This window comes from Abrus precatorius, unplaced genomic scaffold (genome assembly GCF_003935025.1).
Source record: "Abrus precatorius isolate BTA unplaced genomic scaffold, Abrus_2018 Scaffold5, whole genome shotgun sequence".
Lineage (NCBI taxonomy): Eukaryota > Viridiplantae > Streptophyta > Magnoliopsida > Fabales > Fabaceae > Abrus > Abrus precatorius.
This window is the reverse complement of record NW_020874395.1, coordinates 3,482,748-3,554,836: the sequence shown is the minus strand read 5'-3', so window position 1 is coordinate 3,554,836 and position 72,089 is coordinate 3,482,748. Positions and strand designations below refer to the sequence as shown.

The window sequence follows — 72,089 nt, the reverse complement described above, 5'->3', positions numbered from 1 at the left end:
GTTAATATTATAAATTGACCCAAATATTATATTTTATATTTATTTAATACTAAATTAAAAGTGTAATTCGTTTATCGTCAAATATTTAAAATTATACAACACAATAAATGATAATAATACGAAGTAATATAAATAAATGATTAAAATTCAAATAATAAAATTATGAAACAAAAAAGAACAACAAAAATATTAGGATTAAGTTAATTGTAATAATCCTTTATTATTATTCTAATTTTTATTGCTAAAAAATTAATAAATAGGATTAAGAGAACTAAATAATAAAAATAAATAAATAATAAAAAATTCAAATATTTCATTTGAAATAGACTAACATAAATCAGAGTAAGAATCTTATTTAAAAAAACAAAAAAAAGGGAGTGTAAAAAAATAAAAAAATAAGTAAAAGTAATAATAAAAGTAAAATAACATAAAAGAAATCAAGTTGGCCCGTTGATTGAATATTTTTCATTCTCTGATCTTTATCTAAATATTGTTTTAATAAAATTTAAATAATAATAATAAATAAAAAAGTATATTATTTGATTAACTTTTGTGGTGTGTGTGCAAGTACATTCTGAGCTGCGTGTCTAGGTGGTGCAATGTCTAGGGGATGTCGCTTAATGTATCTTGGACCTTTCGTTTTCTAAATGTTATATTATAATAATAAGGAAAAAACCTTAGTCAAATAGTTTGTGACCTTCCATTTCTATATCATTCATCTTTCTTTTTACATCATTTATTTTTGCAAAGAGAAACTCAAAACATGATCCAAAAGGTGAGTTTATGAGTAACAACTATATCTTAGAAGATTAAGGAATTTTTTAGATTCAAGCAACAATGGAAGATGATGGATGGCTAGAATCAGTGTGATTTCTTCCCGTTCTTTTTAACCCGATTTCTTCCTCTACTCCTTTTTTCTTCTTGGTATATTTTTTAAAAAAGGTTTGCTTTATTCCCTCCTTCTTTTTTCAAATCTTCTCATTCTCCCAAAAAACTAATTGTCTCCTCTAAAAACCTTTTTGAAAAATCTCCCTCTTTACAATCTTACTCTTCTCCTTAAAAAATTTGCTTTTTCTTTGAAAACTTATTGCCTTTCTCCCCTCTCCAAAAAGCCTCTCCCTATTGCTTTGGCCAAATTTCTGCTCTAATTTTTTTTTATGTTAAAAGTTGGTTCTGGTTTTTCTAGATTACTTTATGGTATGATGGGTTTTCTATTCCTGAAATCAAATATATTTTTTCTAAATTTGTAAAGATCAATTTTTATTTTTCTTAAAACGAAATTATTTTTCCTCCTTTTGTAAAATAGGACAAAATATAACAATCAGAAAAATTAGAACTATGTTTTGTTTTGTTTTTTTTTTTTTTTTCAAAAGTTGGTATTCACACTTCTCTTATACTTCCTAATTTTTGGTTCAATAGTTTTTATCTTTTTTTTTTTTTTTTGTGAATGGCCTCCTAGTCTAGTACCCTAATGCAGAACTCTCTAATGAAGATGTTTCCTTTGAATTAGTCTCCATGGTTCTCAGGTTGAGTCGATTATGCACTCATGGTCATTCTTTGTTTGCCTCCATTTACCTTTCCCTCACTTTGAACTTTTGCATGTGTTAGGTCGCTAGGTGCTCAATGTCTCCTATCCTAAGTGCGAGTTCAACTTAAACCCTTCTTTCACTACTAGAAAACTGCGATTTACAGATGAACATTAAAGATGGATAAAAATCCATTTGTCTATAGTTGGTCCGCCATTTGGCACGAAGTATTATATACAGGAATTATAGACAAAAAAATCTGTCTGTAATTTGAAAATATGAGGGAATTTTAGAGTGAGAGTTACAGACAGAAAAATCCATTTACTGTATTTGAACTTTTAAAATACACCGTTTCATTAAACCATTTACAGATATATTTTTTTGTCTGTAATGTGCAAAATACATAAAACTACGCCTCCTCCTTCTTCTTCCTCATTTTGCATAATTTCCTCTCTCTCTCGCCTCTCTCTGTGTGTCTCTCTCTAGGAGCTTCAGTTTTTTGGCCTTTGCGAGTGATTGGAGCACCCATTTAAAAGATAATTTGCATCATTATGTTCTTGGTACAATAATTTAACTTTTAATTAGTTTAGTTTTTTTAATTTTTGATGTATTTAAGAGATTAAAAATTTTTAAGATAGAGTTGTAGAATTGAAGATTGTATGATTGGGGGGAAGGACGTAGAGGTCCTTCTCTGAACCTGAATAGTATGTGCTGTGAGATTATTTGTGTTTGCAGAGTTTGTAGAATATGCATTTTGTGGAGTTATAAGGGGATGTGTTTTAGAACGATTTAGGATTGTGATGTGTTTCTTTTTTATGCATTGATTAATATATTGTTATATAATATACTAGTTATATGTGGTGAAAATTTTGATTTGTGTATTAAGTGTAAACAAACATAAGGAAATTGACATGTATTAGGGGAGATTTTGCTAAAATTTATATTAAAAATTTGTGTAATGTATAATAGAAGGTTGATACAACATTGTGTATTTATATTATGTTTATATAGTTTTTGATCCAGATGTTTCTCATAAATTGTCAGTGGATGTATGATAGGTTGTACACAAGTCGAAGGGGGATAAAACTTAAATTCTTTGGGGGTGTAGAGGAATTCATATGTGTTTGTTATAATTCGCAGTAATTTATTATCAACCAAAAAGTTAGGTGTCCATGTTCTAAATTCAAGTGTAGAAAGTTTTTCGATATTGATTCAATTAGGTATGATTTGTATAAGTTTGGATGTAAACATGATTATTGGATATGAACTGAGCATGAAGAAGTATTTAATGTGAAAAATCAAGTAGGTAATTCAAATATATTGCAATCAGGTGAGGATGTAGGTAATGTAAGTTGAGAAGAAAGCAATAGCCGTTATCAAGAAGATGTTTAATGCACCTTACACAAGTTTTGCAAATGTGCCTAAGGATACAAAGATGGAATGGTTCAAAGATTGGAAGGTAATAATAGTTAATTAATTTTAACTATGTGTAATTACATATTGTGGTTTGTACATCTTCTAATGAAATTGTATTTATGTAGAGCAATTTCTCTATTCCTCCCAGGACGAAAAGATGATTTTCAAGACTTGGAAGAGTCGCACTGTAAAGCAACTAAGATAGATGTACATAGAGGCCCGTCAAGACCCTTCTACTACTAATTGGATGGTACCCAACTTTCTTCATGCCTTGTAAGAGTATTAGGGTACGGATGAGTTTAAAAATCTCTCCGTAAAGAACAAGACAAATAGGGCATTCAATAAGAGGCGATCATTGCATACTAATGGCTCTACGACTTTAGCTGACACTAAGGCAAACTTGATATATGATTTTAAAATTCATTTTACTCTATCTATAATTTCATATTTGAGATTGTGATTTAATTGAGATTGTAAGAAAAGTCTTTGAAGAGGCCACTTACGCATGGAGATTTGTTCAAAGAGACACATACTTGTAGGGGAGACAAAAACATGTGGGTTGATACACAATCTTAAGCCACATATATAAGTCATTTTTATTGATACTATATGTTATTATTAGTGATTTATTAAATAGTTCTCTAGACTAATATCTAATTATTTTAACTGAACTATAGGATGACTATGTTCAAAGGTTTGAGGAGGCATCTTTTCAGGATCAAAAGTCAGTTGATGAGGATGCTATGTGGTCACCGACAGTGGGTGGCCTTTATAAAGGTCGCATTTATGGCATGGGGGCTGCTTTGCAGACTCCAATTTCCCTGCATCTGTCACCGGAGATGCTCCTTCTTTTACACCTGAGTAAGTGGAGGACATGGTCCGCACTTAGGTCCAACTCCAGAAGCAAAATGAGGAGATGTGGAAGAGCAAAAAAAGTGCATGGATAAAGAAGTGGACAAGAGAAATGGAAAAGAAGATAGAGAAGAAGGTGGCATTGAGGATACAAGGGAGGTCCAACAGCAGATGGAGCAACAACATATGCAGATGCAGCAGATACATGCGTATTTTGAGTTAATGAGAGCAAGCACCTCTACACCTCTTCCCCCTCCTCCACTAGCTCCAGCTCCACCAGTTTTCAGCTCCATGCATCATTCCTTTTCTGACTCCTCGTCAATTGATGGTGATGCTCCTTGATCATACGGATTATTCGTGATGGACACTTGTATTTTATTTTTAACATTATTTATTTGGATGTTTATGTCTTCATTTGTAATGACATTTAAATTTTATATTTTATAAATCATTTTTGGATTTTTAAATTTAATTTTTATTCTATTTATAAATTGTGATAATCAGGAACATGCAGAAATAACTATGTATATAAACAAAAAGTAACAAAAATAGGAAAATATATCATAGATGAATTACAGACAAATTTTTTCGTCTATAACTTAAAAAATAAATTTTTCATCTGTAATTTACAGATAAATTTTTTCATCTATAAATTACAAACAGATTTTTTGTCTATAATTTACAAATGGATTTCATAATCTGTTTGTAATTATTTACTGATGAGAATATTACAGACAATTTGTGTTTATCTGTAAATCTGTCTGTAGTTTTAAAAATTATCTGTAATAATTTAAAAGTTTGTCTATAAATCCGTTTATATGTGCAGGTTTTGTAGTAGTGTTTGAGAGATAACTTTGCTATCAAAGGTGAGGTATACGCTCGCAGCTCCAACTATCCATGTAAAGAGGGGGATTGAGACTTCTAATACAAAGAACTATTTTTGCCATCACTATTTGTGAGAAAAATGACCTAGAAGAGAGGAAGAAAGTTGAAGAAGGAAGTATGAGAAAAAACATTTAAGAACTTTTTTTTGCAAATAATGATAATAAAATAATAATGACATGACTATGATACTTCTGTTAACAAATTTATCACTTAACAAAGAATAATTAACTATAAAAACTAATTTTAAATATTTTTAAAATGTTAAAGATTGAATTATAACATATTTTTAGACTAATTTCATAAAGGACTACTTTTATAGAAAGAAAATGTAATTAAACTTAATTTTAATCAAATAATATACTACTAATAATAAACGATGACATTTTGTTAAAATTCATACATATATTCTCAGTATTAAATAATACAACTTTAACAATCTTGTTCGAACTTATGTTTAGTTAAAATAAATTTTCATTAATTAATTCATATGGTCAATAATTAATATTATAATTCTTTTAAAAATACAATATAAATTTATAACATATACTTAACTTTTATTAAACTTAATGAATTAAATATATATATTTTATAATTAGAAAATTTAATGATAATAATAAATTTAAATTATAAATTATAAATTTTAATGTCATCAATATATTAAATTATATGATATGTTGTCGTAAAAAAATTATTATATATAGAATCTTAGTGTGATGTGTCCTTAAATCTAGAAAAACTGATAAATTATATTATTTTTAAAAGAAAAAGAAAAAAATATTTATTTTAACTATTTTTACTGTTTTTTCAATTGAATTTAAAGTATTTTTTATAAAACAATACTAGATGAAAAGTATTCAACTTGACTTGTTTCTTTTTTTCTCCTAAAACGTAAAAACTATTATATTTAACTTTTGTGCAAGCTTTGTTTTTTCAGCACTTTCTTCATTCAACTATTTTGGTTCCAGTAGGAAAATTTTCGTAAGAAAATTTTCAAAATGGAAAGAAACAACTCGTGGTTAATTGTTTCGTAAATTCATTTGCGAGGTATAATGTCTCGTCAACAGCTCCCCGTTCATGAAAAATTTCGCTCCAAAGTTTTTCTACCATTCATAATTTTCAATATAAAAAACTATTTTTTATAGTTTTATAACTTATTTAAAGTTGTGTTGACTCCACTTTTTTATTTTTTAATGAGAAGAAGAGAAACTAAATGGCATCTAAAATTAAGTTTGCAAGCACTCAACTATATATACACTCAAATAACCTTGGCAGGTGATGCTAGCTAGCTAGATAATTGGCTATGCGAAGAATAATCTCGTTAATATCATGAGAATGCTTCAATTTCCATCGATCTTAAATAAAAGAGAAACAACAAAGAATGTAACTCTCAATGTTAAAGCTAGCGCTATGGGAGAATAAAACTTTCAATAAAGGAAAACGTTTTGCCCTCTTCCTAAGTAGTATATGCTGTTGTTATTGTATGATTGAATGTGCGAATGGAAAATTTTCTTGCACTTTTTGTCTTCGTGGACATGAATATTTGGCAAAGAGTAGAAATTTTAAAATTGTAATGATACTAAATATATCCATGCCATGGGAGATTCGGCCACGTGATTGCTTTATTCCCATTGTGACAAACGGCTGGTAATCTAAAATCTAAAAGTGCAGAACAAAAGAGAAGTTTACATGCACTTTTTCACTTTAAATTTCAGGTTGTCATGGTCTAGGAATATTAGAATAATCTATATCTGCAACGCCATTTGTTACCTGTTGTTGTTGCCAGTCACCTTTCTTCCCCACAAAGAGGAAGATTCACATTTCATGGTTGCAAAACAATGAAGAAATAATAGATATACGGATGCACAACTAGGTGTTGAGTGGTTAGAATATTCTGAGTTTTACTCCATATACTATATGTTGCACATAAATACTCCCATGTGAAGGGATATGGTAACTATGTTATATATTCTCAAAGGTCCTAACCAAAAGAAGAAGAAAAAACTGCACCCTAATATAAATAACTTTTTTAGCTGAAGATTTCAAAGCTGTTAAATTTAATATTCAAAATATTTTTAATATGTGGCTTCTCTATAAATTTCCTACTTCATGTATCATGTAGGAAAGTGTAGCCCAGGTCATTATGTGGTCCTCAAAAGTGGCTGCACTTTTTTCACTTTTAAAAGGCATGAGATACATGTGGAACGAAGTTTAGACATAGAAAATAGAACTTGTGGATGTTATTGTTACATATATGTACGGATTTATACCCTTTTAGGCTGGATATCTCACTAAATATTCACCAACTATCTGATGAGCTTCAGACGGTTACTTGCACCCCTGAAATTGATTCTAAAGACAAACCAGTACTGGGGATTCCCTTGAGATTAAGTTTTCTGTCATCTGGTTTTTTAATAACTAAAATTGCATATAGGATATGTTTGAGAATTAGATTTTGGAAAAAAATTTGAAGGACAATTTTTTTTAATAAAAATTGTTTATTGATGATATAAAAGCTTAATGTATTAGTTTTTGTAGTAAATATCTTTTTATTTACTTTTCTTCTGAAATTCACCACTCAAACATGCCCTTGTTGATCTTTGTATGGTGACAATTATCTTTAAAACTTCGGATCTAATATATCACAAATTAAATTTATGGATCATCCTGGCGAAGTAGTATATCCATGAAAAGTTTTTAATCTTGTCGAGAATGGGATCTTTGAAGGTTATTCAAATGCTAAGTAGTGATGACAAGAATCTTATACTTACTAGCTAGTAGAAATAAGTGATATGGATAGATAAGATAAGCAAAGTGCAAGCTGAGTAGTGAGATCCAACATCTATATTTGATGGTTATTCAAATGCTAAGTAGTGAGATCCAACATCCATATTTTTTTTAAATTAACGGTTGTAATTCTAATATATTAAAAAATAAAAAAAATTAATATCTTTTTTAACTAAATTACTAATTAACTCCATTATCTATCAATTTAAAACTAACCATCACGATTATTTTGTGTAAGAGAGAGTAATAAACACTCTTAATTGCAAAGGATACAGTAGATTTTATCATTTTTTTCTATATTTTTTTTAAACAAAAATTTATCACTTAAATAAAAATATAAAAATAATTTACTTCAGCAGCAGCAGCAGCAGCAGTTATTACAACAAATTTGAGTCAAAGTATACATGTCATATTTATCATAATGTCATTACTAAGAATAATCATGTTTGATATTTTGGAACAAAAATGATTAAAAAAAAATCTCAGAATAAATTAAGTTTATTCTAAAATTTGACATGTGAATTGATAGGTGGGCAGGCAATGAGTACTTAAATCAAGGTTAGTAATGGGAATATTTAACCCCTTTTTTTTAACTTCTTAAATTAAGTTTTATCATTTAATATTTTTAACTGTCCCTTTAGTTAACTCGCTTTCAAAGTTGAGATATAGTAAAATTGAGAAATAAAATTATGATTGCTATTTTTATGTAACGGTGAAAATATCACCTATGTTAATTTGAATGGAACATTTATATCTTCTCCAAAAATATTTTGGTCTGCTAGTTTCTAGGACTTGTGTCAAGATATCAAATACGAACTATCTGGATCCATCTAGCCTTTGTTTGCCAACAACAATTGTACTTGTTCTTCCTCTTTAGCTCTACTTCGATAAGATTGCTGTCTTCTGGATTGTCAGGAAAATGACATTTACAAGAAAAGTGATTACGTATGTGACAATTTGATATTAATTATCATCTTTTTCTTGTTTTCTTCTTTATTTCCTTAAGTCATAAGTTTCATTTCCTGATTTTGATTCGTTTAACTGATCAAATAATTTTACCCCCATATATACAAGGATCTTTGAGATTGCATCATACCTCTTCATTTTATTATATCCACTGTTAAAACTCCTTTAAAAAAAATCATTAGTAGATTGTGACTCATTTGTCAATGAAGATTCAAATTCACCTAATAATGTCTCAAAAGACACACTTAATCTTTTCAACACTTTGCCTTACTACACTACAATTCTTTTAAAATTTGTTATCTTCTTGTATGAATTATGCTAAGAGCATGTTGATCCAATCTAGGACTTCTTTAAAAGAGATCTATCGCTGCAGGGTGAAAACAATAAATATTCAATTATAACTATATATTTAATTTCTTTACTTATATTACTTAGATAAACACATGCACAAGATTATTGAAAAAAAATTGTAAAAATATACTCTTTTGAAAAACAATTAATACACTTTTATTATTGACTGAATTTTATTAAAAAAAAATACAGAAGTATTAGTGAAATTTATTGATTTAAAAGTAAAATTCATATAATTTAGAATAAATTTTATCTAATAATAGAAAATTATATTTTAAAAATCTGTCCATTACTGATATTTCTCAAATATATTTATAAATCACAAGGTGTATTGACTTATTTATATATTGAATCAGACTAATTAACGATGATATTTTAAACTATAACTTCTTGAAACTTGAAATTCTTAAATGTAAAGATAAATGATTAAATAAATGCAGAGATCATTGAATCAAATTTGAATGCTTTCAACAAACTTGATTATTGAGTGAAATATATTTTTGTGTTATAAATATGATTAAATGAATATTTAAAAAAACTTATTTGTGTGTGTGTGGAGATATCAACTTTGATAGTCGAATACTCGAGTTGGCAATCCATCTAAATCATATTTCATCCTTTCTAAATTGACAAGTAATATAATACGTCTAAAACACATTGAGTAAAGAACGACATAATTATTTATGCCTACAATCATATACCCATTAATTCGAGTTAAGCATTGAAAAAAGTCCGACTATTATCAATCGCATTGAAAGGATTAACAGATAGAGAGAAGAAGGAAGCTTTAGCTGGACAACTCATTCAAGAACACGTGCATACGTGTGTCGACATAAAAGAGGGGAAAAAGAGCAAGGAAATGTCATAAGCTGCAAACACTCTACACTCTCAGGTTTCTAAACACTGTAGAGTACATGAGTACGCAATGCTAATTTCACAATACTTTTTTACTTTATTTGTTTACAATTCATTATTTATATATATTTCTCTACCATATTATTCACTGTTTTAATTCCACGTTTCTCTCTTCTTATTGTAAAAGATATTATGAAGAGATATCATAATAATAAACTTTACAGGATTAGTATTTACCTAGACCCTTCCCACCTACAGTGGCTTAATCTTCACACCTAGGTACTGTTTTTGAGGGGTTTATGTATCGAATCTACATGGACCCAAAATGCCACATGGCTCCAAGTTGTGTCACCATATACTAATGAACAAAGGCCTAAACTTCTCTTTAATGATTCCAAAAGGCAAAGTGGCAATATGCACACGGGTCCTACCAAAACGCTCTCCCATATTCAACCCCCAAACTCAACTTGCACACGCCACTAACTTCATGCCACGATGGCACCCTTGATTCTCCCCCAACACTACTACTACTACTACTTCACTTCCTTCACCTCACTCAACTCAACTCAACCCTCACACTCACTACACAAAACAATCAAACACTCTGCCACTCTACACACTTACTCACTCATCCACTAACTTTCACAACACCATGTTGAAGGAAGGCACCGCCAACAACAGTGGTGGCGGAACTACCAACTGGTCACGTGTCTGTGACACGTGCCGGTCAGCAGCATGCATAGTCTATTGCCATGCTGACTCCGCATATCTATGCTCAACTTGTGACGCTCGAATTCACGCGGCCAACCGTGTGGCTTCGAGGCACGAGCGAGTGTGGGTATGCGAAGCGTGTGAGCGTGCGCCCGCCGCGTTTTTATGCAAAGCGGATGCAGCTTCGCTTTGCTCATCTTGTGACGCTGATATTCACTCAGCGAACCCTTTGGCTAGTCGCCACCACCGTGTCCCTATTCTTCCGATAATAGGGTTACTGTTTGGAGAACAAGAACATGGGTTCATGAATGAGGTTGAAGAGGAAGAGAATGAAGAAGGGGTAGTTTGTGAAGACGAAGATGTGGCTGAAGCAGCGTCGTGGTTGTTGCCGAATCCTGTGAAGAACGATGAATTAGGGGAAGAAGAAAATGGATTTTTGTTTGGAGATGAGTATTTGGAGCTTGTGGATCATTGTAATTCTTGTGGGCATAACAATAACCAGTTTAGTGATGTTGGTTTTGGGGATCACCACCAAAATTACAACACTGTTGCTCATCATCAGAACTATGCGGTGGTTCCAGTTCAGTGTGGAGGAGAAGTTGTGGGTCAGGTTCAACACCATTTTCAACCCGGTTTGGATTTTGACTCTTCAAAAGCTGGGTTCAGTTACGATGGTTCTCTTAGTCAAAGTGTAAGTTTCTTCAATCTTCCTTTCTTTTGTTTCAATTAAGGAAAGGGTTTTTGCTTCTTTTATTAAAATTTTTTTGCCTTTTCCAAACTATTTGGATCATTTATCCATAATTATTAATTAAATTAGACGGATGCCTTCAATTTTCATACTTTATTACAGTTCGCTTTGACCCTCTCCTGACTCTAGGAAGTGGTAGTTTAATTTCTTTGCTTTGTCCATCATGTTGGGTTTCATAATTAGTTTCTTTTTCTGGAAAACGAGCCAACTCAAGTACCCAAATACTCTAGTTCCACTTCCACTGTCCTGTGACTTTGATTCATCCTTCAACTTTTCTGATCTATTTGTCCATCTTTTTCCCAAACACTTTTCAACTGGTCAGGCATTTTTTTAATTATTTTTTCACATTATTTATACAAATTTTTTTTTATAATTTCTAAGAAATTATTTTTTATTAATTCAATTATATGTTGTGTCATATTTTTCTCACTATAAATTAATCCATGTGTTTATTTTGTTAATATGATTACTCTTCCCTTTTTGTATTTGCTAGTTCTGGTCTTCTAGCTGTAACCCCTTATAATCGAACGTATTTTGAAGGGTAATTTTTCATCAATTTTTGTCCGGTCATAGTTAGACTTCCCTGAACTCATTTCCTCATTTTTTTCAACTGGTTTCTTCAATTAAAAAAATAATAATTTGAAGCCTAGGTGCCTGTTTTATTAAAGCCAGAAAATGGTCAATTATTGGTTTCATGAAAATGGCTAGTTACTTCTATATTGCTTAAAAATTAAATTGATCACTAACTTGTGAGCCCTTGAACTTCTTACATGTTCTACTTTATGATAACCTTTTTTTATATCTCTTGGATTTCTAGGTTTCGGTTTCATCAATGGATGTTGGCGTTGTACCAGAATCAACAATTAGTGACATCTCAATATCCCATTCAAAGTCACCAATAGGGACCAGTGACCTATTTCCTCCTCTTCCAATGCCTTCACATCTCACACCAATGGATAGGGAAGCCAGAGTGCTAAGATACAGAGAGAAAAAGAAAACAAGAAAGTTTGAAAAGAAAATTAGATACGCCTCAAGAAAGGCCTATGCAGAAACTAGACCTCGTATAAAGGGTCGATTTGCAAAGAGAACTGATACAACACTAATCACTGAAGCTGGATGTAGCATTGTTCCCTCTTTCTGAATGGACAGAAAAGAGAAAGTGGAGAACCACATTAGAAGGCACAAACACTTCATGTAATTTCTATATAGTCTTATTTGTTAGGCCTTATTATATATATTTATTTCTATACTTATGCTTTATGAATATTGAATACAGTCCTTATATTAAGTCGTAAAATGAGAGTCTATACCTTCCCTTTGAAAATTTTCCCATGTAATTTAATTTCTCAATCTCTATTGTCTGTTTTTACTTTTCATCAACAAATTTCTATTTGGTCATCCCGTTTACGTTTAGCTACAATGGCATTCTTCCAAGTAACTACTGAACTAGCGTTTAGTGGCACCAATTAAATGAAAGAGAACGACTAGTTCACACTTCAAATTTCACTTCCCTATATAGTGTAAAAGACAGTTCTATTAATGTGCGTGATATTAATATTTATTTTCATATTTTCAAAAATTATACTCAACAAATAAAAGGGATAACTGAGAATTAATTATTCACTAGAGTTGCCCAAAAAAAGAAGAAATTTTGTTTACAATGTAAGTATGAGCGACGGGTCTTGTTAAAATGCATATGCTGTCACTGAATCGATAGAACCATTAGGTAATTGCTCTGTTTTTGCTGGTGTTGCGCATAAAAAATTTAAATAAATTAAAATTTATCACTGATATATACAGTTATAATTAGGCAAGGTTTCCTCCTCTACTTTTGGAAATAAATTAATATCCATTTTCAAATATTCAAACACTGTTAATATCCATTTAAAATTCAGCAAAATTTTAAAAATATTTTCTATCACATCACATAAGGTGTAGATATCTTAGGAAGTGTTTACCAACTATTTTCTATGACAAAAGCATGTTGTATTCATGTTTAAGTTCTCTTTCTCTTCAGTTTCATGATTTTCTTTTCACGCGTGCTGATGTGTTTTGAGATTCATTTTCATTTTTAAGGTATACATTAGAGTTGAAAGTACCTAATAAAAGTAAATGTTTGATACACCGTTAAACTGAAATATCTTATAGGTGCTTCTTTTATATTTTAGGAAAAATATAATTATATAGAAGATATAGAAAGTAATAATAACATTTCATATGCAATATCAATTTTTAATAATTTAAATAACAAAATTATCAAATATAACGACAATAAATGACTTATTCGTCACATTTCAATTGTAAATATTAAAATCAGTGTAAAGCTATCGATCTACCAAATAAATGGTCATCTCTTATGGGTCAAATTGGATCCTCTTCTGTAGTCTTCTTTGAGCTTTCCTCTAGCCAAATCTTCACGTTTGGTTAGAGAAATATAAATATATATAATGCTTCAATTCTCATGTTTTTAGGTTGAAAAGCAAATGAATATAAAACATATATAGATAAATAACTTAATTATATGCTTAATAAAATCTTATATATAAGAGAATTTACATCATAAATTTAATAATAAATTTTTTATAATAAAAATAGTTACAAAATTTATAAGGTATTTTTACAATTTATAATAAACTTTCATCATGACGTGAACCCTGGAATCAGTATAACCCTCCAATATCGAAGGATAAAAAAACTGTTAATCTTTTGCACTCTTAGCATATGCCGCATAGTATGAATGAAAGCGCAAAAGTAATGTTTAACTGCACTTTTAGCCATCGTGGAACTGAATATTTCACAAAAAGAACCAGACAAGTGGAAGAGTTAAATGAAGCAACTGGAAAGTGTAGCATGACAATGCTTTATATCCCTTGTGCGATAAGAATTCTGATAATGTGAAATTTGAAATTGGTTAGAAAAGAGAAACTTACTTGCACTTTGTGACTTTAAAATTCGGGTTGTCATGGTCTGCGAATATTAGAATAATCTATATCTTCAATGCCATTGGTTTCAATTTACCTTTAGTACTCTCCATTCTCATCCACAAAGAGGAAGATTCACATTTCATGGCTACAAATCAGTGACACCAGAAGTACTGATGCACTGCACAGGGTTGAGTGGTTGGAATATTCTTAAAGTTTGTGTGTTAAAAGTGCTAATTATGGCATTTGCTAAAATTAAAACGGAAATAACAAAAACCCTCAACTATATCCATGGTTTTTTCACACTCCATTTTCTATGCCAACTTCTCCCTTTTGCTATCTCTAATATTTTCATCTGAAAAATGAAAAAAACACTCTGAAGTAAAATTGTTTGAAAAGGAAAGAAATTTTTTTTTACAGTACGTTTGGATCTCTATTAATTAGTTTGATCATCATGTACCTCAAATTAAATTAATAATAAATAATTTTTTACTTTATAAATATCTTTCTTTTCCTCTAAGAGAATATGTACATGCGCTATTAGGTTGTAAAATGTTATCTTTATAAAATTATAAGTCTCTTGAATTTTTTAAAACTTATATATATATATGAGGCTGATCTTCTTCACAAATGTAAGTCCAAAATTATTACACCCAATTTTAATTATTTATCTAACTTACATCTAATGTCTACACTTTGTAATACTAATTGACTTACACTTAATTTCTCTCTTCCACTAACCTTATTTAATATGTTATAATTTATTACTTCATTATTCTCACTTTTGATATTCTGTCTTTTTCTATTACTCGTATAATTTTAAACATGCTATTTGTAATTATAAAACTATATTAAATTATTTTTAATTATTATTTAAAATAATTTTATTATATATAATTATTTATAGAATATAAAATTTTATTTTTTGATTATTAAATTATTTGTATATATTTTTTAAAATAAAATACCAATGAATTAATAAGTCATACTATTTGGGTAAGTTTATTACAAAGGTATTAACTTGTTTTGTTTAAAGCAGAATTTAGATAATAAAAAAAGACAGAGTATCAGAAGAGAGAAATAAAAAGTGAGAGTAGTGAAGTAATAAATTATAACACATTAAATAAAGTTGGGAGTGAAAAATTAAGTGTAAGTCAAATAGTATTATAAAGTGTAGCTATTAAATGTAAGTTAGATGAATGGTTAAAATTGGGTCTAATAGTTTTAGATTTACACTGATGTAAGAAGATCATATTTATATATATATATATATATATTCTCAAAATATGAAAATTAATTCCTTTTATTTCTTAATTTTAATCCTTCAAAATTATAAAAAATCATGTGCATTAATCTTTGGTCTAGAAACACTTTTTTTTTTCAATTGTAGTGAACATCCTAAATAAATCAGGTTTATAAATCAGTATCCTAAAGATATTAATTAAAGAACTAATCAATGAATAATTTATTTAAATTATGTTAGAATATATTAAAAATTATAATAATAGTATATTAATAATAATTTTTTATGAAAAATTTTCATCATTACTTTTGTGGAATCATATATTGGCAAAGTAAGTAAACTATACTTAGTTAAAAAATGGTTGAGTCACGCAGTGGTCCGAAAAGTGTCTGCACTACGTTACTTTATGGAAGGCATGAGATACAAGTAGAACAATAATCTTGAGATTGCTTTATTCCTGTTGTGTGATAGGTTTCTATTCTGAAATCTGAAAGAGTGAAGAAAAGTTAACTTTACTTGCACTTTTTCGCTTTAAATTGAAGTCCATTATGGTTAAGAATATTGGAATGATCTATATCTGCAACGGCATTTGTTAAATTTCTAGTGCTAGAAGTCACCATTCTTCCCCCACTCAGAGGAAGATTCAAATATCTTGGCTACAAAGAAATTACACAAGTCAAGAATTGTGAGCATCCGACAAAGGTTGAGAGATTGGAATATGTGAGCTTTCATTAATCCTTTTATTTTTATTCATAATCATATAAAAATATTTAAGAGAGTTTACATTTGAATATATGAAAATAATTTGTATTTTTTTATGATTTATATTCCAGTAAATTTATTGATAGAATTTATTAAAATAATTTTTAATATTTTAATAATTTTTATAATTATATTTTTAAATTAAAAATTACATATAAAAACGTATTAAATAAGTGATCCATAATAATATTTCAATACCTTATCCATATATAAGTTCTGATCCTTGAGACTTTCAGATAGAATGCCTTAATTATTATGGGGCATCCCTCCTTTTCTTTAATCTTTCATGGAAAAAAAAAAAGAGAAAGAGAAAAAAAGAAAAGAATGTGGTAGTGAGTTATACACATGTCAATTATAAATTTCAATTGAAAAAGGATTTAGTATTGAGATCTCTCTTACACCATGCTAGAGATGTGCCACAAGAGTTATTATGTTAGTGTTGAAAATAATACCACTGTTTTCCATCCTCTTTTAATTAATTAGTCTTATCTTCCGTTATCATTGGTCCGTTGTAATTAAGAAAAAGTTGGGAGTACAATTTATTGAGGTTAAATATAAATGAAAAAAATTTATATTTGATAAAGATAAAGAAATTGAGCAGCATATGAATAATAAAATTTCACAAATTTTTAGCCTCAAGTTTTGAATTGGTGGGATGTTAAAGTTTGCATCGTTGCTCGTAACCTATTAATGAATATCTACTCAATATTTTAAGTTTCTCCATTTGCCCTTAATAATGGTATCAAAAGGCTTTAGTTTGGCAGTGTACCTAAGTCTTCATAATTTCAAGTTGTGCATAAGTTGAAAATATTTTAAAGTTGTATCTAACCTTTCTACTATATACTCGTTTTATTGTGATGAGAGATGTAGATGATGTAGATCAAACAATTGCTTTAGATCGTAAGTGTACTAAAACTATGAAGTGGTTACGAGAAAAGTTTATGTATTGTAAATTTTTTTATAAATAGCATTATTTTATTGTTGTTTAACTATAATTCTTTTTTAGTTTTGTAGCTTTTACATTAATCTTTGTGTTGTAATTGTGCTATTTTCTTTTTATTTCAAGGAAGTTGTTTATAAGAGGAATTTAAAATTTTCTTAACTAGTATTAGAGCTATCAACTCAAACGGATATTAAAAATTAGTGATGAATTTACGTGAAAGAATTATTATATCAAAAAATTTTCTTAACAGGGTAGAAACTAAGTAACACATTTCGTTATGAGAGCTAACCATAGTATAAAAATTATGTTAAAAGAAAAATATATGTAATTAATAAAATTGACTCATATCTTAATATGAGTTTGTTGGAGTTAAATACGAGTGAAAAATTTTATATTAGATAAAATAAAAAATATATAACTTTGGATATACTCGTTAGGGTTTCTCCAAGACTCATTTTCTTTCTTCAAGAAAAGGAGGAGACGGCGTTGCTAGGGTTTCTTTTCCTAGCCATCTTTGAAATCGATTAAGATCTTCTTTTCCTGTGAATAGCCACCTCTCATCTTGTCTGAGAATTTTTTGTTCTCAGCGTCTTCTTATTTTTTTTTTTTATCATGGATCGTCGCGAGGCAGAGAAGCGCTCTACTGAAGAGCTTGACCAAATGAATCAGAGCACAAAGAAAGTGAAGATGGGTCCAGAGATTAACATGGAAGGACTTTCCAAGAGCATGAATGGAGATCAATATTATGTAGTTTGGACTCAGCAACAGAGCAAAGAGGTGGAGCTTCATGAAGGGGAACATTGAGGTCAAGTTAACCCAGATCTGAAAGAGTGGGTTAAGGACCATGAAGGAATACAGTCACAGGCGATAATTAAGGAGCAACAAGGAAGCATGCACAAAGGATACTATTCAGTAGACCAGATCCTATCCCAAGTGTCTTCAAATCCTATTTTTAATCATTTTGTTTCTTATAAAGATAAGATTTTAGGGTCTAATGATCTAGATCTGACTCTGAATAATGATGAAATAATAAAATCAATTCTTGAAGACTTTAATCTACCCTTTGAAACAGATGATGCAGTAGAATCAATTTCAGACAAGCCCAATCTTTGTCCTGAACTAAAAATCTCACTGGACAACTATGAAGTCTGGTATTCACCCTGGGAGTTCTTTCTCATAGTTAAACTATTAGGTAAGTCAATAAGCTTTAACTATATAAGCCAAAGATTAAATAATTTGTGGGGGAAAAATGGGTATTTACAAATTTTGGATTTGAATAATGATTTTTTTCTAATAAAATTTAAAAAACAAGAAGACTATAAACTTGCTCTGTTTGAAGGACCTTAGATGATTCTTGATCATTATTTGTTTGTACAAAGGTGGAGACCTCTGTTCAGAACTAAGGACTTTTAGCCTTAAGAAAATAGCAGTTTGGGTTCAGATTCCAGATTTTCCCTTAGAACTTTATAATAACAAATTTCTTTGGCAAGTTGGGTCTTACCTTGGGTCCATGTTAAAAATAGACCCTTATACATCCCTTTAGTCTAGAGGTAAATTTTCCAGAATTTGTGTAGAAATTAATCTAAACAGGGAGTTAATTCCAGCATTTAAAGTATTGGGACAGATTTTTAGAGTTGAATATGAGGGTTTACACCTTATTTGCTTTAAACATGGGAAGTATAGGCATAGGCAGGATTCTTGTGAGACCCTCCAAGATAATAACCATGAGGAGATGGATATGGATAGACCTCATCCTATAAGTCAAAGAGATAATAAGGAATCTAATAGGGGTAATTTAAATGATAGGCAGGACAGTACTGGGATTGTTAAGGATCAGGAGGCTGAGAAAACGGATGATCCATTTGGACCGTGGATGTTAGTCAAGAAAATGGTTAGGAAAAAAAATCCAATTATACTAATATCACGGGGTCACTCTCAAAATTTGAAAAGGTAAAAGATTACTTAGCTGGGTCAAGGTTTGATATCTTAGGTGATTCAGATAAGGAAGTAGACCAAGTTGTAGAAGCAAATGACTTAAAGGTCAATGAAACAACTGTAAGTAGTAAGGTTAGTAATAAGGGCCTTAAGTATAACCTGGATAGGAAATTTTCAAATAGTTCCAAATTAAGTAATAATGGCAAGAAATTTTTCAAATCCAAGTCTGTTAATAAATTGCCTATTTCAGTGAAGGAAAAATATGCTAGTATTAAGGTAGATAGCCTTAGTAATTCTTCTAATATTCAGAATGAAAATATTAATAGATCTTCCCAAGAAAATATGGAAACCTTACGTCTTATGTCTATTATTCAAAAAAGCATTCAAGAAAATTGTAAAAGGAATCATAATATTCTTGATATTATAGGGCTTAAACCTGATATTACTTGGCAGATTCAGAAAGAATCTTTCCAACCCCTTTTAGGAAAACCTCCAGATCCACCTTTATTAATGGAGGTAGATAAAACTGGTATAAAGAACATAGTCTCTCCTGAGAATAGCCCAATTAGGACAGGTTTTGCTGAGTATTCTTTAGATACTCTTCATCCTTGAGTTTTTTTTTATATGAACTGTTTATTTTGGAATTGCAGAGGTGTTGGGGGTAAATCTTTCCCTAGAATTATTAATGACCTTTCTATAATTTATTACTTGGATTTTATTTCTATTTTTTAACCAAGGATTGGGGCTGATAAAGCTATTCTGGTCACTAAAAGATTTAATTTTGATAAAACTGTTAGAGTTGATGCTATAGGATTTTCTAGAAGAATTTAGTGTTGTTAGAATTCTAAGAAAGTTCAAGTTTCTATTATAGAAAAGAATAAATATATGATACATCTTCAAATTAATAATGGTCAGAAAATGTGGATCCTTTCATCTATATATGCTAGTCCTCAAGAAAACAATAGAGCTGAAGTATGGAATCTATTAGTTGAATTTAGTTTAACTATTAAGGATCCCTGGTGTGTTGCTGGTGACTTTAATTCCATTTTATTTGAAAAAGAAAAATTGGGTGGCAGACCTGCTAACATTTCCTTAATGAATCAATTTGCTAATTGTCTGAATGCTTGTGGCTTACAAGATTTAGGGTGTAAAGGGAACCCTTTTACTTGGCAAAGGGGAAACATTAGAGAAAGGATAGATAGAGTAGTGGCAAATGACCTTTGGAAAATGACTTTCTAAAATAGTTCAGTAATTCATATTCCTCTTATGAAGTTTGACCATGTGGGATTATGGCTTAAAATTAGGAATAAAGATTGCTTTAAACCTAGATATAAAAGTTTCAAATTTCTCTCCTCTTGGTTATCTCATGAGGATTTTAGTAATCAGGTCACTAAATCTTGGGTCAACTCTAAAACTTGTGTTGAGAATGTCTCTAATTTTCAAAATAATATATCTGAATGGAATGCAACGGTTTTTGGAAATATTTTTAAAAGGAAGCAGAGAATTTTAAACAGAATTAGGGGCATTTATGGCAAGATTGGGTATGAGAAAAATCCTTTTCTAAGTAAGCTTATGAAATCATTATGGATGGAATATCAGGAAATTCTTGACCAGGAGGAAAATTACTGGTTTCACCAATATAAATCTAGTTGGATAAATCAAGGGGATATAAATACTACATTTTTTCATGGGGCTGTTATTAGTAGAAGACAAATTAGAAGTATTGAGGCCCTTAGGGATGATAATAACATATGGGAATATAATCCTATCCAGCTTCAAAATCGTGTTGTTAATTACTTTAAAAATATATATACTGATCATGACCCTGATGGCCAGTTTCTATTTTCTGAGTCTAGTTTTCCTCCCGTTAGGGATATTGACAGAAACACTATTGACTCTGAGCTCACTTTGGAAGAAATAAAAGATGGCATGTTTAGTATAGGAAACCATAAGGCTCCTGGCCCTGATGGCCTGCATTCCTTTTTTTTAAATTATTGGGATAAGTTAGGTCCTTGTATTTTTAATTTGGTGCGTGATGCCTTTAATAACCCTAATAATATTGCTGCTATAAATGACACTATTATAACTCTTATTCCTAAATTCAGTAACCCTGATCATATAACGCAATTTAGACCTATATCTTTGTGTAATGTGAGTTATAAGATAATCACTAAAGTCCTTACTAATAGAATTAGGGGGACTCTGCCCCCATATTATATCTGAAAACCAGACCAGTTTTATCTCTGGCCGGCAAGGTATAGATAATGTTCTAATTCTGCAAGAGCTTATTCATTCTATTGATAAACTCAAAGGTAGGTCTGGATACATGATTATCAAGTTGGATCTTGAAAAAGCCTATGATAAATTAAGATGGAGTTTTATTTATGATACTTTGAAGTTAATTGGTTTTAATCAAAAAATTTCTGAGTTTATTAACTCCTGTGTGACTTCCTCTTCCTTATCTATTAATTGGAATGGTAATAAGACCAATAGTTTTAATCTAGGAAGAGGTATTAGACAAAAGGACCCTATTTCCCCTTATCTTTTTGTAATGTGTGTTGAAAGGTTATCCCATTTAATTCAAGATCAGATTGTTAATGGCAACTAGACTCCTTTCCAGTGACTCCTTTCCAGTTTAATAATTCAGGGCCAAAATTGTCCCATCTTTTTTTTTGCAGATGATATTGTTCTTGTTGCCAAAGCTAATGAGAAGAATGTTGATACTATGAATTCTATTTTAAATAAATTTTGCTCAGCTTCTGGTTTTTTTGTTAATAGGAATAAATCTTCAATATATTTTTCTAAAAACTGTAACTATACTGTTAGAAATAATATAAGCCTAGCCCTAGGGTTTAAAAGTTCTTCTCAATTTGGTAAGTATTTAGGCATTCGTGTCAGTCTTGCTAGACTTTCTAGAGATGAGTTAGCCTTAATCACTGACAAAATTAAAAAGAAGCTCTCTAACTGGAATTGCAACACTCTTTCTTTTGCTGGTAGAGTCACTCTTACCCAATCCTGCATTATGAATATTCCTAATTACTTCATGCAAACAATGCTTCTTCCTAAAGCTATATGTAATGATATTGATTCCCTTTGTAAAAAATTTATTTGGGGTTCTTTACATAATAGAAAATGTCACCTAATTGGTTGGGATAAGATTTGCAAACCTAAATGTGAAGGGGGTTTAGGTTTTAGGAACATTAGTATGGTTAACCAAGCTTACATTATAGGCTGATTACTTCTCCAAATGATCTTTGGGCCAAAATTTTGTGTTGTAAATATAAATTCTCTTTTGGTAAAAACCCAAAGTATAGCATCAATCATAACTCTTCCCCTTTGTGGAAGAGTATAGGGTCTGTTTGGGACTATTTTTATAAAGGTTTAGGATGAATTATTGGGGATGGCATGACTGCTAGGTTTTGGCAAGACAGCTGGATCCTTGACAATAAGGTGTTGTCTAGTATTGCTGTCCAGCCTATTCCTGAGAGCTTGGTTAATGACCTGGTGGCTCTATTTATCATCCAGAATAACTGGGATTGGAATAAATTTAGGAATCTCATCCCTAGGTCTAGCTAGAATGTTTGGTTCTCTGAACCCTCCATCTCAATGATGGTCAGGATCAGGTGTATTGGAAATTGACTAATAATGACATATTTTCTATAAAATCTGCATATAATCTAATTTCTGATAATAATGATCCTATAACTTATCAGGATAATATTTTTAATCTGGTTTGGAATTGGGGAGGGCCTCCTAGAATAATTTTATTTTTATGAAAAATTGTTCATGGTAGGCTTTTGACTAATGAGGAAAGATTTCACAGGAATATGACAGCTTCTCCTCTTTGTTCTCGTTGTATGGAAGCCCCTGAATCTATTGTTCATGTTCTTAGGGACTGCTGGGCTGCCACTAATATTTGGAATCAAATTCTCCCTTCTGATTTGTGGTCTTCCTTTTTTAGTTTGGGATTGGATAGATGGCTGGTTTTTAATTTATCTAAACAGAATTTTCTAAAGTACCCCATGTGGCATATAGTTTTTTGTTATGTTGTCTGGAATCTCTGAAATAATAGAAATAAGGCCATTTTCCAAGATGGTACTCTGAATAATAAAGGTCTGATGTATAAAATCTTAGTGGATATTGATTATTTTCTCTTTGCTTGTAGGCTTGTTAATCAGTCTTCTTCTGCTTTTGGTGTTTGTAATTGTGTGGTGAAATGGCAGCCGCCTTTGGAGAACCAATTCAAGTTTAACATTGATGGGTCTATTTCTCAGGATGTGAAGACGGCTAGCTGTGGGGGTCTTATCAGAAATCACAAGGGAGATTTCATTGCCGGTTTCCATCAGTTTTTAGCTTATTGCCATTTGACAGCAGATGAGTTATAGGGTATAATGTGGGGTTTGAAGTTGGTTATATCTAAGAGTATCCATTCTATTTGGATAGAATGTGACTCTAAAGATGCTTTAATGCTTGTTGCTAAATCCAAAACTGTAACAATTCCTTTTATCCTATTATTAGTAATATTAGGGATCTTCTTAAAAAGATCAAGTTTGTTAGGCTTAATCATATATTTAGAGAAGCAAATCAGTGCGCTGATTGTTTGGTTAGAGCTGGCCTTGATCAAGAGTTGCAGGCCTCTGTTTTTGATAGGGCTCCTATTTTTCTGTTGCCTTTACTTAGACTTGATAGGTACTTTATGGCAAAGGCTTAGTACTTAATTTGTTTGTTTTGGGCTTTTAGCCCCGTTTTATAACTAAAAATAAAAAATAAAAAAATATATAAATAATAAGAATTTCTAAAATTTTGAATTAGGTGTGATGTTTGAGTACTCTTATATAGTTGCTTATGAGTAATTAACATAGATATTTCTGAACGTTTAATTGCTATTTTAAAATAAATTACATTTTCATCTTCTAATGAATTAAGGCTCATCATTAGTATAACTATTCTTTTCTTAAAATTTAGAAGACCAATATTCTGTGATTATTTTCACACTATGCATTATCTGTTAATTTAATTTTAATTCCAATAAATTCATCAATTGAATCTTAATGTTAATGAATGGCTGCAACAACAATTCTGCCTTTATGATATTCCGAGCTTGACACTGACCATGTTCTGACTTTGTGACAGATCCGATGACCTTCAAACAATCTTTAAATCTAAAAATATCTTATAATTTTATAGTTTTTAATAAATTTTAATTAAAAGTGTATTAAAAAAAAGTGTAACATTCTTCTTTCTTTTGCTTTGACAGCCCTTTCAAGGTTTTTACAACGTAAGACAAGGTAATGAAGTTGTATTGATGGGTTAGAATACCCCTTTATTCTTTTTATATAAAATAATAATAATTCTTTGCTTACTAAAAGAATGAAGTTTAAAACATTTTAGTCACTTGTTATGTGTTTTTTTTTTTTTAATGATCTGTTTAGTTGATCATTAAATGATTTTTTTTTGAAACCAACACTAGTTCTATGATCAGTGAAAATTTAAATATTTTTAAAAAATTATAATTTACTAATTTTTTGTATATTTCATAATTATTAAAATAATATTTAGCTTATATTATTACATGTTTACATAACATTCACTTACATACTTATTTAACATTTGATTTTATTTTATAAACTATCTTTTAAAATTTGTATTTTAAATATAACTAATCAACATATTTTTAAAAATTAATAATGTGTTTTAATTTAGACAATATTTATTTTGATTCATTTATTAAAAATATAAAAAAATTAATACTATCATAAAAGAAATAAAAATATGCAATAATAATAGTTATAAAATAATAAAAGAAACAAAGTTATAGATTTAAATTATCATTTAGTCACTTAATTGGTGACTAACAAATTAGTTAAAAAATAATTTGTGTGACTATTTTCTACTAAAATTTTAATAATTTTTTACCAGTATTTTTTATTGTTTAATTAATAAATTAGCAACTAAAATTTTTGGGACTATTTTTAGTCGATTACTAATTAATTTAGTGATTAAAATTAGTCCTTGACTATTTTTTAATTACAAAATAACTTATTTCTAACTGTGTTTATTTGCCGACAACACTGGCAGGTGACAAGATTTTGCTCAAACTTGGCGGGTAACAATTATTTTTTATGAATCTGAATCTCATGTATTAATGAAACATAGGAAGGAGTATAATTAAATCCTTTGGTAATTAATTATTGCATTTTACTCCTTTTAAAGTAGAAGAATGTTTAAAGAGAAAAGAGAAAAAGTAATAGTGTATTTATCTTTTATTTTTAAAATCCATCATAAACTTAACTAATTTCAAATGAGAGATTAGTATGGTTTCACTTTCTAATTTTACAAGAGATGAATCTTTATTTGTTAATTGATTGAAAAGTAATTTGCTAGCACTCTTTTTTTTTTTAGTTTTTCATTTTGTCAAGCATTAATCAATTGCATATGCAAGATAGCACTTGTAAATTTTAAGGTGATAAAAGTACTTATTCAATAATTTTTTTTAAAAAAAAAAGACTTATATCTTAAACTTAATAATGAAAGTTATCGAAATAACTTCAAGGCTTATTTTCTATAAACCACTAATGAGTTTTTCTACACAGAACCTTCTATAAACATGACTTTATGTACATTAATAAAGTTTTTTTTTTTTTTAATAAACCCTTTTGTTCAAATATTATTTGTAATAAAATAAAATAAAGTCGAAAGCGTATTCTGAGTTACGTAATGGTCCTCAAAAGTTAAAAGTGCTTGGTCTTATTTTTTATATGTAAGGCATGAGATACGTACATGCAATTAGTAAACCCAAAAAGAGAAGTAGACATGGACTTTTCTTCCTTTTCTTCCTTTAAATTCCAGACGTCACGATCTACGAATATTAGAATTATCAATATCTGCAATGCCATTTGTTACATGCTATTGCTAATTAGAACTCGCCATACTTACCACATAGAGGAAGATTCACATTTTATGGTTCAAATGCATCGAAAAGGGTTTAGAGGTTGGAATATTCTTTGTTAGTTCCTTCTATTGCAAATTGCATAAATGCATAAATAATAAGTGATACAGATACTATTTAAAAGTAAATTACTCATGTCTGATAAATTAAGACAATCACTAGTGTAACTCTTGATTTTTCTCAAAAATTCAAATATAGTGTTATTGTGATATTCATATTTCATACTAGGCACTGATCAGATCAATTAGCTTGTTTTTCCTACAAAACTATAACTAGTTCAAGTATATATATGATTGAAGTGTAGTGACTTGTGCAGTGGACCAAAATGGTTACCCTTTTACACTTTAATGAAGGCATGAGATACTAATTGAACATATCATAAAGTAGAACTAATGGAGCTTATGCCTTTTTGTCTAGTGTCGGATTGATACCCTTCTTTGGATATCATTGAAAGATTCCCTGAATTCGTCAGAACCTTCAGACAATTACTTGCACCCTCGACATTTATTCTATGGACCAAAAATTATACAGATTCCCTTTAAACTAAGGCTTATCTCCATATATTATATTTTTCAAAACAATAAAGATAAATAAAATATCATTCACTGAGAAGTATATATAGCTTTAGTTTCCACACATCTTAAAAATGGTTGATATTATGAACAAGTGAGTTTGAGTCTTGAATTGTGTGAGCATTGGCATTCAACTTGTAGGATTGTTCTTGAGAGTTGTTGCTTTGTTCAAAATGTTGGCTTTTAGACTTTGGTACAGTTTTATATCCCTTTACATTTTCTCTTCCTATAGGGCTTTCGGGCTTTCGGGCTTTCGGCCTTCCCTTTATCTTTCTCAAGTAGTCAAGTATTTAGTTATATTGACTTACCTTCTATTTTCAATTTGAGGCCTTACCTTATGACAGACACTGTGCCATAATTTAGACTTACACAGGCCCATTGATAAATTCAACATAGCATCAAATATTCATATGCTCTCATGGCCCATTTACAATCAAAATTCATGCTTAATCTAGTGATTATAATGGTTGTTTAGATATGTTGCAAATGATGTGGACGACCGTGAGTAACTAGATAGTATTTGCCCTTACTGGGAAATAGAGTTAAAAATGTCTCTAGTCCCTTGATGGTTTGAGAATACTACCCATATGATCATCTACTAATAATATTAATATGAGATATTAATATTACAAGTTGCAAATCTACTTTAACCAAGCAACCGAATATTTAATTATATAATTTAATTAGCTTATTTGAGTATTTGATCTCTATAAAATACAATTTAAATTTAGTTTTTATAAAATATTTTTAATTTCTTTAATTGATTAAATCTAAATAAAAATTATCTTTTAATAAAAGTTATAAAAATTAATTTGAAATTGTATAGCTTTTATAGTGATAAATACTTAATTAAGTTTAATTTAATCTAAATATATAAATAAGGAATTAGACAAAAAAAAAAAAAAAAAAAAGTAACATTGGCAGTTATTCCATGTTGTTTTGTCATTCTTGTTTTTTCTTCCTCCAATAACAACGATGGTTCGCTAGAATTCATTCACTTTTAATATTAATTTTAACGTAAGACACATAAGATTAGAAATAAAAAGAGGTCGACATAGACACCTATGTCATGAAAATAACTTTAATTAGGCTTTTTAATTAAATTAAAGGCACAAGTAATATAAAAGACGTTTAATAAGCTACCACGCACTTAAACAATTATTTATCAATTTCTATTTTATTTTTAAAATTACTTTATAAAAAAATAACCATACATGTTAAATTTTAATTCTAAGGAAAAAATACATTGTCTAGAATTAAAAAAATCCTATTATACATTGAAAGTTATTTCTGATCTTATATTATTTTTTTTATAATAATACAAAAGTTAGGAGTCTGATTGGTTTACAAAATACTTTTTAGCAACTTATAACATGAGCTTATATTTTACAAAATTGAAATAAAATATATTATTTTAAATGCCTCTCACAGATAATATATATAAACATAAAATGTTATATTATATTATTAAAATAAATAAATAAATTTGTTAATATCCTTCGTAAGTTTGAAATTAACAAATTTTGACTTTTATATATATGTAATTATGTATGTAAATTTTAGAAAAGAAAAAAGTAAAACTTATAATTTACATAGTTAAAAACTTTGGAAGTTTTTGTTTAAAAGAATAGAAATAAATTTATGGACAATTGGCTGAGTTGATGAGTTAATGGTTAAAATAGTAGGTCATGAATTAATTTAAATATAGAGTTATTGTTGTTTGGTCAAGTGATTACCTATTTCTTTAACTTGCTTTCCTTACTTAAGGAGCTTCACCCACACACACACACAATAACATTGGAAGAATGAGCCTAAAATCATATGGACTGGCCCAGATTTAACTTTGGTTTGATCCTACTACTAGACCCAATTGGTTTGGGCAGGGCAGAACCATAAGCAAGAACCAGTGAAACCATTGCTGCATATCCTCGTGTGTTCATATGTTTAACTTTCCTTTGAAGAAAAGAAGGAAACCAATCTGCATAAAGGCATGTGAAAAAGAGAACCGGGAAATACTTGTAGTCAGATGCTGATGCGTCATTGTTGATTATATATATGTACTTAATTACACAAATACCCTTCAACTTATTCAAGTCTCGTAGGAGTAAGTGGGATAATCAAAGCAGCATTTCTCCAATTGCATACAACCAGACCCATTTTTGTTGCCTCATACAAATCTTTATCATCAGCCGCTTTTCAACCCACTTTTTTTTAATCTTTGCTTTATTTGTAAAAAAATAAAAAGATATAATAAAAATGAGAAGTTCGTAACTATTTGAAAACATTTATATGGTACGGTAGAGTGCTTATATTTTTCTTTTTTTTTTCTTCTATTAAAGGGGACTTAAAGTCCAGCAGAATAATTTTATATTTTTTATATATTTTTAATTTGTTATTAATTATATTTTGATAAGGTTATCAAAATAGTTTAAATCTCTTATATTTATACTGATAACAAATCCAGTTTTATAAGTTCAATTTATAACTAATGTTAAGCTGATTTTAAAAATTTAAATTTATGTTAAATTGATTTTTTGATTGACTAGATTTGTGTTTTAAAATTATATTTTTTTTAATCTAAATTTATATATATATATATATATATATATATATATATATGAAAGTATTATTTTATGTCTTTATTTATTAAATTTTCGTGTTATATCAGTTCACCAAATTATTTAGAATAATATTTTTAAAATATAATTATTATAATAAAAATATTAAAATATAACAAATATTTTTAAATTAATTACTACTATTGTTTTTATATTTATGTTAATTTTTTAATTTTTAAAATATTATAATATAATAATTTTTATATTATTTATATTATTAATTTTTATTTTTATAAGTTTTAATTTAAACTTTCATCATCAACTCTATTAATTAAAAATAAATTAAAAAATAATAAATATTTCATAAATTTTTATAAAATATAATATAATTAATAAATATTACTAAAACTTTTTTAAAAGGCACTAATTTAATACAACATTACTACAATAAATTAATTTTATCTAACAAATTAAATTCATAAGTGTATTGAAAACTAATTTTATCTTAAAATTAAGTTTAAAATTAGATTTAAAACTAATTAACGTAAAAATAAATTTAAAACTATTTTTGATAAAAATAAAATTTAAAACTGATTTTAAATTAATTTAAATTTTGAAATTATTTTTAAACTAATTAAAAAATAAAATAAAATAATTTAAAATTTAACCCGTATAATTAATTTATTTGGTGGATAGATAATAGAAAAAATAGAACATATGCAAATATTTATAATACAATGTAAAAATAAGAAAAATTATATTATTAATAGATTAAAATATATGTAAATATAATTTTATATTAGTTATTATAAAATTTAAATTTTTTTAATATAATAATTTAATAATAATATAAAAAATATTTATAGTATATTTTTATCAAATTTAAAATTGATTTTAAACTAAATTTAAATTTTAAAATTAAAATTAAATAAATTTTAAAATAAATTAAAATAGATTGATTTTAAGATTCAATCACCATAATTAGATTTTGAATATAATTGTCAATATTTCTCTCTTCCTAGCTAACAGAAAAATAATACCTCTTTTAAGGTTCTCAAAAATACGTTATCCAAAACAACAATGGCCGGATATGATGCCTTTACACACGCTCACGAAAGAATCAACAAATGCTTAACAATTTCAACCCGAGGCAGTATTTGAAGAAAAGAATATATGTAAATTTGATTCACAATTCAGCATGTGGGGCCATTCATGAGTAACTTCACACTCCTTCCCTTTCTTTCAGGATCCATCCATGGAGGTACTTTAACTTGCACAATATATATAAATTCAACATATTCTTCTACCACCTCATCAACCCCCTACAATCAAAACATAAACCCCAAACAAGGTTGACATTAATATACATTCTGCAAATGATGGAGCATGCAAATGAAAGCAACTCCAACATGGCTGCGGCAACACCTCCTGATTTTAAAAACGTTTCCTCTCCTATTCCCTACCTCTTCGGTGGCCTCTCTCTCATACTTGCACTCATAACAGTGGCATTACTTGTCATAGCTTTCTTTTATGGTAGAAATTCGTCATCTAACTCAGCTAATAATGAAGAGAAACAGACCAAGACGACAATGGGTACGGAAGTAGATTCAGAGCCCAAGATCGTTGTTATAATGGCTGGAGATAGTAATCCCACATTCTTGGCCAAGCCTGTGCCATCCACATGCTATAATGAAGAAGCAGTTTAGAAGTATCATCTGATTGACTCATCCAACACATGACAAGAAACCAAGTCAAGAATTTTTTCATGTTTATTGATATACATCCATATATATACCTTTTTGTTAAATTATTTGAATACAAGTTGGCTTTGCGAGAAGATGTATATTGAAGAGAGAAAAAAAATGATATATTGTTTAATCGTTCTCAATTGTATATTTTTCCTTCTCTAGCTTTTTCTTACTTGTTAAGTGCAATAATTAGATTCTTTTTAATCCTAATTATTTATCACATAATTTAATTTGTTTTGAAGTAATGTAATTTATGCTGGACAATGGTAAATACTGTTTCTCTTATCCTCAAATCCCAAATACTGAGACCAACGTTTCTTAACCTTAATTGAGTACAAGAGTTCTTACGTATTTCTGTGTTAAAATATTACTTTTAAAATAGTAATTTTCCTGCAGCGTAACGTTTTTATTATTCTTTCCCAACAATTTATATGATAATTTTTCACATTAATTTTTACACATTTTTTTAATCTATCTACCATATCACTTATTTTACCGTACACTTTTCTTCTTTAACTCTTATTTGAGTAAGAATTGTTGTAAATTTTGTTATATAAACAGCATTACTCTTTGTTCAATTAAGCATAAAGTTGTTGCTCCAAAATAATAAAAGAGAAAAACTTGAGCAACAAGTTCCGCATAAGTTGAAGCTTTTCCAGTAAGAAAAAAAAAAAGGTTGGATTCCTTATTCTCCTTACGTATACCATTATTGAGAGGAGGTTTTTTAGTTGGATTCCTAATCCAATAGCTAAAATAAAGATTTTTACCCATATATGTAAGTAAACCGAGCTTGATACCCAAGTTTATTAGAATGTGCATAGATTGAATTTCAAATAACTAATCTAGATTTATTTAAAATTCAACTGTATGCATTGGATTTTAAATTAATTTAATTTTTTTAAATCAATTTAAATTTGGTTTAAAATCAATTTTAAATTTGATAAAAATATATTATAAATATTTTTTATATTATTATATTAAAACATGCTATAAATATTTTTATTAAAATATTATATTAAAAATATTTAAATTTTATAATAACTAATATCAAATTATATTTGTATATATTTTAATCTATTAATAATATAATTTTTTTATTTTTATATTATATTAAAGTAATAAATATTTACATATATTTTATTTTTTATCATCTATCCACCACACAAACTATTTTAAACTATTTTATTTTATTTTTTTAACCAGTTTAAAAGTAATTTTAAAATTTAATTTTTGTTAAAACTAGTTTTAAATTTAGTTTTACAAAATCTAATTTTAAATTTAAATTTAAGGTAAAACTAATTTTTAATACATTTCTGAATTTAATTTTCAAGATAAATTAAAAAATTAGTAATATTTATTAACTATATTATATTTTATAGAAATTTATAAAATATTTATTATTATTTTAATAAAAAAATTGATGATGAAAGTTTAAATTAAAAACTATAAAAATAAAAATTAATAATATAAATAATAATAAAATCATCATGTTATGATATTTTAATAAATAAATATAAATATAAAAATAACAGTAGTCAAGATATAAAAATTAATAATAAAATTATCATGTTATAATACTTAATTTTAATTATAAGAATTAAGATTAATAAAAAAATATTAATTATAAAATATATTCAAGATAAAATTTTGCAAACATAACCTAAAATGTATTTTTTTCTCAATTTAAAAAATAAATTTAAAATACTAAATCAATTACACAAATATAATTAATTAAAAAATTAATTTAGTATAGATTAAATTTTTAAAATTAGTATAACATTATTTATAGATTAGATTTATAAGATTGGATTTTTTTCTCAACCCTAAATTTTTATGTACAAATTCTCAGTAGCAATCTCATCAGATACCATCTTCAAAATTAGAATCAGAACAAACAAATGTTATATTTAATTGTGTACTCCTTTCTTTTTTTAAAAGAATGTGTCTCTCTTTTTTTTTCACAATTTTTTAATGTTTAACATAATTATACTTATTAATACTCAAACTTAAAATCTTATATTAAATTGAAATAATTTTCAATCGGTTGATTCGCATGTACGATTGCTCTTTGTTTATTTGGCCAGAGAATTTGTTTTCAAATAAGTAAAACAATAAAATAAATCAGAGAATAAATTTCAAATCTTATTAAAAAATTCATTATTACAGTGACCAGTAGTCTAGTTTTCTTCATCATTGGCTATTTATTTACCTCGTGTCTCATATTAAACTTTATTATTAACATTTTTTGTTTATTTTAAATTATTTATTAATTTAAATACTAAGAAATCATTAATCTTTTTAATAAAACTCTTCTTTATTAGAGATATTTTTTTAATTAATTATTGAAGTAAATTTAAAATTAATTATTATTTGATACTGTAGTAATTTTATAATTGTTCAATAAAATATTTAAATTAATTATTTTTATCTGTCATCATTTTGAAAAACAATTCTTTATTACTTATCACTTTGGAACTCAAAGAAAGTACTTATTATTGTTTTAATACACATTACCATTTTCAAACTAATAAATAAAAAAGTTAAATTAATTAAAAAGGATAAAATTAGAACTTAGATAATAATTTTTTATAAAAGTAAGATATTAATTAATTTTTTTAATTTTTGAAAAATAATTTTTAAATAAAAATGAAGAGTGAATAATAAAATTATTAATTTTATAAAATGTGGATATTAGTATTAAATGACATTTAATATGAGATTAAAGTAACAAATCGAAAGGTCGGGATCATCGTATCTGAATAGTTGAATTGTATCAACAGTGATCAACGGTGCTGAGAAAATGGACCCGGATCCTCTTACGTTGATTTTACATTTTTGTTTAATTTAAAAAAATTTATTAAACAAAAATATAAAATTTTGCTTGACTCTGGACCGTTAAGTTTGCGTTAAAATAGAAGAGAAAATATTGTTACTATGGCATAGAAGGCGAAAATTAGTCAAAGTACAAATCATGAAAAGATCGCACCGCCACATTGGTATGCTGGAGACAGGCGTGAAGCATCACTTCAATTCCACTGGTAGAGGCGTGCACTGTTTCATTCATTTTTTTATAAAATTTAATCCAACCAAATTTGAATTTATAAAAATATATCTATTAATTAGTATCGCGCTTTAAGTAAAGTGTTAACTTCGAATCTTTATATACGTAAAAAAAAATAAAAATCACTTACTACATTCGGTACACAACTAAAATTAAATCTGAATTAAATCAGATAAAAAATAAAAAATATATATTTATTAAATCTTTAAATTAAATAAAAATAAAGAATAACTCATCTCAACTCATCCCAAATTCAACCTGCTATTTTATATATAGGTTTCACATTTTTCCCATTATGTTTGAAAATGAGATATATTGCTGCGTCCAACTCTACACACTTAGATGTTTGCCCAACATTTAGACCGTTGCCACTTGGCTAGGATGATCGATCAACACATGATGTCTATTTTTTTTAAAGTTAAATAAAATTCAAGAATTCTTCTGCACTGTATAAAGCATTATTAAATTTAAATATTTTTTTTAAAAATCTAAACATATATGATTAATTTTATTTTTTAAAATTATAAACCAATATATTTTATTATATATTAAATAAAACTAGATTCAAAATATAATTAAAAAATAAATTATAAAAGAATAAAATTTATATTTTATGTTAATTCTTTTGTCGGTAAACCAAGCATACACGTGGGGTTAATTTACTTTCTTGATTTAACTACGAAATCTACGGTGGGAACACGAAATCAGAGAAATCACCTCCACGCCACGCATGTCAAGAGACACACGCTATAATGGGGCCCACTAAGTCAGCCGCGCAATGCTGTTTGATAAGATCACAAATTCATAAATGATTTTTTTAACTCTTTTAATATAGAACATTATAATTATTTGTTAAGAATTTAGCAAATAGATTTTTAATAAAATATATTTTTTTATAATTAATTATGAATATTTTATTTATTTTATAATAACAGTAATAATTTTATACTTTTTTTTTGTTACATGCATCTTTTATTTTAAAAAAATTTAATTTATTTTACTTATAAGTGTGGCCAGAGTATGGTTAATAAAACCTTTATTTTAAGTACTAAAAATATTTTTAATTATAAATTTAAAAAAATAAAAATATTAAGTAATCAATAAATAATATTAAGACAAAGTATTTATTTTCTTTCAATTAATAATATATTTACACACATATATATATAAACAGATTATCATTGCAAATGTTAATAAATTACTTATTACACTTCTCAAATATTTTAAAAAAAATTTCTAGACTCAATACGCGTACTTAGAATTAATAGTAAATTTTATAAATTATTATTTTTGGTTTTTTAACTAATATAATTTAAATAAAAATCAACAGTTGAGAATAATAAATCACATAATAAACAAAAATAATAATTTATGAAAAAGTAAATATTATATTCTAGCAAAATATTTATAAAGAAACGGTATATGATATAATGATATGGCATAGCAAGTAGCAACTTGCAGTAGCTGTGAGAAGCTTTCAGTAAATTAACATTAATATTCTATTACACAAATTAACATTCTGCTTAACATTTTTCACTTCTACTTATCTTTTCATAAATTATAAAATTTATGTATTAAACAACATTATCCATCATGATATCATGAAATTTTATTTGCCATTCGCCGCGTCGCATTGAACAAGTCAAACATTAACATTACGTGACAAAATTTTGTCTTCTAGGATTCAACATACACTTCTCCGGGTCATTAAGACATGTAGAAAGTCAATTTGAACACCACTTTTATTTTCCTTTTATATATATATATATATATAACCTACAAATATTTAAATTATATAAAATTTGGAATATATAATAAAAAAAATAATTTAACGGTTAAATTAATCAAATTTTCTCTCGATAAAAAGTTTAGTGTAAATGTTAAGTTATATATATATACACACACGAATAGCATATATTCTGGGAATCAACGTAGTATTTCAACAAAATGTGGAATCAACTGTAGTAGTTAGGTAAAACCTATTTTAAAATGGCGAACAGGACTTTGAACCTTTAGTATTGAACGTAAAATTCATCTAAAGTTGCAATCTAATTATATTGTAACCCACTAGTTATTGGCTGCATTTAGCTTTAATTATAAAATTCATCTAAAATTTATAATTAAATTTTCATAAAACTTTGATGATAAAAGATTATTTAAATTAAGCATTAACTTATTGATAATAAAACGTTCTGAAATTTACGTCACCGTTTAATCTTTCTATATCTTTGCTCCGTAATTCAGTTTGTAGCGATTGTTTTTCAATTTTCTCAGTTCACAGATTAATATTTTGACCATTCAAAGTCATTAACAGGGATTCTGCTTATAGCATTGCCTTATGATTTACAATACTCTTTCTATGAACTGCGGCAGCACCAACTCTTATGATTCCACTTAAGAACAATTTAAATAAAATATACAATTTAAAATATTAAGAACAATTTACAAAATTTAACATGTAAAAAATTGAAAGGAATATTTTTTATAAATAAACTTCACTAATTTTCTGTTTCCTTTTTCGATTGATTAGTTAAAAATATTAACTGGAACTTTCATGTTTAATACTTGGGATGTCAATATTAATACAAAGTTTTGGAAAGAAGAAAAGAAAAGAAAACGAAAGAACGCAGAAAGGCCAAAAAGGCATACGAAACTCATACTTCGTCGGAGCTTCCTGATTCCAAACGTTGCAACTAAATTGAAAGTACTAATTGATAATTGAATCCTCGTAGATTACGTCACCAAAAGCCGAAAACAAATATGAAAGTATCATTCATTTCATGGTGAACAAATGAGTCATTCTCTTGGATATTAAGAAATCTCCATTTGAAGTAAACGCGTAGTATTGTTACTATATAAGCTACCCTTGTTCATCAGGATGTAAATATCAAAGTTTAGTTTATCCAATATCCAATATTTTTGGACCCCTCGACTTCATATTACATACATCAGTTGTACGTACTAAGCATTGGCCATTGCTTACTCTATTGTCCCAATACAAATTGTGTGAGAATTTTAGTTTCAATCTTCTAATTCGTTGCCTTTTCAATACAGTGTGTTTCTGCTCTTCATTTTACTATTATTTTGTTTCCTTTAGTTTTCTACTTAATTCTGTTCTGGAAAACCATGTCAATGACGTTTCTAACAAATTTGAAGCGCATTGAGGTAATACTCAATGCACCAAACACCAACAGTGCACCCAACAAAAGATGGCACTCTGCATTCATGACCATATATTGTTCCCGAGCACTTATGTCACACTTCACTCTCAACAGAAAAACCAAACACAAATCAAAAGCCTCACCTTCACCATCTTTCACCGTGGTTGATTTGAATCCACAGCAACATGCCTTTGGTATTAACCAAACAAGCCTCAGCGACATAATCAAAGGAAAAAAGCTCAAGAACCTTAAAAACATTGGTGGGGTTGAAGGGGTGGCTACAGCCCTTGAAACCAACGTTGAGTATGGTATCAAAGGTGATGATGATGCTGAAGACATCTCACGTAGGAAACAAGTGTTTGGTTCCAACACTTACAACAAACCACCCGCCAAAGGTTTCTTTCACTTTGTGGTTGAGGCCTTTAAGGATGTCACAATTCTCATCCTCTTGGCTTGTGCAGCTCTTTCCCTTGGCTTTGGCATCAAGGAGCATGGCCTCAAAGAAGGTTGGTATGATGGTGGAAGCATTTTTCTTGCTGTGTTTATTGTCATTTCCTTGTCTTCAATAAGCAACTTTAGACAGAATAGACAATTTGACAAGTTGTCTCAAGTGAGCAATGATATACAAATTGACGTGGTGAGAAGTGGGAGGAGGAAAATAATCTCAATCTTTGAGATTGTAGTTGGTGATGTCATTTGCTTGAAGATTGGAGATCAAGTACCGGCAGATGGGTTATTCATAGAAGGACATTCACTAAGCGTGGATGAATCAAGCATGACTGGGGAGAGTGATCATGTTGAGGTTAATAGACACCACCACCCATTCTTGTTCTCTGGCACAAAGGTTGCAGAAGGGTATGCTAAAATGCTTGTTACTTCAGTTGGTATGAACACAACATGGGGCCAAATGATGAGCTCAATTAGCCGTGATATTGATGAGCAGACCCCTTTGCAAGAAAGGCTTAACAAACTTACATCAGCCATTGGGAAGGTAGGTTTGCTTGTGGCTTTCCTTGTGCTTGTTGTTTTGTTGGTTCGTTACTTCACAGGTAACACAGAGGATGATAAAGGGGTTAGAGAGTTCAATGGAAGCAAGACCAAGTTTGATGACATAATGAATGCTGTTGTGGGAATTGTTGCTGATGCTGTTACCATTGTCGTTGTTGCAATCCCTGAGGGTCTGCCACTAGCTGTTACTCTAACACTCGCTTATTCAATGAAGAAAATGATGGCTGACCAAGCAATGGTGAGAAAGCTCTCTGCATGTGAGACCATGGGGTCTGCCACCACAATTTGTACTGATAAAACAGGCACTCTCACACTCAACCAAATGAAGGTGACCAAGTTTTGGCTTGGCCTAGAACCTGTGGCAGAAAGTGCGTACTCAAAAGTTGCACCATTTGTTCTTCAGCTGATCCAAGAAGGAGTGGCTCTTAACACAACAGGTAGTGTGCACAAGTCTAACAAATCAGGTTCTGAATTTGAGTTTTCAGGTAGTCCCACAGAAAAAGCAATCCTATCATGGGCTGTCTTGGAATTGAACATGGAAATGGAGCACATGACAAGAAGCTGTTCTATCATTCATGTTGAGACCTTCAACTCAAAGAAGAAAAGAAGTGGAGTTTTGTTGAGAAGAAAAGCAGACAACACAGTGAATGCACACTGGAAAGGAGCAGCAGAAATGGTACTAAAGAAGTGTTCAAAATACTATGATGCTGCTGGCATTGTGAAAGATCTTGACAATGATAGCATGTTGAAGTTTGAAAGCATTATTCAAGGTATGGCAGCTAGTAGTCTTCGTTGTATCGCTTTTGCACATGTAGAGGTTGAAGAAAAAGAACTAGGAGACGAAGAAGGCAACACAATGGTGAAAGACAATGGTTTAACCTTGTTAGGCCTTGTTGGTATTAAGGATCCATGTCGTTCAGAGGTGAAGACAGCTGTGGAAGCTTGCCAACAGGCTGGTGTAAATGTGAAAATGATCACAGGTGACAATGTTTTCACTGCAAAGGCTATAGCAACCGAATGCGGCATTCTTCGGCCTAATCAAGACACAGTTGGAGCAGTGGTTGAAGGAGAGGAGTTTCGAAATTACACACCTGAAGAGAGATTGGAGAAAGTGGATAAAATCTGTGTTATGGCAAGATCCTCTCCTTTTGACAAACTTCTAATGGTTCAATGCCTAAAACAAAAGGGTCATGTAGTTGCTGTCACTGGTGATGGCACAAATGATGCACCAGCACTCAAGGAAGCTGATATTGGTCTCTCTATGGGAATTCAAGGCACTGAAGTGGCCAAAGAGAGTTCAGATATTGTCATATTGGATGACAATTTTGCCTCAGTTGTCACAGTGTTAAGGTGGGGAAGATGTGTTTATAATAACATCCAAAAGTTCATTCAGTTTCAATTGACAGTGAATGTTGCAGCACTTGCTATCAACTTTGTAGCAGCAGTTTCAGCAGGTGAAGTGCCACTCACAGCAGTGCAATTATTATGGGTGAACTTGATCATGGACACATTAGGTGCATTAGCTCTTGCGACAGAAAAGCCTACCAAGGAGTTGATGGACAAACCACCAGTAGGTAGAACAAAACCTCTTATCACCAATGTTATGTGGAGGAATCTATTAGCTCAAGCTTTGTACCAGATAACAGTTTTGCTGACCCTTCAATTCAAAGGTGAGTCTATCTTTGGTGTGACATCAGGAGTAAATGACACATTGATTTTCAATACATTTGTTCTTTGCCAAGTGTTCAATGAGTTCAATGCAAGGAAGATGGAGAAGAAGAATGTTTTCAAAGGCATACATAGGAGCAAGTTGTTTTTGGGAATTATTGGTATAACAATAGTCCTTCAGGTGGTGATGGTTGAGTTTCTTAAGAAGTTTGCTGATACAGAGAGGCTAAATTGGGGGCAATGGGCTATTTGCATTGGTCTTGCTGCAGTTTCCGGGCCAATTGGTTGGGTTGTGAAGCTGATACCTGTCCCAGATAGACCATTACTCAATTTTTTGAGTATGAAGAGATGAAGACATAGCCATGCAGGGTGGTGTCTTGTGTGATCTGTGTTCTCTCAAATCATTATTTAGAGAGGCAACATTTGTTGGATATTGGTTGACTTTGAAAGATATAAATAATCATGTAAACATAGGATCGTTTTATTTGTACTATGCATATTTGTTGAGTTACAAATTCTTTGATTCTTTCATCATACATATTGTAAATTTATAACATATATTCCAATATTACAGATTGAGAACAGTTTATAATATAAAAAAATACCTCTATGCACATAATTTCAGGGGTAGGAACTAGGAACGGAAAATTGCTGGGGGTTGGATCACTTCAATGCCGTTGTTGTCAAATTCTTGGAGCACCATTTTTCCATTTGGCTTAAAAATCATTTGCGGCACAGGCCAGCGTCATATGTTAGCTAATAAAAGTCTCAAATTAAAGAGCATATAATTAAGAGTTATGAGTATTAATTGTCAAGACTTTTTAAGATAAACAGGTCACTCAAGTTTAAAGTTTATTCTCTCCTTGTACAATCAAATTGGACCCATAATCAATTCTAATATAAGTATTAGAGATTGGTAAAAAAAAAAAAAAACTTGAAAAAAATAGCAAAAAATGAAAGGCCTATTTTTTTTTTTTTAAAAAAAGTCAATCCAAATGAAAAATAAAAAGTAAAAATAAACCTAGGATATCTAAGAAAACTCAAAAGGAGGAGGATAAGTTGAAGCAATAAAAAAAATATAAAAACCAGACCAATAACGAAGTCTCAAACTTGAAATACAAGAACATACTAAAAAAATTTTAAAATACAAGTCTGAACTAGATCAAAGCTGACTTGAGGAGGAGTTTTAGATAATAAAGAAATTAAAGAGTAAATAAAAAACAGGATTGGCCATGTACTCATCTACACACGAGCACTCCCAAAAGAAATTTGTACTATTTACAAAATAGAAAAACCATTGCCTTTCACCCAAAAAAAAAAAAAAAAACTTGAAAAGTCTAAGACAATCATATGTATTTTTGAAAAATTACAAATTGGGGTTGAGACTGAATAGGTGGTGCATAGATCAGATGGTGCTAGACGTTGCAGCAACCACCAGCTGCAAACTCTAGCTGCTTATGATCATGTGGTTGACAAAAAAAGAAGAATATTATAAAGATTTTGTAAGCTATGTCAACTAGCAAGTCTAAATCAATTGCATAACACAACCGAAAGATATTTTTCTTTTGTCCCTCTATATTCACCAGTGATTGATATATTGGAAACTGTTGGGAGTTAGGCAAGATATCTTGTTCGTTTACTAAGGGGAACAACAAAGTGAAGGTTGATATTTTATCATTTCCAGTTACCGTAGCTAGAGACTCCTAAAGATGAGAAATTTCTTGGATGCATCTTCCCATATTTTGGCTACTTAAACTGCAGCTTTTTTGCATATGAACAATTTTATACAAGAAAATTAGGCCTGCCTGTTATTTGGTAAACCAGAATCTGGTAAAAAAATTTTAAGGCAACAAACATCAAAACTGTTGATTTTAATAAATGAAATAAAATAAATTAAAAAACAAAAAAAATGTTAATTTTGGAAAACAGGAAAAGTATTAATACGATTTCTAAGTGCTTATTTCATATTAAGCACTTCTGAGCTCTGAAATCATTAATGTTTTGCACTTTTGACCTCCGCATTAAGCATCTAGGCAAGCATAAAACAGAATCTTCTCCCAATGCCAAAAGGGTACTTTTGTATTTCAAAATGTACCATTTCTACTATAAATTCTGGTAGCATCACTACCTCACTTCATTCCACTACAACTTCACGATTAATTCTACCAATATAGAGAGATTGGAGACATGAGGCCAATAAACGGTTCATCACCTGCCAGTGAGATTAGGACATGGAGGTCTCCAATTCCTTACCTCTTTGGAGGCTTAGCTATAATGATGGCTTTGATTTCTTTGGCATTGGTGATCCTTATTTGCTTCCACAAAAAGCATGCTTCTCAATTAACAGCTGAAGGTGAAAACATCAAACATGCAATACCCCTTAACATAGAGACTGACTCTGAGCCCAAGATACTTGTGATCATGGCAGGAGATGACAAACCCACCTACCTTGGTAAACCAATCACTCCTTCAACTTATTGTAGCTGTGAAGTTGAACCAATCACTTCATCAAGCTCAAGCAGTGAACGAGGTTAACCATTGGACATGCTAGAAAGTACAAAATGTTACCATAGTTCTTGTTCCTTTTCATATTCCATTGGTTTTAAGGTCACCAAATATGTAAATTGACTGTGACTTGTGAGTCCATGTGGATTTTTGTTTCATAATGAAGGATCATGCGTAGTTTATTTATTTTGCTACTAATTTAACCTAACCAGTTATTTTACCAAGCCCTTTCCACCTTTTATTTTTTGTGCTTCAGATTTTTTAGTACATGCTTATGCTATTAAGTGATCCAAAGTAGATCATGCCATGAAAAACAATTATAATTAAATTGTTTGGTATGAAAAAAATAAATAAAGAAAAAGGGAAGGGATACTTTTTATAAAGACATTCTTGTCCTTAGATAAAAACAAAAATATATTATACTCAAATAAAAGAAAGAAGCATACCTATAACACATACATTCTTTCTCTATTTTCATGCTATACCAACAAGACATTAGAATGTATATTATCTTTAGTGGCCTTTCCTTTCTTCGCAATTTCTCTTATTCCAAATCAAGCTTAAAGAGGATGCTAAATTTGAAAGGGATGATGTAGTTTGCTCGATATAGTGTATATTTAGTTTACTTTATTTTAGAGAATGATATTTTAAATTTTTAAAATGAAATAAAAAATAAACAACTATTTTTAAAATTTAGATTGAATCAATCACGTTATTAATAACAAACTGAACTACTTAAAAGCAAAATAAAACATTTTGCATATTAGCATGCATCAATATCAGATCGAGGTCATAAGTATTGGGTACATTCATTTCTATCAAATAAGCATTCATACTTAATATTACTTCTGGTTTTAAATCTAAGATGTTTTAATTACTTTACAACAATTTAAAAATATAGCTAATTTTATTAATAAATAAATTCATCAATAATTTGAATTTTCAAAACATTATCCTTAAATTGGGATTTATTGTCTTACTCTCTTACTATTTAGCTAACTACTTTGTCTCTATTAAGGGTGTTTTTGAATGAAAATAATTAATGTAAGAAATAACTTGTAAAGAATTTTATAAAACACATTATTACAAAAATTTGAAAATAATAACGAGCTTTACTTGTTTATTTCTTAAAATTTCAATAAAACATGCGAAAATCAGATCAGTTGAGTCTCCAAGGGATGTTGCCAAGCCCACTAAACAAGTTAATGTATCTGGACATAATGCACCTAGACGCAAGAGCAAGAAAAATGATGAGGAACAAATATAGAAACAATATTAGGTGTTATATAAAGTTGTAGGTGAAAAAATTTATAAATTTTTCTATTAAAAAATTACAAAATAGTAAAATTATGTTAGAAAATAAAAAGTATGAATTTTATTAAAGTTATGTATTTTTTTTTTCTTTCTCATACTATTACTTCTAAAATAGAAAATAAAGAGAAGAGTTCTTCATCTTTTCCAGAACTTAGCAGGCATTAAAAAAAAAAAATTGCAAATGAGAGTATTATAATCATATTTACGAATATGGATGGAGTGTAAAACCTCCTCAGGAGAGAAGAATCTTTGGTAAGTTGATGGTCAAAGTATTTATGGGCTGGCATTGAAGTCACAAAGCTCATCAAAATTTCACAGGAAAGTGGCATTGGATACAAGAATCTAGGCATCGGAATGTGGAAACCTTTTGTGTTCTGTAACGTGGACTTTGTTTAACAGTTAAAATATTATACTTCTTCATCCCATCTTTTTATAAAAATCTTTTTATAAAAAATAAAAGACTATAAAAATAATTAAATCATTTATATTTTTTATAAATATAAATTTTATTCTAAAAATATCCATAATATCAAATATTATAGTTAATAATTTATACAATTAATAATATTAATAAAAAAATAAATTTTTTTTAACAATTAATATTTTTTGAATTTATTATAATAAAGAATAAAGAAATGTTTCATTTTATTTTTTATAAAAAAAGACTAAAGTGGTAATATTTGCTAAAAACATTAAGTTTAAATGTTCAACTCAACGGAGTGAAGGAAAGAAAAATATTTTAATAAAGGAAAATTGGTGAATAGAAAGAAAATAAAAATAATATATATATATATATATATAAGCTTTTTACTTTGGATTTTTTTATTAAGAATACCAGTTTTATAATTTTTTTCTTTAAAGTTAATATTTTGTACGTTTTAGAAAAAAGGAATTTATATCTCCAACGGCTAATGCTTATTTATCACATATTATATTTTTTAATTAAAATTTTTTATTATCATAATATTTTATTATTTTTATATGTTGTATCTTAACCGTTTGTTTTTTTTTTAATTTGTTGTATTAGTTATGTATCTGTATCATATTGTATTCATATTTCGTATTTATATTCATACTTTCTAAAATATATATGAAAAATAGAAAAGAAAAAGGCAACATGTTTTTCTCGATTTTCTGTAGTTGAAAAATTTTAATTTCAAAAAATCCCACGCTGAAACATTTCAGTGTTGTTGAGAGGTGAAATTCAGCTGGTTAAGAGCTCTACTTTTTTTTTATTCAATCGTGTAAAAATTAAAATTATTATTTTATAGCTAAAATTAGTAAAAATTTTATAATTTTCAACTTTATTTTTAATTATTATAGAAATTTTTTATATTATTTATTTCTTTCTTTCACTCATCAAGAGAAGCAAAAGTAATTTTTTTTACTTCCTTCATTTTTATTCATCCAAACAATACAATATTTCTATTATGTTTCTTTTTATTTACATTATTTCTTTTTCAAGCTTTCTAATTTATTTTTTAATTTTTACTTCACTTTTCATTCAAATAAAATATAAATAAACTAAGATGATACTAATTAATTTATATTATTTTAATGGTTTTATATTATAAAAAATAGGATTTAATCTTTTTATAATTTATTTAGATATAATGGCAAGAGTGATTTAAAAAATTTGAATATGAAAAAAATGCAGTAAGAAGTGGTTTAGAAATTGAAGAGATAATAGAAGAAATTATTCAAAAATAATAAAAAAATTAAAACTTTTAGTTGGTAGCTAAAAATTAATATTTAAAATAATATTAATTAGAGTAATACCCAAAAAATTACTAATAACTATCTATTTTAGTTACAATTGAAACACATTCTAAATAACGTGTCTATTATGGTGGCAGAGTGCATATTCTAAATTCAATGAACATTAAAGATAATTAATGTAATTTGCTTAAGTTAGAAATCTACTAAAGACAAAATATTTACACAAATTTTGAAAACAAAAATCTCATATATTTTATATATTTATTTTAGCACAAGCCTTAAAGTTAGCTTACGAGAGTATCGAAAGCATTTTAAAAAAAATTTAAATTGGGTTGAGACTAAATAAATGTTATATATAGATCAGTGTTAGTATTAAAAGTTGCGACCACTATTTATTACAATATGAAAATTATTACTTATTGAATTATAATTAAGTTGGAGTATCTCTTTCTTTTATAAAATTTAATCTTCACTATGAACCTAAGCATCAATATAGAACAAACAAATTAGAAGAGCTATGTTTCAAGTATTCCATTAAGTTAACACTGGTACCACGGTCAAAGGAAAAACAAGATGATAGTTTTTTTTTTTTTTTTTTTTTTTTTATGTAAATGATGAGTAAAGTAGTTGAAATATATTAGTTGAAATAGTTAAAAATGATAGTTCAAAAAATTTGAGTAAAACACTTAAAAAATAGAGAATTAATAATTTGCTTATTTCTTCTTGACTTTTATAATAAGATATCGTATCTATTTATAAGCATCCTCTACCGTTACATTGGATGGTTAAATATTATAATATTTACAATATTTTAGAATTATCTCTAAAATTATTTTAAAATTAAAAGATGAAAATAGTTTTTACTAGACTGTTCATAATATTTTTCTAGACTATTCTAAAAATTTGTATAATTTTCTAATACAAGAATATTATTATCTAAGTAATTTGTTTAGCAAAAGAATAGATTTTATACTTAGGAAAACAATGTCATAACTTTTTTTTTATCATCCACATCTTAAAGTCTTTGAAAAAGGGAAAAAGGGAGTTAGCACAATATTTATAGAAAATTATTAGCACATTTAGGAGTAAAGAGTTGAGAAACAAGCAAAGAAATCTACCATGCTCTATCAATAATAGTAATGATCTGTGCAATTTTTCATCCCTCCAAGCATCAAGATTAAATATATAAATATTCATATTGTAAGTCTAAGTAAAAGCTTTTATATTGAATCTTTCCTTAATTAAAGAATGGGAGAAATTCAAACATTAAGAATGTCAATGAAAATTGCCAAAGTAAGTCTCAGTGGCATCGATCATCGTCTTATCCAAATTTGTTGATGTGAATGGTTTCTTCCCTAACGCAAAATCATAAAAGCAAAGTTCTTTTCGTTATCAATAATAACTAATATTAATCCTTGAAAATATATAATAGTATAAGCAATAGAATGCTAGAAAGTGACAAAGAGAGGTAGAAAAGTAGCTACCAATCTCATATTGTTAGGCCTGAATAAATTTTTCATACGCCTTTCTTCTTGACCTTAGCAATGTATGGAGGGGTTAGTGAATTCAATCAATTAAATCACATGATATAGCTAAAATCAATAAATAAATTGAAGGGAAATAAATTTTTTAATAAAGAGAAAGCAAATTACTTATTACTTTATACATTGATTTCCTTTTGCATTAAACAACCTAAGTGATTTTTCTAATAAATACAAGATACTGTTTTAAGGTAGCTTTGAATTCTTAGAGAAAATATTGAGGTTCAAGTCTTACCTTATCAAGCAAGTAACAAATTAAATGTTATATAAAGAAGATGCATGCCTTATTTTAAAATTTTCTTAAATATTTTAAATAAGTAAGTTACTCAAACTTGTAGTTCATTCACTCTCTAGATTAGACACATTAACATTATGATTTTTGCTACTTTTGTGTTTGTGTGTATAGAGTAATATTTTCCTTTTGTAAAAAGTGCTTCAAATTATTTTATAAATTTTATGAGTTTTGGTTAAAAGTTTTGAGATAAAAATATTTATTTTTATTTCATTAAAATATTTTTTTTTCTAAATGCATGTTTGATTTTTAAGAAAAAAAAAGATATTTTTAATGTTTAGAATCATTTAAAACTCTTTAGTAGGTTGTCTCAAAAGTTTTGACTCTAGAATATGAAAACGAGAAAAATTTCTTAATTGGATTTAGATCGCAAACTTAGTATATACTAGTAGAGGTGATGCAATGGTGGTTGATGAGTTGACCCTTTGATTTGGAGTTGGAGCCTTTGCATGTTAAGGGGAACCTTGATAAGTACAAGGAGACAAGGTTTCTAAATTTCTTCCATGAGAAAGGTCGTGACTTTGTTTTGCCCCAATTGTCCCATCCAAATAAATGATAGAGCCCTTTCTATTAATTTGATTTGTTTACCCATTGCTAACCTAGATATAATTTTGGGAATGGATTGACTTTCAGCTAATCCTAAACCAAAAGCAAAGTTTAATTCATCCTTTGATCTATATCTTGAATTGCTTATTATTTAAAACTCAACAAGCCTACCATGACATTGAGCTTGAACGTCTTCAGAGCGACCAACTTGACTAACTCCATCATTCAATGAAGAAAGGCAAATGAACTGAAGTGAGAGCGCACATCAACAGTTTTCCTGAGAATATTTTCAATAAACACTATAGCAGCACTCAAGTTGCGGTGAGTATAGGGCAAGATAATATTGCTGACACTGCAAGACAAAAGGGATATACTGCACTTGTCTTGCTGCTGAATTAACCGACAATGAGAAGATGACAGAGTGAATGATTCATGAAGGAGGGAAGGATCTTCTCAGCTTCACCAACAAGACCAAATGAAGATGATGAAGGTGAGATCCTTGTGCGTCTCGCTTCAGCTAAGGGCCACAGAAATATGGTTAGATATCTCTTCTCTGTACTCCCCGGTTCGTCTTGTTCTAAAATGATTGACGTTACGCCTCTAAGCTTCTTTTAGATTGTATCTCCGATAAAATATTTGGTAAACTTCATTCGTTTTGTTCTCATCTCCTGTATCTAAAGAATACTTTCTTGAATGTAAACCAAAAGCAAACTTTAATGCATGTTATGATTTATATCTTAAATTGCTTATTGTTTAAAACTCAATAATTGGTATCAAAGACAGGTTAAGATATGAATTAAAGTTGCTTATATATATATGTGTGTGTATCCTATGATTTGCTTAAACATATCTATATTTCATAGAGTTTCGTTTAGAATATAATAAGAGTTTCGAATTTCTTTTTCGAAAGAACTTAAAAATCTTATCTAAAATTTCTCTTGCATTCTTTAAAACGGACTATTGGTATGAAAAATTGATTTGGGATATTTGTTATGCATGTAAACAGGATCATAGCTCGGCATTTAATTCATCGTTTCGTGCCCATTTAATCTAAATCATTGTTTTCTTTTTTCTTTCGCGTTCAACGTCAATACTGTATGATTCTTGAGATGAGTAATGCTAAGGGGTAAGTTTTGACACAAAACCCGTCGCAAATAGTGTTAGTGACAAAATTTTTAGGAAAAATCCGTCGCAAAATTGTGAATTTTAAGTGTTTATGGACAAGAAATTTGATAAGACAGAGACGAACCAAACAAAAAATGGATCAAGGATTGATTCTGGCTACGTAATCCTAAACCAAAAGCAAAGTTTTAATGCATGCTATGATTTATATCTTGAATTGCTTGTTGTTTAAAACTCAACAAGCCTACCATGACATTGAGCTTGATCGTCTTCATAGTGACCAACTTGACTAGCTCTATCGTTTGGTGAAGAGATGCAAATAGACTGAAGTGAGAGCGCACATCAACAGTTTTCCTGAGAATATTTTCAATAAACACTATAGCGGCACTCATGTTGCGGTGTGTACAAGACAAGATAATATTGCTGACGTTGCAAGACAAGGGGGATATACTGCACTTGTCTTGCTGCTGAATTAACCAACAATGAGAAGATGGCAGAGTGAATGATTCATGAAGGAGGGGAGGATCTTCTCAGCTTCGCCAACAAGACCAAATGGAGATGATGAAGGTGAGATCCTTGTGCGTCTCGCTTCAGCTAAGGGCCACAGAAATATGGTTAGATATCTCTTCTCTGTACTCCCCGGTTCGTCTTGTTCTAAAATGATTGACGTTACGCCTCTAAGCTTCTTTTAGATTGTATCTCTGATAAAATATTTGGTAAACTTCATTCGTTTTGTTCTCATCTCCTGTATCTAAAGAATACTTTCTTGAATGTAAACCAAAAGCAAACTTTAATGCATGTTATGATTTATATCTTAAATTGCTTATTGTTTAAAACTCAATAATTGGTATCAAAGACATGTTAAGATATGAATTAAAGTTGCTTATATATATATATGTGTGTGTATCCTATGATTTGCTTAAACATATCTATATTTCATAGAGTTTCGTTTAGAATATAATAAGAGTTTCGAATTTCTTTTTCGAAAGAACTTAAAAATCTTATCTAAAATTTCTCTTGCATTCTTTAAAACGGACTATTGGTATGAAAAATTGATTTGGGATATTTGTTCTGCATGTAAACAGGATCACAGCTCGGCATTTAATTCATCGTTTCGTGCCCATTTAATCTAAATCATTGTTTTCTTTTTTCTTTCGCGTTCAACGTCAATACTGTATGATTCTTGAGATGAGTAATGCTAAGGGGTAAGTTTTGACACAAAACCCGTCGCAAATAGTGTTAGTGACAAAATTTTTAGGAAAAATCCGTCGCAAAATTGTGAATTTTAAGTGTTTATGGACAAGAAATTTGATAAGACAGAGACGAACCAAACAAAAAATGGATCAAGGATTGATTCTAGCTACGTAATCCTAAACCAAAAGCAAAGTTTTAATGCATGCTATGATTTATATCTTGAATTGCTTGTTGTTTAAAACTCAACAAGCCTACCATGACATTGAGCTTGATCGTCTTCATAGTGACCAACTTGACTAGCTCCATCGTTTGGTGAAGAGATGCAAATAGACTGAAGTGAGAGCGCACATCAACAGTTTTCCTGAGAATATTTTCAATAAACACTATAGCGGCACTCATGTTGCGGTGAGTACAAGACAAGATAATATTGCTGAGACAAGGGGGATATACTGCACTTGTCTTGCTGCTGAATTAACCAACAATGAGAAGATAGCAGAGTGAATGATTCATGAAGGAGGGGAGGATCTTCTCAGCTTCGCCAACAAGACCAAATGAAGATGATGAAGGTGAGATCCTCGTGCGTCTCGCTTCAGCTAAGGGCCACAGAAATATGGTTAGATATCTTAAATTGCTTATTGTTTATATATATATATATATATATATATATATATATTATGATTTGCTTAAACATATCCATATTTTATAGATTTTCGTTTAGAATGTAATAAGAGTTTAGAATTTCTTTTTCGAAATAACTTAAGAATCTTATATAAAATTTCTCTTGAATTCTTGAAAATGAACTCTTGGTGTGAAAAATTGATTTAGAAATTTTGTTATGCATGTAAACACGATCATAACTCATCGTTTCATGCCCATTTAATCTATATCATTGTTTTCTTTCTTCTTTCTCGTTGAACGTCAATACCATATGATCCTTGAGATGAGTAATGCTAAGGAGTAAGTTTTGACACAAAATTCGTCGCAAATAATGTTAGTGACAAAATATTTAGCAAAACCGTCGCAAAATTGTAAATTTTAATAGTGTTTGTGGATAAGAAATTTGATAAGACAGAGATGAACCGAACAAAAGCATGGATGAAGGATTGATTTTGGCTACGTAATCCTAAACCAAAAGCAAAGTTTAATGCATGCTATGATTTATATCTTGAATTGCTTATTGTTTAAAACTCAACAAGCCTACCATGATATTGAGCTTGACTATTTTCAAAGCAACCAACCTGACTAGCTCCATCGTTCAGTGAAGAGAGGCAAATGGATTGAAGTGAAAGTGCACATCAACAATTTTCGTGAGAATATTTTTAATTAAACACTACAACGACATTACCGTTCTTCAAGTTGCAGTGGGTACAGGACAAGATAAAATTGTGAAGAATTTAATTGACTTTGAAAAATAGTGATTGCTGACAATATTGCTGCCAATACAAGACAAGGGGATACGTTGCACTTGCTCTTGCTACTGAATTAATCGATAATAAGAAGATGGTAGAGTGGATGGTTTGTGAAGGAAGGAAAGAGCTTCTCAGTTTCACTACCAAGACCAAATAAAGTTGATGAAGGTGATCCCTATGCTTCTCCCTTTAGCTAAGGCACACAAAAATATGGTTAGATATTACTTCTCTGTTACTCCCAGTACGTCTTCCTCTGAAACAATTGTTATTACACGTTTAAGTTTTTTTCGCTTTACATTTCTGCCAAAACATTTGTTAAGACTTCATTTGTTTTGTTTTTATCTCCCGCTGTGAAAGAATACTTTCTTGAATGTAACACCTATGATTTTAAAACAATGTTATTTCTCCCTCTTCCATCCCAAAATAATTTTGTTTTACTAGTGCAACCATTTGGATTAAATTGTTACATTGGACAATGTAACAAGTCCATTTGAATCCTAGAACTAATGTAACACTCTCATTTTTATTGCCTTGATTTTTGAAAATTAGAAATTTTGTAACTGTTAAATTTTTTTTGAGATTTTCTCTGTTGAGTCGTCACAAGCGTCCATTCATTATGAACCTCCACCATCCTCTCACACTCTCATTTTCTAATACAATGCAAACTGCTCTTCCCAAATACCCCCTCCTTCTCCTTCAATCTCAACACTTCTTGAGATTCTTACGATTCACCCCACTCTAATTCTCCTACACTTAAACATATATGAAAAAGGATTTTCCCTAAGCTGTCACAAACATCTACCTACCTGACCTCTTTCTGAAAAGGAGTTCCAAAAATAATTCTAATATTTAACTATACTAATGCATTGAATCTCATTAACTTGTGCTATATATATTATATGTAATGTTGTACATGTTAAAAAATTTGTGCTTAAATTTATTTTATTTCAATAAAATATTGACAATATTTAATAAAATTTTAATTATAAGTAGTAAATAACATCAATAACACATTAAAAAATTGTACTTTAGTTGTATTCTAAATTTAGTTATGTACAATAGCTCAAGCATTTTTAGTAATATTTTTAAAATTGAATAAAAATTTAACATAAAAGATTTTCAATAACCTTTAACATAACATCTATTATATTAAGTATCAAGGTAAAAGTCTAATTTTAATTAAAGAAAAATATTTAAAAATATGAATAATACTAGTTTTGTCCTTCCTTTCGTATGTCAATTTTGTCTTATACTTAATTAAATTCTTCATTTAAAATTAACTTTTAAATGCTTTCAGGCATTTAGGAAATATGCAAGATGAAAAAGAACCATTGCCTAGTACTTGAAATTCTAAAGTACTTGTGCTCAAGAATAAAAATAAAATCATCAAAATCAGAGCGGCGTCGGTCGTTAGCTGAAGAAGTAATGTTACTGGCAGTGAAGAATGGAATTGTTAAGTTTATAAGTTCAATGAGGTAAATAAATCCTAACCTTTTGTTAGCTGTAGACAGCAATAGAAGAAGCCTACTTGCATATGTAATTTTGAATCATCAAGAAAATGTGTTTAATCTTATACTTGGAGAAGGGTCATAAAGAGATCGTTGCATCCAATCATCATGAGTTTGGAAATAATATATTACACTTCGCAGCAGACTTATGGACTTCCTATACCAGTGGAGGCAAATCCAGCACAACTCTATGTATGCGAAGAAAACTTTAGTGGTTCAGGGTACGCAATCAAGTTCAAACTATGTTATTTATATTTTATAAAAGATATGATATTATTTTGGATTGAATTTGGAAAAAATATAACTAGTAAAAGTATCTTCTTCTAAGAAATAAATGAAAATATACTAATGTTTGTAAGTATGCACTCACTTTTTTTTAGTTAGAACATTTTAATAAACTTTAACTTTGATTGTTCTAATAATATTTCCAATGGTATAATACACAAACATACTTCTTCTAGAAGATAAATAAGAGCACCCACTTATTTTTTAGGGATATTTTAATAATTAAAATAGACACAAAAGAGTAATTTGCTAATACACTTTCTTATAAAATAAGTATATATTAATATCATGTCATGCAATGTGTACTAATATACTCATGTTTATTTTTTAAAAAACAAATGTTAGTAGGCTGAATTCGAATTTGGTAAAATATTCATTTTGCAAAATAAATAAAAGTATACCAACTATCCCTACAAAAAGAAAGAGAATGGGGAGAAACTTTATAGAACAATGTTGGTATATACAAATGAGTTATTAGTTTAGGATTTCTTTTTCTTATTTCATTAGTTAGCCTAATAATTTTTGGGCTTAGTTGCTTAGGGTCTTCAAGGCCATGTATTTTGGCCACCTTTAATTAGGAATTAGACTTGGCTTTAGGAAAGCCCATTAGCATAGCCTTCCTATGCAAGCTTATATAAAGGCTTTTCCCTTTGTAAATCACACACTTTTAGTCATAAATGAAAAACACTCTTTTGCGTTGGTGAGTTTCATTCACATTTTTCTCTCAATTATTCAAGAAGAACTTTGAGCTTGAAGTTTGTATCAATACATCTTTCCATTGTAGAGAATCATGCCTAGGCTTATCCCCATAGAGTGACGCCTTCTCCTTTCCATTTTCTTTTTCCTCCATCATTGTTCATCTTTCTTTTCCCTTGTTTTCCATTCAATTGTCTTGGAATTGGTACAAAGTGCTCCTTGGCTGAGAGCTTTTCATCCAAAGAAGCACCAAGAAACAAGTTTCCTCAAGGATAGATATGCTTCTTATATCATATTGTATCATGAGTTTGTTTCCTTGAAAGTAAACCTCATTTTTGTATTTTTGTATTTTTTATCTTTTCTAATTCTAATTCCATAACCTTCTTTTCCAACCTTCTAATTTCCATAGATTCACCTTCTTCTTCTTTTTTTCCCCTAAAATACCATTGTTTGGTCACTCTTTTAAAAAACTTTGAAAAAAATCAATCCAAGATCTACTTAATTCTAAAAAAAATTCTGAATTTTCTTGTATCTTAGATCTTCTTTAGCATATGTTAATTTCTCTTTGTTGTTAGTTGTTTATTATTAGTACTAACTACCACACACTTTGTTATATGTTATTTGATAATAATTACTAACTATCCCTGTCACGACCCCTTTTTATAAGGAACCGAGAACATTGTTTCTACACTACATACTTATTTAAAATAGGTAAATAATAAAGAATATAAGTATAAAATTTTCTTCTCATTCAGAATAAAACAAAATTTCTTACAACAAATATCCAACAAAACAACATAATATTACATTTAGTTTATAATATTCAAAATACCCAATATTATACGACGTAGCACCCTCTACATGAGGTCTCAAAATATAAGGAAAAAGAAGACTTTAATGCAATATTACTCGACTCCAGCTTCTAATGTTTCTCCACTGGCCCCACAGCCTGTGAAGTAGATGCAACACCTGCTACATCTGTTCACGTACCACCGTACGATCATCGCAGTACACACGCACACAATGACATAGAAAGAAATGCAAGGGTGAGTTTACCAAACTTAAAATAAAATCATATATATAAAGCAAAATATTTCTCACAGCAATAATCCCATGCATTTTCAGCCCATCTAATGCACAACATGAAAACGGTTTCCAACTGGTTTCACAGCCTAAGCAATCCAGAAGGAACCGAGCCAGTCCGGGAGCAACCCATTCCGGTATCTGGATCCAGACAGCACAGCACAGCAGTTCAGCATGAACTTACCGTTACACGTCTACCCACCTAAACATGTAACTCAGCTCTATAATGATGCAAAACATATATCTCAGCATGATGCACATCGCCAAAATTATTTTAATAGCTCAGCTAAGGCAAGTTTATAATAGATCAGCCAAAATCTCAGCATTTTAAATCAATTAACAGCAGTTACAGCTTAGAAAATATCTTTTATTCAATAGATCTAACAAAATCATATCAAAACATCTTAAAATAGCATATTAAACCGTTCAAAACGTAGTTCATAGGTTAAAGTAAACTCCCATTACCTCAAAAAGATGATTCACACTAGATCTACCGAATATTACTTGTTTTAATGCAAGATTCACCGAAGATTCAGCTTTAGAACGAAATTTCTCCTAAGAACACCATGAATTTCTATGAGAAAGAGAAGGAGAAAAGAAACGAACGGTAAATCTAGCTTCAAACTTAAAGAAACTTACTTCAAATCCTTCAGAATAGACGTAGAATCTTAGATCTGACAAGAAATCTAAGTTTAGGAAGGTTTAGTATGAGAGATATGGTGGTATTTGGCCTTAGAACCTTTGAGAACCTTAGATAGGGGTGAAGAAATGAAAATTTCGTGTGAAACCCCCTTTTTTATAGAAAATTTTTGAAATTTACTGTTCACCGCCGGAATTTACTGTTCACCGCCAGAAATACTGTTCACCGCCTTACTGTTCACGTCGGAAACACTGTTTAGGGCACTATTCACGCCGGAAAATACTGTGCACGCGTATGTGACGTCAGGATGACGTCAGCAGTCACTGTACATACGCAGTTTTCACTGTTCATACGCGGTTGGCACTGTTCATACACGGTTTGTACGCAGTTTGCACTGTTCATAGGCAGTTTTACTGTTCATATGACACTGTTCATACGGTACTGTTCACTTTTTTTTTTAATAATTTTAAAACTTCATCTAAATCTATTCCAATACTAAATAATCCTTCAATTAACATTGAACAAGTATAAAATATTATAGATTACTCAATAATAAATCTCTAGCCTGACAATCCCATATTTTGTTATATGTTATTTGTTAGTAGTTACTAACTACCTCATATTTTGTTTGTTAGTAAGTTACTAACTACTCCATATTTTGTTATATATTATTTTTTAATAGTTACTAACTATCCCATATTTTGTTACATGTCTTCCTTGTTCTTTTATTGACCGTGGCACCTAAAAGCAATTGGTTCTTTTTTTTTATTTTTGCTTTGTATCATTCCATGATCATAATAGTATATCTTTTACAAGTTGAAAGAAAGAGCCAATAAGAGGAAAAAAGTCAAATAAAAGAAAAAGGATACGAAAGAAAAGCAATAGAAAAAAATATTGTATGTTTGTGATAGAAAAAGGCAAAAGAAAAGCATCAAAATAAAAAAAAAAATAGAGAAAAAGAAATCCCTTATGTTATTTTACATGTTGACCTAGTTTTAAATTCATTAAAAATCATGACCTATATTGCTTAGTTTGGTGTCTTATTGCTTGTAATTCAAGAATTTCTAGGATTCTAATTTTGTGCTAGCTTTCTTATAGTCCTTTATTTTCTTGTTTGTTTTTCTTTCTCATCTTTATTTGTCACATTTCTAATCCTCTTTGAGTGTGCTTGAGTCTTTTTAATTGTGCTTTTGTTATTTGTCTTTTAATTTATTTATTTTTGGTTTTATCTAGAGTATTTCTACCTTTGACCTCTTGATAATCCTTGGTTAATCTTCAAATGGTAGCATATTAGGTGATTATATTTGACCTTGCTTAATTTGCTACTTGGATTCATTGTTTGTAAAAGGAAAAGAAAGGAAAAATACAAGCGTGCACATTATAGTAAAAGCCTACAAAGAATGAAACATTAGTTGAATTTGAGTGAAACACGTGAGAAGAGTGGTAAGGTCATTGGCCCAAAATTCACATATTAATTATTATTTTTCACTAACCATTTCTTGTCTTTTGATATTTGGTGATTTGGAGTTACACCTCTTGGAAGGCTTTTGTATTGTAGAGCAAACCCTTGTAAGACTTTAGCTTAGAGTTTTCATTTTGTGCATTTTAAATCTCCTTGTATTTGGAGACTTTCTTTGAAAAGTTTTGTAGAACTTTGTATTAGTTTTTGAATTCTTTGTAATTTGACATTGGACATTTCACCCTATTTGGCCTAGTTATTTAGGGTAATCGTGCATAGGTTGCTAGTTTATTTCCTACACACTAACTAGTATGCTTAGCTAGGATCCTATATTGCATGAATTGCTTTACTTGTTTATAAGATCGTGTAGGATATGCATGCTAGCTTAGGTTGTATTTTCGGGCTGTGAAGTAAGAATTCACATCTTCTTCCTTCTCTTATTTGTTTTATTTCTTTCTAGAAACTGACTAGCATGATAGCTTAATTTTTTTATTGCTTTCTCTTCAATTATTTATAGTTTAGTGTTATGCTTTAGGTTAAAAAAAATATTAGTGGTTCATTTTTAATGTGTAGCTTGTGCTAAAATCAACTCCTACTAAAATAAAAGAGTCATGGATATGTCTAGTGAGGAGGATAGTCCTCCATTATCCCTTAAAACTGCGAGATTCATGGCTGAAATTACTGAAATGAAGGAAGAAATGAGAGTTAGATTAGAGAGGCAAAACTTAGGATATGCCTTAGCAAGTGGTAATGATAGATATGATAGGCATAGGGAAGAGAGAAGACAAAAATAGAAGACAAGAGATGGATGGGTGGGAAGAAAGGAATGAAAGAAGTAAGGATCATAAGAGAAGAAACCATAGAGAGGAAAAAAACCTTAGACGAATAGAGAAGATGAATCTAAGCTATAGGAAATTAAAATGAATGTGTCACCTTTCCATGGCAAAAGTGATGTAGAAGCCTATCTCATATGAGAGATGAGGCTTGAACAATTGTTCAATAGCCATAGGATTACTAGGGAAAAGAAAGTTAGGAGAACTACCTTATCATTTAAAAACTATGTCTTAGTGTGGTGGATCAATTTTTGTAAAAAAAGAGGTAGATTAAGCTTATATCCCATTGATGATTGGGATGAGTTCAAAGTCTTACTTAGGAAAAAATATGTTCTTACTTATTATAGGAGTGAGTTACTTGCTAAAGTTGAAATAATAAAATAAGGCTTAAAAAATGTAGAGGATTACCATAAAGACTTGAAAATTTCTCTAATTAGGGCTAATGTACAAGAGAATAATGAAACAACTATGATAACCTAAATAGAGATATAAAAAGAAAGGTTGAATTACTTCCCTATGTGGATTTAGATGAGTTAGTACATTTAGTTATTAGGATTGAGGCACAACTCAAAGAAAGAAGAAGTATAAAATATTCCTCTAAAAGGAATCTTTCACTCAAAGGTGGAAAGACAAAAACAAGAGCGAGGGTACGTCCTACAAGGTTAGGAAAGATCATATATAAAACCCTCAAGAAAAAGAAAAAGAAACAGAAAGTTTTAACAAAAATAATTCTCAAACTACTAAGAACACTCCAAAACAAGAAAAGAAAAAGAGTAATTCAATCAAATGCTTTAAGTGTTTGGGCCAAGGTCACATTGCATCCCAATGCTTTACCCAGAAAACTATGATAATTGCTACACTAGTACTAGTGAGGATCTTTCATCCTCATCCTCTTCCTCTTTCTCAAGTGAAAGTGAATAATCTAGTTTAAATGAAGACCTTAAGGATAGTAAAAGTGACTTGCTAGTAGTTAGGATGTTATTAGAGAGTCATAGCTGTGAGTTAATTGACTTACAAAGAGAAAATATTTTCTATACTAAATGTTATGTCTTAGGAAATTTATGTTCTTTAATAGTTGATGGAGGATCTTACACCAATTGTGCCTCTCAAAGGTTATTGAGTAAGCTTAGCCTTGCTACTATCTCTCACCTTAAGCAATATAAGCTTCAATGGCTAAACTAAGAGAGTGAACTCTTAGTTGATAAGCAAATTAGGATCATTTTCTCTATTAGGAAATATAAAGATGAAGTTTTATGTGATGTAAATATGTCATATTCTCTTAGGTAGGTCATGGCAATTTGATAAGAAGGTCCATTATTATGACTTTACTAACATTTTCTCTTTTACTCATAATTAAAAATATATCTTCTACACCCATTAAAACTTAGGCAAGTAGTAGAGGATCAAATTAAAATAAAGGTTAAGAGGGATAAAGAATCTAAACTCATAGGAGCCCTAGAAGATAAGAAAGAAAAGAACACTAAAAATAAAATCAAAATGCCAAGGAGGAACCTAAGGGTGAAAGTTTGTTGGCTAGAAAACATGAATTCAAGAGAGCCTTGTTTTTGAAACAAGATTTATACCTTTTGGATTGCAAATGTTCTTTTCATTCTCATGCCTTAACTAGTGAGGTTTCCACCCATACTAATAAGGTAGCTCCTCTACTTGAGATATTTAGGGACTTATTCCCTAAGGAAATACCCCATGGCCTACCACTCTTAAGAGGGCTAGAACACCAAATTGACTTAGTTTTGGGTGTTAGCTTACCTAACAGGCTCACCTATAAGTGTAACCCTCAAGAAAGTAAGGAAATAGAGAAATAACTAGGAGATTCGCTTTTAGGACCAAGCTTGGGTTATATGAGTGGTTGGTTATGTCTTTTGATTTAACCAATGCTTATAGTACATTCATAAGGCTTATGAACCATGTCTTAAGAGAATTTATAAGATATTTTATAGTGGTATATTTTGATGAAATTTTAATATATTCTAGGTCTTTAGAAGCTCACTTAGGACATTTGAGGTTAGTCTTACCTTAAGAAACAATAATATCTATAATAACTTAAATAAGTGTTCATTTTGCTTAGATCACATAATTTTCCTAGGGTTTGTAGTGAGCTCAAAAGGGGTATATGTGAATGAGTCTAAGTTGAAGGCCATCAAGGATTGGCCAACTACTAAGAATGTTGGAGAGGTTAGAAACTTCCACGAACTTACTAGCTTGTATAGAAGGTTTAATTTGTGAAAGATTTTTTCATCTTGACATATCCGCTAAATGAATTAGTTAAAAAGAATGCTGTTTTCTCATAGGGACCAAGGCAAGAAAAATCCTTTCAAGATCTAAAAGATTAGCACATACAATCTCCTCTCTTAACTCTTCCAAACTTTTCTAAGCTAGACTTACCCAATGATTATGATGTGAATGCTACTTTTAACATTTGTAATCTCTTCCTTTTTTGATGTAGGTGACTAAGATGATGATGGCTTGGATTTGAAGACAAATCCTCTTGAAGAAGGAGGGCATGATGATGACCTCACACACAAAGAGACCATAGAGCACTATAAGGATGCTTTAGAGGGACTTCAAAGCCCTATGACTAGATCAAGGGTTAAAAACACTCTTTTGAGTTGGTGAGATTCATTCGTATTTTTCTCTCAATTGTTTAAGAAGAACTTTGAGTTTGAAGTTTGTATCCTTCCATTGTGGAGAACCACGCCTAGGCTTATCTCCATAGAGTGACGCCTTTTCCTTTCCATTTCCTTTCTCCTCCATTATTGTGCATCTTTTTTTCTCCTTGTTCTTCATTCAATTATTTTAGAATTGCTGCAAAGTGCTTCTTGGCTGAAAGTATTTCATCCAAAGAAGCACCAAGAAAAAAGTTTTTTCAAGAATAGTTTCTCCTCCTACATCAAATCACATCTTTATCATTAGTCTTGACCTTTATGGCAATCCTTACATCAAGTTTTGTGAGGAAGATTTCATGAGAAGCTTGCCCCTCAAGTTATTTTTTGCCTCTAGATTCCTACTGTGTTATATTCTATCCATGATGTGTGCTTCTTATGCTACCCTTATTTCAATGTTAAACGGTTACTGCTGGATTTTAGTAGCAGTCTTGTGCACCACAATTATTTCAATTTGAATACTTATTCCCTTTATATTGCGCCTCTTTATAACAATTCTAAGGTTCGCTGTTAGATTTGGTTTTCACACTACATAGAAGATAAAGAGTCATTGATTTTAAATTTGTCTTTGCTTGTGTTACTCTCTCTTAGATGATTATGCTTTTTATCTTCTAGTGAAATATAATTATTTTGAAGTGTACTATGATTGTCAATTTTTTCATCTACCTTATCATTCAACTCTTCATTATTCAACTCTTCATCATACTACCAACAAATAATTGTATAAAATATAATATACTAAGATGATTATATTTTGACTTCTCTAATAATAAGAAATCTTTTTTTTTAATTCTATAAGCTCTTTCAATAACATTTTGCAACGATGAATGTTTATAGTTGAATAATTCTTGAGGTATAGGAGGTGAGTTTCTAAGAAAGAATTATTTAAAATGATAACAAATTAATTTAAATAGTATAATTAGTCTCTTTATCAACATGAATCAAATATAAAAAATATATTTATTTTAAAAAAGAATATTATTATTAGCATATATGTATGTAACTATAATAAGAAATTTTAATTACCTTTAAGTATTTTAAAAAATATTTTTTATGACACTTACACAAACGTATACAATCAATTGCTCAACACAATCCTAGTATTAACATTTTTTCTATCAATATATATATATATATATATATATATATATATATATATATATTCCTACATATTTTTAGTATTTATAAAATTATATATTTTACTTTTGAAAAAGAGTTAAACTGATTATTTTTAATAATTTTTATAGGAATTTGTTACCTATAGAATTGTTTGAAATTTTTTTCTTCTAACTTAATAAAACTCAATTATTAACCATAATACACAATAAAAATATGGACAAGTAGGTTGAAATCAGATTTGAATTAACTCTAAAAAATTAGTTTGCATAGAAAGGGTCATCAATATCCCTCTAATAGGCACAAGAGAAATTACTTAGAAAAAATTCTTAACCTTTCCCTTCAATTTAAATTAACTCTTAAACAAGAGTTAATTATAAATAAATTCTCCCTTACCCTTTTCTCTCCTTCCTAAAATGACATTCAAACAAAATTTTGGAAAAAATTAGTTTCCTTCTGTTTTAATAAAAACTATACGACGAATCCAAATCAACAAACTAAATTCTCAAGCCTTCACATATATAATAACATTCTCAACCTGTTTCTTAGCGTATTGTTTTTATCCAGGGAAGTGGGAACTAGCCAGCCGTTGGAAAAACTATGTTATAATAATTTTTATATAACAAATTAAATAATGTAATGACCATTGTATTATCCAATAATAAATTCACGAGACACCTATAAAACGTGAGTCTTAACCAATTTACTGATTTAAGTCAACTTATTGATATATTTATTTGGATGAACGTTAGATTAAATTAAGTATAAATTTGTTTTAACACTATAAATTATAAATTTAATATTAAAATATAATTTATCATGATTTAATTAAAGCTCACACTAAATCTATTTACTATCAATTTTTTATATTTAATATTATTATTTTTATGTTTTTATTCTCTTCGTTAATTTATACTGCACCTAAAACATGAGTGCGAACTTATATGTATTTATAATATAACATCAACTTGGGCGTGGCTTAAGTGAGGAGAGGTTAATTAGAAATCCTATTTGTTCTTGCTTTAAAGGACAATCTTGTGTTTTCTGTGGATTTTTTTTTGGGTGAACAGAACAATAGTCTACAAAAGACTTGTAGCTGGAACGACGGGTATAATTGTTTATGGACCCTCATGAATGGGCTCAATAAAACAACAGAAGGCCTAGTACTCTGAACAAAGCCTTATTTGTCGCATTAATGATAAGAATTAATGCTTTCTTATCGCCTTATCTAATTCAAGTTGAGTGAAGGAGACACACATAAACAAATTATTCAAAGTTATTTTAATACGTGACTATTGGTGGTTGGTCAACCTTAGATCTGCGAATCTCGATAGCGTTGACGCATTCTCCCTCTCAGATCCGGCAGGCTTCAAACGTTTTGATTCACTTTGACAATAGGATCTGGTGATAATCACTATGGAAGCTTCACCGAGCAATAGCATAGCGTTGTCCGGGATCGTTCTGGAACCGATTTCAAGAGACAATGTTCAACATCTCCACAGTGCAGTGAGGAATGGTCTGTGGAAACGAGGCAAAATCAGTTATCAAGCACTGTGGTACACATTTTTTTTCAGGCAAGTGTGCATGATTAAGTTAAACTTGGGAAGCAACGGTTGCTCAAAATGAAAGACGCGCCGCGTGGATACACTGTACTTACATTCGTTGCTCAATTCAGTAGAAGTGTGAAGATTTCAGAGTTGATTATTAGTAGTGAAAGAGGGAAAGAGCCACTAACAGAGGCGAATTATGATGGTGAGATTCCGGTGCTTCTTGCTTCGGCTAAAGACAACAAAGAAACGACTAGCTACTTTTCTGTCATACTCCTTGTCCCGTTTGATTTACAACCACCTCTGTTACTCCTCTTAGCTTCTTCCACGCTGCATCTCTGTTCAATTATTCAGTAAAACTTCCCAAAAATAGCTTCTTCTCTTCCTTTCTCAAACACAAACACTTGAACATGCTTGTGCTTTTTTTAGACTTTGATTGAGAGTTTATTTTTGAAAAGTTTATTTTTAAAAGAAAAAAAAAAGAAAAGAAAAGACTTACATAATATTTATTTTATTTTTATATGAGAAATTTTAGATAAAAAATGAAAAATTTATAAATATTTGTAATTTTATATTTTTAAGTTTTTTTAATTTAAATTAATCTTCTTTTCCCTTTCCTACCTCCTCCTTTTCTTTCCTCCTTTGCCTTCCAACGTTTTCTTTCGTTTTTTCTAATCCCTCAAATAAAGTCTTAATATTCTATTTTCTATTATTTTTTCCATGGAATTGAGCATCAAAGGCTCTATAATTATACTGAAAACCCACAACTCCCTTGTGAATTATACTAATGCACGTGGTTGCAGCGGATGATTATTTAGATCTTCCACTTTAATATTTTAGTATGTGGTGGGTTATACTACCCAAACCCAACTTGTTGATGGTTCAATCCTTAGCCCTTCCCTTGTGTCAAACACAGGACCTCAATTTTTGCCTTCATTTTGCAACCTAAAGAAACACTCATCGTTCTTCATCTTTCCCACTATGATTCTTCATCCCAAAGAACTTCATTCTTGCTTATGTTTTCTACTAGTTGGGTTGCTTTTGTTGGATTTCTCCCAATTCTTATAACATTCTTTTATTTGTTTCTTAGAGTTGTTGGTTCTGTTTCTCAGAATTCAACTTCTCTTCTGTTTTCACGAAGTCCCACCACGATGCACTTTGTTGTCTTCTTTCCACACAAACAACCAAACAAAAGCACGTCCTCGCATAACCTTCCCAACCATTTCTATATTTTCTTCTTCAACTTCTTTTGCGGCTTGAAAGTGTTGTTCTACATTAATCAACTGTTACTTTAAATTTTGGTATCTCCGCATATTCTTTCTTGTACTCTTCGAGAACTTGCTTTTCCATTCTTTGTGACTTCAACATTGGATCAGCGTCAAAATGCAGCCCAAGCTTCAAGACGAAGCTTTGATACGAGTGATAGAAATTATGTATCTTATTATTATAAATGAACCCCAATTACAAGGATAGAAATAATGTGGTTCTTCAAGGGACTCCTCCTCCCAAGATTTGAGTGACTGTATTATTAATTTCAAATAACTTTTAAATCTTTTAATCATGAAACTTTGCATTTCATACTATTCTTATTAATTTTTGTAATATAATCCTTAAGTACATTGAGAAAAAAAAAAGAAGCCCGAACAAGAATCACCAGTACTTGAAGAATTTGATTTCATGAATGTCTTGCTTCGACGTTAGCACTTCTGCGAAATCTTCACATACTTGTTCTTCATTAAAGGAATCATTCACTTTATTTAACCCTTCAATTCTTTCTCTGTTTCAGAGCTCTTCTCCTTTCCCGCAAGCCTCATCTTTTTCATCTTCAACTCTGTCCCAATCAAATATATTTTGTACTAAGAAACCGCCGTCGATGATGGCGTTTTCCTTGTTCGACAATGGCGGCGCATTGTATTGCTCTGAATGCCGTAGTTGCTCACGTAGTTGGAACCCTTATAATGAATGTACCCCGTCTTAATCTCCGTCTCTCTCTCTACTTTCCGTCGCAGTTTAATTGTGCGGCAGCGGTAGCAGTGATAGAAAGAGGAGATCGGCTGTTTAAAAAAAAATGTAGGAGAGATAAGGGATTATTTTGTAAAAATAAATATTTAATTTGTAGGGAATAAATTAAAAATAAAAAAATTAGGAAGAATTATGACATGACATCATTAAAAACTGTCACAATTTCATTGGTTAATAATTAGAGGGTTCCTTAATCCTTTGAATTATAAGAGTTCCAGTCTTCCAGAGAAATCTCTGGAGAAATGAGGCCAATAAACGGTTCATCACCTTCCAGTGAAATTAGGACATGGAGGTCTCCAATTCCTTACCTCTTTGGAGGCTTAGCTATAATGATGGATTTGATTTCTTCGGCATTGGTGATCCTTATTTGCTTCCACAAAAAGCATGCTTCTCAGTTAACAGCTGAAGGTGAAAACATCAAACATGCAACACCCCTTAACATAGAGACTGACTCTGAGCCCAAGATACTTGTGATCATGGCAGGAAATGACAAACCCACCTACCTTGGTAAACCAATCACTCCATCAACTTATTGTAGCTGTGAAGTTGAACCAATCACTTCATCAAGCTCAAGCATTTGGCATGCTAGAAACTACAAAATGTTACCATAGTTCTTGTTCCTTTTCACATTCCATGGTTTTAGGTGCCAAATATGTAATTTGATTGTGACTTATGAGTGCATGTGGATTTTGGTTTCATAATGAAGGATCATGCGGAGTTTATTTATTTTGCTACTTATTTAACTTAACCAGTTATTTTACCAGGCCCTTCCACCTTTTTTTTGAGAGTGTGTTTTAGATTTAGTTCATGCTAATGTTATTAAGTTGGATGCATTCGGAAGTGCAGGGTAAGATAAAAATTCTGTAAATTAACAGGTTGGACACAGTTTTCAAACCTCTATTTATTTAAAGGAGAATTTGTTCACTTTTGTAAAAACTCCATCACATCTTCAATACAAAGAGGCTTATAATATGTCATATATACAAATAAAAAAAAAAATTTAAACAATGCAGTAATTAAATCATAAAATAAATATACTTTTCTTAATTTTCTAATGCAACTGTTCCAAAGTATATCAAGTAATGAAAAATTAAACCATTATAAATCGTTTGGTATGCAAAAAATAACGAAAATGGCAAGTCATACCTTTTATAAAGAAATTTTTGTCCTTAGATAAAAACAAAAATATATTCTAGTTTAGTAAGAGAAAGAAGCATAAAATAATGGTAAATTTGGAAAAACAGTTGGTTCCCTTCTCTTTCTTTTAGTTTCTCGGCAACAATTAAAATAATGGTAAGACATTTTGCTTATTAGCATAGTAGCATGCATCAATATCAGATCGAGGTCATAAGTGTTGGGTACATTCATTTCTATCAAATAAGCATTCATACTTAATATTACTTCTGGTTTTAAATATAAGATGTTTTAATTACTTTACAACAATTTAAAAATATAGCTAATTTTATTAATAATATATTCATCAATAATTTGATTTTTTAAAAATTATCCTTAAATCGAGATTTATTGATTTTCTCTCTTACAATTTAACTACCTACTTTGTCTCTATTAAGGGTGTTTTTGAACGAAAGCAATTAATGTAAGAAATAACTTGTAAAGAAATTTATAAAACACATTATAACAAAAATTTGAAAATAATAACGAGTTTTAGTTGTTTCTTTCTTAAATTTTCAATAAAACATAGGAAAATCAGATCAGTTGAGCCTCAAGGGATGTTGCCAAGCCCTCTAAACAAGTTAATGTATCTGGACATAATGTACCTAGACGCAAGAGCAAGAAAATGATGAGGAACAAATATAGAAACAATATTAGGTGTTATATAAAGTTGTAGGTGAAAAAATTTATAAATTTGTCTGTTAAAAAAATAAGAAAATAAGAAAATTATGTTAGAAAATAAAAAGTGTGAATTTTATTAAAGTTGTATTTTTTTTTCTTTCTCATACAAGTACTTCTAAAGTAGAAAATAAAGAGAAGAGTTCTTTATCTTTTCCAGAACTTAGCAGGCATTAAAAAAAATAAATTGCAAATGAGAGTATTATAATTGTACTGGATAAGGGAATTGTTCGGTCTTATATATAGAAAAAGGAAACTGAATACTTATTCGGCCAATTTAACCAATATCTCGTCAAGATTTAAAGGTAAATAACTTAATTAAGGATAATAATTAAAATATTATTTAAATCAAGAAAATGGTCAAAGTAAAGGCTGATTCAGCAAGCCCATTAACTCATTACAATGCCTATAAAAAGAAAATAGGAAGTACAAGTAAAGAGTTGACTTTTTATTATTACATACTATTTATTACTCAGAGCCAAATCCTGACTTTAGCATCGGAGTGCCTTTTGCAGGTACCTTCTACATAAGCAATTGTCAAAAGGACGTCCGATCAAGAATTTGAAGGTTACCGTTTCTCTAACAAGAACAATAATCATATTTAAGAATATGGATAAAGTGTAAAACTTCCAGAGGAGAGAAGAATCTTTGGTAAGTTGATGGTCAAAGTATTTATGATGGGCTAGCATTGAAGTCACAAAGCTCATCAAAATTTCGCAGGAAAGTGGCATTCGATAACAGAGAATCTAGGCATCGGAAAGTGGAAACCTTTTGTGTTTCTGTAACTTCGTTTATATAAAAGGCCAAGGGAAAGAAAAATGTAATTAAGGTCTATTTCAGAATGGCAGTGAGTTTTTAATTTTTAAATGTAATTTTTCTAAAATATGAATATGGTTGTTTGTTTTCTAATTTCTGTAGCGCCGTGGAAATTCCAAAGAGAAGAACAATAAATATTGTTGGGGGTCTCAATGATATGGACTACTTAAAAGTTGAAATATAACATTTTTAACAGAGGAAAAGTGGGGAATAGAATATATATATATATATATATATATATATATATATATATATATATATTATAAGCTTTTTCTTTGGATTTTTCTTATTAGAAATACTATTTTTACAATTTTTCTTTAAAGTTAATATTTTGTACGTTTTAGAAAAAAGGAATTTATATCTCTAACGGCTAATGCTTATTTATCAAACTTTATATTTTTAATTTAATATTTTTATTATCATAATATTTTATTATTTTTATATGTTGTATTTTAACCTTTTTTTTTGTATTTGTTGTATTAATTATGTATCCGTATCATATCATATTCATATTTCGTATTTATATTCATACTTTCTAAAATATATATATAAAAAATAGAAAAGGAGAAAGCAACAAGTTTTTTTGAATTCATCATTTCTTTATTGCATGTAGTGGTTTAAAGCTGTATTTAACACAAGCTTTACGTAAGATTTGGAAGGTTACTACATCGAAAAAGACAATAAACAATTCTCTCAAAAGTTTGTAGATTGTGTAATACTGAAAATGAGGACATATTATATCTTTTTTTCTTTTGTATTGTGGTGTCTATATGAAACTATGGTACATGGTGTTTGAATAGTTTTATGTCAGTTTATGCTTACTTGAAAACTTGCACCAGGTGTTATTGAGCATGTGTGGAATCAACAAGAGATGGAAGAGAGTTGTAATGGTATGGTTAGCAATCCAACGTAGGAACAAGAGATGGAAGAGAGTTGTAATGGTATGGTTAGCAGTGACATAAACAATTTGTTTTTAGAGGAATAATATTCTCTTCAATAACGGTGTTAAATCATAGTAAGATGTTTGATTTTATTCAGTACAATTTGTTTTTAGAGGAATAATATTCTCTTCAATAACGGTGTTAAATCATAGTAAGATGTTTGATTTTATTCAGTACAATTTGTTTTTAGAGGAATAATATTCTCTTCAATAATGATGTTAAATCATAGTAAGATGTTTGATTTTATTAAATATCATTTTTGGAAGTGATTTACAGCACACTTTTAAAAGATTGATTATATATGTGAAATTAAATTAATAATCTCTTAATATGTATTGTTAATTTCCTCTAGAATTATAACGGGTTGAAATACCTTGTACTCTAAATTTGTTTTTAATAAAATGTTGATGTTTAAAAAAAATATTTTTTATATTTTCTCTGAGTTAAAAAAATTTTGATTTCAATAAGTCCCACGTTGAAACATTTCAATGTTGTTGAGAGGCGAAAATCAGCTTATTAAGAGCTTCAATTTTTTTTATTTAAAAATGTAAAATAAAATATTATTTTATAGCTGAAAAATAATAAATCAATAATTAAAATTTCATATTAATACATAAAATTAATAAACTTTATATAATTTTCAACTTTATTTTTCAATTATTATAGAAAAGCATTCTTATATCATTTATTTATTTCTTTCACACATCAAAAGAAGTAAAAGTATTTTTTTTTACTTCATTTTTATTTTTATTCATCCAAAAAATACAGTATTTCTTTTATGTTTCTTTTCATTTACATTATTTATTTTTCAAACTTTCTAATTTATTTTTAATTTATTTCACTTTTCATTCAAATAAAATATAAATAAATTGATATCATATTAATTAATTTATATTATTTTAATGGTTTCATATTGTAAAAAATAGGATTTAATGTTTTTATATTTATTTAGATATAATGGCAAGATGCAATTGAAGTGATAAAAAAAAAAGAAATTATTAAAAAATAATAACAAAAATAAAAAACTTTTAGTTGGTAGCTAAAAATAACATTTAAGACAATATTAATTAGAGTAATACCCAAAAATATTACTAATAACTATCTATTTTAGTTACCTTACTAAAATTTTTTTTTTATTAAACGACTTTTTAACTAACTAAGATACCTTATCAAATTGAAATACACTTTAAATAAAATAATCACATATATATTATATATTTATTTTAACACATGCCTTAAAGTTAGCTCAGGAGAGTATCAAAAGCATTTTAGAAAATTTTTAATTTGGGGTTGAGACTGAATAAGTGTTACACATAAATTAGTGTAAGAAGTTGTAGCCACTATTTACTAAAATATGAAAATTATAACTTATTAAATCAAAATTAAGTTGGAGTATCCTTTTCTTTGTATTTAATCTTCACTTTGATCTAAGCATCAATATAGATAAAAATAAATTAGAAGAGCTATGTTCCAAGCATTCTATTAAGTTAGCACTTGTATAAAGGTCAAAGAAAAAAAAATTATTATCTAGGTAATTTGTTTACCAAAACAATAGATTTTATACTTATAAAATCATGTCATAACTTTTTCTTTTTTTTTATCATTCGCATCCTAAGTCTTTGAAAGAGTAAAAAAGGCAATTAACACAGTATTTTGTGAAAAATTATTAGCACGTGAAAGAGTAAAGAGTTGAAAAACAAGCAAACAAATTATAGTAAGTCTGAGTAAAAGCTTTTATATTAAATCTTTTATTGATTAAAGAATGAGAGAAATTCAAACACTAAAAATGTTAATGGAAATTGTCAAAGTAAGTCTCAGTGGCATCGTTCATCATTCGATCCAAATTCATTCATGTGAATGGTTTCTTCCCTCGGACAAAATTATAAAAACAATGTCATTTCATTTATTAATAATAACTAAAATCAATCCTTAAGAATATAGAGTAGTACAAGCAATAGAATGCTAGAAAGTGACAAAAAGAGATAGAAAATAGCTTCAAAGGCCTGAATAATTATTTTATACGCCTTTCTTCTTGACCTTAACAATGGAGAGAAGAGTTAGTGAATTCAATCAATTAAATTACATGATATAGCTGAAACCAATATGAAATAAAAAAAATTGAAGGGAAATAAACTTTTCAATAAAAAGAAAGCAAATTACTCGTTACTTTATTTTCAGTTACATTAAACAACAATTCTTCCAATAAATGCAAGATAATGTTTTAAGGTAACTCTGAATTCTTAGAGAAAATTATGAGATATCAAGTTTTACCTTATCAAGCTAGCAACAAATTAAATTTTACACAAACAAGATGCCTTATTTTAAACTTTTCTTAAATATTTTAAATAAGTAAGTTACTCAAACTTGCAGTTCATTCACTCTCATTCAATTTTAGATTAGGCTTGTTAACATTCTTATTTTTACTACCTTTGTGTTTGTGTGTGTGGAGCACTCTTCTCTTGTAAAAGGTAATTCAAATTATTTTGTAAATTTTTTGAGTTTTGGTTGAAGAGTTTTAAGATAAAAATATTTGTTTTATTTTATTAAAATAAATTTTTTTAAATACATATTTAGTTTTTTTTTAAAAGGAAATTTTAATGCCTAAGATCATTTAAGATTATTTAGCAAGTCATCTCAAAAAGTTGACTATTGCTTATGCCAAAATTTTAACTCTTGCTTATGACGAGAAAAATTCCTTAATTATAATTGAATTATAAACTTAGTACACACTAGTAAAAGTGACACAATGATTGTTGGTAGCTGGTTCCTTGGTTTGGACTTGCAAGATATAATATGTTTATATCTCGCAATATTTCTTGTTATGGAAGATTCATATCCAATAACGAGTGAATAACACCAAAATGATTACACATTTATTAATTTCAGACAAATATCCAATAACTTTAGATATAGTGTAAATTTTGAGTTCTTTTAAAAAATAATATCAATATAATTGAGCTAGTATAATAACTATATAAATAATAATAGTTTACTTTAATTAAAAAATTAACTTCATGGATATAAAATACTAACAGTAAATAAAAAAAAATTATAATTTTAATAAAGATTAATAATCAATAATATATAAAGAGAGAGTGTATGTTAAAATTTGTTGGCACCACATGTCAAATTTAAAAACTTAAAATAATTTTCATAAAATGAGAGATTGATTAACCTAATAGTTGAATCATCTTATATTTTATTTATCATTATATATGTATAAAATTTCATATAATTTAAATATTTGTAAGTATATTATTTAAAATGTAAGATTTATACTTTAAAAAATATTATACGTTAACTAAAAATTAACGTTGAAGGCAACAACGTTGTTTAAGTGCCATAT

At 29.1% G+C, this 72,089-nt stretch overlaps 3 protein-coding genes across 3 annotated transcripts; all 3 read left to right on the top strand.

Moving 5' to 3' along the window:
- The first annotated feature begins 10,217 nt into the window (after window positions 1-10,217).
- On the top strand, window positions 10,218-12,235 carry LOC113867687 (zinc finger protein CONSTANS-LIKE 2-like). Its single transcript, XM_027503116.1, has 2 exons — window positions 10,218-11,037; window positions 11,912-12,235. Exons 1-2 carry the CDS (start codon window positions 10,288-10,290, stop codon window positions 12,233-12,235), a joined length of 1,074 nt encoding a protein of 357 aa, XP_027358917.1. The 5' UTR covers window positions 10,218-10,287.
- A 24,443-nt stretch (window positions 12,236-36,678) lies between these two features.
- Window positions 36,679-40,925, top strand: LOC113867969 (putative calcium-transporting ATPase 13, plasma membrane-type). Its single transcript, XM_027503499.1, has 2 exons — window positions 36,679-36,740; window positions 36,943-40,925. The coding sequence occupies exon 2, from the start codon at window positions 37,012-37,014 to the stop codon at window positions 39,973-39,975; it is 2,964 nt and encodes a 987-aa protein (XP_027359300.1). The 5' UTR covers window positions 36,679-36,740; window positions 36,943-37,011; the 3' UTR covers window positions 39,976-40,925.
- Window positions 40,926-41,810: 885 nt separating this feature from the next.
- On the top strand, window positions 41,811-42,158 carry LOC113867685 (protein GLUTAMINE DUMPER 6-like). Its single transcript, XM_027503113.1, has one exon. It carries the CDS (start codon window positions 41,811-41,813, stop codon window positions 42,156-42,158), a length of 348 nt encoding a protein of 115 aa, XP_027358914.1.
- The last annotated feature ends 29,931 nt before the right edge of the window (window positions 42,159-72,089 follow it).

Bases quoted from the DNA above. Each gene is read 5' to 3' on its own strand.
- LOC113867687 (XM_027503116.1), top strand. From the start codon at position 10,288: ATGTTGAAGGAAGGCACCGCCAACAACAGTGGTGGCGGAACTACCAAC. The intron at 11,038-11,911 runs GTAAGTTTCTTC...TTGGATTTCTAG, and splicing joins ATGGTTCTCTTAGTCAAAGT to GTTTCGGTTTCATCAATGGA.
- LOC113867969 (XM_027503499.1), top strand. From the start codon at position 37,012: ATGACCATATATTGTTCCCGAGCACTTATGTCACACTTCACTCTCAAC.
- LOC113867685 (XM_027503113.1), top strand. From the start codon at position 41,811: ATGAGGCCAATAAACGGTTCATCACCTGCCAGTGAGATTAGGACATGG.